Raw genomic sequence first — 72,089 nt, 5'->3', positions numbered from 1 at the left:
AGCCATTCAATAAGATCATGGCTAGAGCGACAGCAGGGTCAAATGAGTCAGACTTCCCAAATAAATGCATGATGCCAGAAATGCTTCCAACAATTCCAAGATGACTGTTGTGAGTGAATATTCTTCAGGCACATTCTGTTTTCTCCCATTGTTACTGAAATGCCTGCACAGAAGCTGGGATACCATCACCAAGTCACCCTTTACTAGTGCATAGTACACTGGCTGTGGCCAGTCGGCTCAGTGTCATTCCCCTGATCGGAGGAGATTCCAATCTCCTCCTTATATTTTTTATTTTATTGAACAACAGTTTACAAAACAATTAACATTAACAGCTGTATACAAAGAAAAGGGAGAGGAACAGCAAAGCCAGGCCCCAAACCCTACCATTCAATCAGTTTTCATGGAAATGAGGACAAACCTCAAATCCCAGTTTCAATTATTATAAACCAGTAACAAATGACAAGTACATAAAAGGTAGTCCAATTACATTAGAAAGTGCAGAAAATACAGATGCCCAGTAACACAACCATTCCTCCCACCTTCCAGCCACTAAAGCAGCCTGCCCCTATGTCCCTTCCAGCTCTTGATCCACCCTGACACACCTTCTGGCCACCTCTATCTGCCCCGGATAACAGTGCTGAGGACGGCCTACCTGCCTTCCAGCTCTGTCTGCCCCTAAGTAGCATCTGGCTCTTGCTCACACCAACACACAATCCGGCCTGTGGCCTGCCTTTACACACCTTTGGCAACTTCTTAGACAGCCTGTCATCTTCCCTGGGACTACAGCACATAGGGAAGGCCACAAGACTTCTGGATCTCAGCTTGGCCCTATGCACCTTCTGGTGCTCTGGCACCTTCCAGCCACCTCTAGGACAGCCCATCCCGACTACCCTTCTCTGAGCGTTGTTGTTCTGAACACCCTACCCACCTTTTGGCTCCCGGAGCGACCAGCATCAGAGCAGCCTACCCACTCTCAAGCTCTCAGGATGGCCTATGACCCTCCCAGCTGACAGTAAGGCCTGACAGAGTCAGGGACACACAAGACAGTGCAGATGATAAACCCAACAAGCAACAAGACAAAGTCAAAGTCAATTATCAACAAACAGAGTCCCTTCAATTACAGAGTTCATTACAATAAACAGTTCTCTTCAAAATGTAGAATCCAATCCCAGGAATAGAGTCCACTCCATTATACTCCAGCAGGTTGTGAGTTCATGGAATGCCCTGCCAGTAGCAGTGGTGGACTCTCCCTCTTTATGGTCATTTAAGCAGGCATTGGATAAGCACATGGAGGTTATTGGGCTGGTGTAGGTTAGGTAGACTTTGGTCGGCACAACATCGAGGGCCGAAGGGCCTGTACTGCGCTGTATTTTTCTATGTTCTATATACAAAGTGCATGGTCAGAAATGGAGACAACTCCAAATTGCAGAGTCCATTGTTAAAAACAGAGTCCACTCCAGAAGGCAGCAAATGCACACCTCACATCTCACAGATGTTCAGTCTCTATAGAGCTTTAGCTTATCCTTCAAGAACTGGGCCCACTCACAGAAACAACCATACATTGTAAAGGTGCAGTTAACTCACAGGGGCTTGGTCCACCCCCAAGCTCCAGGATACAAAAAGTACTCACCTCTCAGCATGCACACACACAGGTGTTTAGTATTTACAGAGGCCCAATTCCAGGGCCAGGACTACCCCTGGAACAGCTCATCTGGTAAGATGTACTTTCTCATAAGGGCTCAGTCCAAACACTAAAAAACAGTGAAGACACATACAAAAAAAGAGGAAAACTAGAGTGCAAGGGCTAAGCCTTGCTACAAAAATCAACATTGTCCTTTTCTCAAAATAAAAGAGAAGAGTAACACAAACTTTAATCAGCCAGTGAAACAACAATTCCCAAATGAGAATTGAATTGCACCTGAAACACATTGACTGTGTGGATCAGGCAGTTTAGAAATCAGTCCTCAATAAAGAAGAAACACCAGTTAACAAACTGGTTATATAATTCAGTGAATCAAGAATCAGAATTTTCTCTTCCCCCCCCCCAAAAAACAATAACATACTGAGTGTGACACCTGACAGCAGAGTCAGTGCCCTAACCTGAGGATATTCTAAAACTCCTGTTTAGTTTTTTTTTCTTTTTTTTTTCTCCCTTTCCCCACCACCCATGTTGCGTGTGTGTGGGCAAGTGTACAAATCTTTATTCAATTTCCACCAGCAGGAAGAAAGGAAATACCAGGGTGACCAGTGACAAGCAGTGCCCTTTACATCAAAGGGCATTGCTATGTGATCAAACAGTGAATGGGAGGGTAAGGATTAAATCAAAATAGAGTAGGAGGGGGAAATAATACACTCCACTCCCTGCAGTGCCCACCTTTCCCTGAAAATCTCAAGGGTTTTGGTGGACACTGCGTGCTCCTTCTCGAGGGGCACCCAGGATCTGACATATCTACGGAAGAGGGGCAGGCAATCGACCCCCTCCACAGCCTGCTGCCTGGGTCTGTTTATGGCCAGTTTGGCATAAATTAACAGTCCCAATCAATGACCTTGTAGTCAATGAGGTCAACTTGGTTCCAATCACTACACCTGCCCCAAGGGAAACTTTCCTATATGTTTCCTATAGGACATTAGTGAACCAGATGGGTTTTACCCAACAAACAACAAGGGGGATTGGATGACATTAGACTCTCAATTCCATATGTTTATTGGATTCAAATCCACCTTCTGCCATCGCAGGATTTGAACAAAGGTTCCCTGAACATTCGCTGGGCTTTATGATTTACAATCCAGCAATAAAACTACAAGGCCATCTCTTTCTCTTCAATGAAATGGTGAATATGCAACAGATGCTCTACCTTGTGGGAGATATATATATGTATATATATAGATAGATAGACGGTAAGTTCAAAACTGAGACAGGGAGTTGTGAATCTGTGGAACTCACTGCCTCAGAGTGCAGTGGAGGCAGAAGTAATCAATTGATTCAAGAAAAAAGCAGATATGTTCCTGATGAAAAGTGGGATAAAGGGCTATGTGGAGCAGATAGGAAAGTGGAGTGTAGACCAAGATAAGATCAGCCAAGATCGCATTAAATGGTAGAGTGGACTCAAAGGACTGAATTGCATACTCCTGCTCTCATACCTATTTTCCTATTGTACAAGCATCTTGCTTCTATTCTTTGACTGGTATTTGAGAGAGAAGGACAATTTAAACCCAATGTTATGTCAATCTTGCACTATTTGGGTTTATGTCAATGAAGAGCTGAGTTGAAATTACCTGAGCTCAATTTTCATTGAATTTGTTACAGTCAAGAGACAAATTCAATGCTCACTCAATCACCCTTGCCTGCAATCAAACTTTGATCTTAAAAGTGTGAGAGTAATATGAAAGCCACCTGATCACATTGCACGTTTCTTAGAAGTTCAGGTTTTTTTTGTATGAATTGTGAGAAACAGTTAAATCAGAAATTTTAACCCACTTTTTCATCCAGTCAAACCACAACTTGCACAGTTTGAAAGCAATTGCACATGATGAAATATTCTAACCACTTCAGAGAGGGGGTTGAATCAGAAAGGGAGCAGAGACTGAGGGAAAAGTTTAATGACCTTCTACTAAATAAAACATGAAGATTACATAATTCCTTAGATCAAATATATTAGAAGGACTGAGAAAAAAATGATGCAACTGCCGCATTAACATGCACAGTTTCAATTATTGCCTTCTAAATGACTATTTGTAGGCTTCGCTGTGTGCCTTTTGGAACTAAACACCAAATTGAGATGTTCTTACTAAGTTGTAATATCCCAGCTGCTTCCACCTCTTTCTGATTCTTTCTCTAATGAGTAACCACTTGTTATTTTTAGAACCCTCCTGGGTTGAACAATGTGATAATGTAACAACAATTGAACCAGCATGGTACATCAACTGCATTCAACAGACGCCAACATTTCTCCAGACCAAATGAGAAGAGCTGGAGAAGGAATCACTGTGGAGTTGGTTTCACAAGCCAGCTCATTGATGGCTACAAAGCAGTTTTTATGAAAGTTCAACTCTGAGAACTCAATACCCAGAACCCAAACAATTAAGTAGTGCCACCTTCAAATTTGTAGCAAACACAACGAAATACTGTAGAAATTCTTCTAATTCTTCAAAAGTGGAATCATTGCATTTAATTTATTTTGCAACTAATATTAATTTGCAAACTGGTTATTTTTATTTCTGTGCTCCTTACCCAGTGGTAACGTTTGAACCACAAATCTGGTGGAGTTGAAAGTTGACTCAAAGTTTCTAATAGTTACAGTTCCTTAAGTATCTAAAAGAATTGCCACAATAATTCCTGGTTCAAATGGCTGTCAACCACATTTAACAGTAAAATACAAATGAAGGATTGCAGATGCTGAAAATCTGAAACAAAAACTGGAGAAACCTCAGCTCATCCAGCAGTATCTATGGAGACAAAAACACAGTTCATGTTTCATGTCCAATAACTTTTTGTCAGAACTGAAATTCTCTGGGAAAGTGTGGTATTTATGTTGATGACGGGGTGGGAGGGGATTGAATAGAGTACTTGCCTACAGTATCTCTTTTTTCTCTCTCTTTGGGCACCATCTCCAAGTACTCTACAGACTTGTTAAGATTCTCCAGCACTTTTTGCTTTGGTCTGAAATCAACAGGTTTCTAGGACAAATCACAATCAGTAGCTTGGGTGGTTCCAAAAGCCTTACAAGCAAGTAACTAAATTTGCAACATTTATATTGGGTTAATGAAAATTTCACATCTATGTAACTAAATGTTTTTATTAAAAACTCAAAACCTACATAAATGTTTTTGCAAATAACACAGATGTAAGCAATTGATAACCAACATGTCACTCCTCATGCATACATGACAACAAAATTACAAAAAGAAGGAGAGAGACGGCAAGCTTAAGAGATTTATTTTCTTTCCAAAATATAATTTCTAATTTTCCTTTCCCTATCTCGCTGTGCTAACGAAAAACGAGACACTTTACACACAATTGTTTATTTTAGAACAGATGCTGCCAGACAGACTGTCTACTTCAAATTGCACTTTTACATTCCACTACATGAGCTGTAAACAATCAAACTCCTGGACATCATGAAAGACCCCTTCCATTGGATTCACAACATCCAGAGGATTTTTAACTGGTTCCGAGATGAGACGTCAAGATACCTGTTTATTGCCACAGAACGTATCTAATGGAATCTCTCTGGAATACACAAATCAGCAGAGTATCTCAAAGGCCTTGCCAAGAGAGATTATTACAATGTTAGACTGAAACCTGGCTGAGAAACTATCTCCTTCTCTCTAGTCTTCTCGCTCTTTTTCTTTGGAAGTGGGTGACAGGTCCTGTAAAAGTGATCAGACCAGGGGGAAAATTGTCTGTGATCTATTATAATAATCTGTTATAATAATCTATTATTATATATTATAAATCTGCTCTGTATAACTGCACCCAGGAGAACAGCTGGGCTAAGCATTTGAACATTGTACTCCCCTCAACAGGAACTGTCAAGGAAGAACTAACCACAGTCATTTTGTTTTAAATTTCATGGACTGCATGGTCCTCATAAGCCTAGCTGTCCTAGCTTGCCAGGTGGTGTGTGTGTGTGTGTGTGTGTGCGTGTGTGTGTGTGTGTGTGTGTGTGTGTGACAGAGAGTGTGTGTGTGTGAGAGAGAGAGAGAGTGTGTGTGTGAGAGAGTGTGTGTGAGAGAGAGTGTATGTGTGAGAGACAGTGTATGTGAGAGTGTCTGTGTGTGCGTGAGAGAGAGAGAGAGAGAGATTGTGATTGTATGAAGTGTCACGTTACCCAGTCTTGCTTAGCTCGGGAAAAATAGTTTCAATAAACTTTACTTGTTTTTGTTAAGACTAAGGAAATCAGTCTGAGTCAATTCCTCAGAGCCTTAAAATGTAAGCTCTGGGACACTGGTATAATTGATAAACCATATCCTCTCAGAGTTTAGAAAATCACATTGAGGTCAAATGAGGAGTGGGAGAATAGAGGAGTCATTTCAACCCTCTTCACCTCGTTGTGACACTTGATGAATAGATCAATGCACATAAGTACAGAAATATACAAACAAATGTTCTTCTGTTCCTGGCCACATTCAGCAGCTCTGAGGCCTGAGCTCTATGCCCTTTGCTACAGGTTCATGAGCCTCTGGGAAGGAGTTGTGGTCTTGGAACTCTCTATCTCTGCTCGGTGAATTATTTCAGCTGAATTAACAAGTAGGATACTTAAAAGACTTTGCTAAAGCAATTTCAGTGAATTAACAAAGTGTTGGATTTTCTGAGGACTGGCAAACACTTTCACGTTGCCAATTTGCGTTTTCTTTACTAAAAAGAACAAAAGGGCTCTGTGTTTCTGGCAGGATATACTGATGAGAATTCCTTCATAAATGTGAAGTTGTACTTCTACTCTAATAGTCCCTCATGGTGTGGAGCAAGGCAAACCATATCCACTTTTACAAGGCAGGCAGCTGTTGTATTTGGGAAGTTAAAGGTCCACATCATTAATCAGGCATTTTGGAAACTCCTATGAAGGGGTAATTGTGTGAGGTAAACATGAGATTACAGTGCTGGGAGGCAAGGACGTGAGGCAAAGGGTGGGTGTGGGGTTCTAAGTTGGTATGCGCTAGGATGCTGAGTGGAGTGTAAAGTGCGTGGAATGAGATGTTTTACAGTGCCAAGTAAGTATGGTGTCAGGTAAGTCAGGTGCCAGGTAGATATGGGGCAGGGTCCAACTTGGGTCGGCTGACAGGTGGAGAGTGTACCGTTGGAAAGGGAGTCAAGGATTGCTGAGATTAATCTTTTGATTCTTATTGTTAGTCAGAATGTTGCTTTACAGCTCTCTTTCTCTGGGTATTTCCACTGATTTGCAGGAGGCCTCAAGTGGCTGGTTTGCTGTCTATCTCTACGACTCTATAATTAGTGAACTGCCTCCTGGTTATCCACGACCCAGAACCTAATTGTGTGTGTGTGTGTGTGTGTGTGTGTGTGTGTGTGTGTGTGTGTGTGTGTGTGTGTGTGTGTGTGTGTGTTGTGTGCAAGTGAGAGTCCAGAAGAGGATTAAAGTTTTAATTTGTAGTGCTCAATGCCAATGTTTATCATTCTAACTGGAGTCTAATTATTCATAATAAATAGTAATTCTGCAAAGTACAAATACCAGTCCATGCTTTCTATCAGCCTTGGTTTGGAAATCAGGTAAACTGTACACTTATCTTAAAATCTTTAACTTGTGTGACAGCTCCAGGGAAAGCAGGGTTTAATTGCCAGCGCACTACCTCAATCAGTCATGACACGGTCCCCAAGTAAAAATAATGCCAACTTCTAAATCTGATGCTAAATTGAGAACCTAATATAAGAAGATTCTGCCCGTGATATTTATACTAAATCCCTTACTGTTGAAGAGCATGTTTCTTGATTTAGAGCACATGCTCTTCTCACACATAATTAAAGCCCCCAGCTGTGAGAGCAGCCATCCAGCAGTGCAAGATGCACAGGACACAAGCAGAAGTCACTTAAATGAGGTGGGGACAAAGGGTTAGCATGTTCCACAGGGTCCAATGCAGACAGGTCATAAATGTAATCCTGATAGCCAAAATCCAATGTCCAACTAAACAGCAGGTGATAGGGAAGAATGAACAAAGTTACGCTGCAGCACTCCAACTATCTTACTCAAATTGATTAGTTGAGAAGCTGCACCAGAATAACTGGAGAAATCCAGTGGCAAGGCTAGATTGTCACAATTTGCTCGTAGTGCACCAGAACAACCTAATGTAGCCATAACATTTTATTGTCTGACATTTCAGTATGTGACAGTTCTACAAATGAAATTTAGTAGCAGTGCTGCCTCACAGTGCCAGGAACCCAGGTTCAATTCCAGCCTTGGGTGACTGTGTGTGGAGTTTGCACATTCTCCCTATGTCTGTGTGGGTTTCCTCTGGCTGCTCCGGTTTCCTCCCACAATCCAAAGATGTGCAGGTTAGCTGAATTGGCCATGCCCATAGTGTTCAGGGACATGTAGGGTATATTAGTCAGGAATAAATGTAGAGTTATAGGGTAGAGAGTGGTCTGTATGGGTTACTTTTTGGATGGTTGGTGTGGACTTGTTGGGCCAAAAGGCCTGTTTCTGCACTGTCATGATTTCATGATGACGATGATGATGATGATGATGATTTGATTGATTGATATGTTAGTGATGTATCCACTGAGGTCAAAGCACCATGTTTGCAATATTTTAACGAAAATAGGTCAATTATGTTTAATTTCAAAAGAAATGGAATTTGCTACTTTATTTGAGAAAACCTCAAGTTGTCTGTCTAGATTAGTATTTAAAAAGACATCTTAAATCACAAGACTGAAGCTTGTACAATGTATAATAATCATCATTTAAACAAACTAAATTACTTTTCCTTGTGGGTTATTATCATTTATATTATCGAGAATTATATCATGTGTTAACCAGACTGCAAATCCCTTTTTTTGAAAATGTGTTCTCTCTTCAATGCCTTTAAGTTTTGATGTGGCGTTTTCTCATTGTATCACTTTTGTAATTTCAGTTCAGATATGTGCATTTACAACTTCCCGGTTATCCCTCTTCCTGCTGTGCAAGGTTCACGTGTTGCAGTGACTTCAGAAGGCAGATGCCATTGAGTGACATGTCAACTGACATCCATGGGGCTTCTCAGTGACTGCATGGCCACACAACTTAGAGGGAACATTGGCTATGAACCTGTACAACATATACAGAAGAACAAATTTGCAAGGAAATTATTGGTTAGATATAATAGGGAGTGGGTGGGAACTTTAATCATCCTAACACAGCCTTGGATAGTATCGTGATTGGAACCAGGTGGATCTCATTGACTACAAGACCCTTGTCTGGGTTTATTAACCTGGGCCAATGAGGAAACTGACCCATATAACCAAAGGATAACTCTATTTTGATTTAATCTCTACCCTCCCCTTCACTTTCTCATTCAGTTAAGCATTAGCCTTAAGGAACGGGGCACTGCTTGTCACTGGCCACTTGGGTGTTTTTTCTTCCTGGTGGTGAAATATGAATAAAGTTTTCTGCACTCAATATTTCTTCGCTGTGTCTTACACCTTCACGCACATGATGTTGGTGCTGGGGAGAAATAAGAAAATACAAAGAAAAATAGAAGTAAAATGGAAAAAAAAACATATAGCCAGTAAATTAGAATCTTCTCGTTGAGGATTGACCCCAAGCAAAATAAAACAAGGGATTTCGAATCTCCTCAGTTCAGTGAATCACTCCAAACTGAGTGGGCGCAACCAGTGTACTATGCACCAGTAAATAAAGGGTGACTTAGTCTCGGGACACCAGCTACTGTGTAGGCATTTCAGGTATTTATAGTACAAAAGGCAGGGAGAGTGAGAAACTCCTGGAGAGTGTTTAGGAGTATTTTCTCAATCACTGTTTCCAGTCAACAAAGCGAGGAGGCATGTTAGACCTGGGTTTAGGGATTAAAGTAGGTCAAATGAACTAAGTATTTATAGGAAACAAACAAAAACAGAAATTACTGGAAAATCCGAGCATGTCTGGCAACATCTGTGGAAAAAAAGCTGAGTCAATGTTTCGGGTCCAGTGACCCTTCTTCAGATCAGTTTGGCAGCATCTGGTTTTACTTATGAATTTGTAGAACATTTAAAGGCCGGTAATCATAGTTCTGGTTAACTAGGGATAATAACAGAAGATAATCCAGAGGGAAAATAATTAACTAAAGGACAGTCAGCCTCAATAGAGTGAGAACAAATCTGGCCAGTGAAATTAGAGTCAAAGATTGGCAGCTAAAAGTCAAAAGAAGAATGGACTACATTGAAAGTGAAGATTATTTGGGTACATTCCAGGTATATTCTCATGAGGTGGTAAGATAAGACAAACAAATCCCTGGATGATGAGAGAGTAAAATGAAGCAGATAAAGGATGCAAATAACAGATTAGATTACTTACAGTGTGAAAACAGACCCTTCAGCCCAACAAGTCCACACTGACCCTATGGGCAATTTAGCATGGCCAATTCAACTAACCTGCACATCTTTGGACTGTGGGAGGAAACCAGAGCACCCGGAGGAACCCACACAGACACAGGGAGAATGTGCAAACTCCACACAGTTGCCTGAGGCAGGAATTGAACTCAGGTCTCTAGCGCTGTGAGGCAGCAGTGCTAACCACCGTGCCACCCATGTCAGCTGGGTGATACAACTGTGAACAAGGGTCAACACAGAAGGGAATTGAAAAGAAGCTGCTATATTAAGGTGGGCAGGGATCCATGTGGAACATTTCCTTGTCCTATGCTTTGTGGCTGCCCAGATCATTACTTCTGGAAAATTACCAAAAGATGAAGGGAAGTCCTCTTTGCTCTCTCCACAAGCTGTCTGTAACATACTTGTTAATCAGTCATGGGATTGAGTGCTAATTATGCAAGTGGACAAACAATCATAGCATCTAGTTAGGAGTTGTAAGATAACTCTCTGAAGAGATCATTTCACATATTGATGCACTTCAATTACCCATTGTACTATTTGTAGCATGTGCCTTTGTTAAATTCCCTCCTTTACTCCATTGACTAGTGGATTTTAAACTTCATTTGGTGCGACTAGATCTTAATGTCAACATCATTTAGCTGTAGAAACCCTGGGTTACAATATAGAGTGACGCTAATAGTGCGGGCTCAATCCCTTAACAGCTGAGGTCACCATGAAGTCCCACCTTCTCAATCTTGTCCCTCACCAGCAATTAGAATCATAGAATCACTGTAGTGTAGAAAGAGGCCATTCAATCAATCACGTCTGCGCCAAGCCTCCAAAGAACATCCCACCCAGCCTCATATTTCTCATGGCTATTCCACCAAGCCTGCACATCCCTGGACATTACAGGCAATTTAACATGACCAATCCAACTAATCAGTACATGATTGGATGCTACAAAAAAACCATAACACTTAGTGAAAACCCATGGAGACACAAGGAGAACATGCAAGCTCCACACAGATAGTCACCCAAGGCTGAAATCGAACCCAGATCCCTGACACTATGAGACAGCAGTGCTAACCACTGAGTCACCATGCCAAGTTGTGTCTCTCTAATGAGAGAGCAGCCCTATGGTCCTCTGGGACTTTAGTGACTTTACTATCTAAGAAAGATGGTTTAGAAGCAATTGAGAAAGGAAAATAGAACTTTCTGCTCAAGTTTACAAAAACGTTCTGTAACAAAACTGGGCGGTTTTGATTTGCAGTTTTGATTCATCCAAAGAATTTAAAAATCACATGTATGGATGATTGGATATCAAACATTCTATCATTGGGTCATTTTAAAATTTCTTTTTATTGTTTTATATTAATCTTGTAAAAAAAATGAGCTGAGATTTGACAGTCTCCAACATTAATCATTGATGGTGACGATGCAGGTTAAAAAGGGAAATAATCCTGAGCTTCATAAATCGAGGCAAAGAGCACAAAAACACAGAAGTTATGAGAAAGGTCCGGATAGCTCAATTGGTGGACCATCAGACTTTTCATCTGAGGGTCCAGTGTTCAAGTCCCTGTTCAGGCAATGCATATAATTGAGGTAAAGGCAATGGGCTAAGAAAGTTAGAGTTCCCTAACTACTTTAGAGTGGCTCATTGGTTAGCACTGCTGCGTCATAGTGCCAGAGATCTGGGTTCAATTCCCGCCTCAGGCAACTGTCTGTGTGGAGTTTGCACATTCTCCCCATGTGTGGGTTTCCTCTCACAGCCCAAAGATGTGCAAGCTGGGTGAATTGGCCATGCTAAATTGCCCGTAGTGTTAGGTGGATTATTCAGCCTAAATGTAGGGGGGTGGTTGCTCTTTGTGGAAGGTCAATATGGACTTGTTGGGCCAAAGGGCCTGTTTCCACACTGTAGGAAATCTAATCTAAACCTGTATTCAACACAGGTGTGACCTCAGTTGTGTGTTCAATTCTGGGCACCACAAAAGTTTGTAGTTATTGGAGCGGGCATAAAAACAATTTAGGACCTAAAACGAGAATTGTGTGGAACAGGACCTGTGTATCACAATTGCTGTTAAACTAGCAGAAAAATAAATAACATCAGTAATTATCAATAAAAATTGATCTATATGGATATAAATATTGCATTTAAATTATGTAAAAATGAAGTAATTTGTGTGTCAGTACAATGAAACTAAATTGACTTGAATATGAACCTAGATGTCTGTGTTATATTAAGATAAGGTTTAGCATTAACTGTAATTAGTTATACTTGAAACAATCATAAATTTTGAGCTAATGGAAAATTGACTAGTATGGCTGATTCAGGTAACTGTATATGAACTATAAAATCACTGCGGGCAGACTAATTACACTTTCAGTTTACCTGTGCTTTCCTGCCCAAAATTTGACAGGACAGAATTAGCAAATTAAAGGATATTGGATTTAGGGGCTACTACTAAATCCCCACTGAAACTTGACGGCAATATTGCACTAAAGTGTTGGCAAGATGAGGAGCCAGAGATCGGATACTTCCTCTATCTCCCATCTCCACTGCTGCCAAAACACACAGGATCTGTCAGGTGAGAGTTGGCAGTACAGTATACCCTGGACTTGCACCTGGAATCCTGTTAACAGCATGACAGAAGGTGCATAATCAAAACCTCTTTCCTTTTCGACCTTCAAATCCTTTATGCAGGTCCTGCATCTTGCAGAGGCCTTCTCTTAACCAAACCGGAAAGGACTTCTGATGGCTGTTCCCTTCAAGTAATCATTCTGCCTAGACTGAAACTGAATTGTAGGAGCAAATTACTACAGATGTTGGAATCTGTACTGAGGACAACAAATGCTGGAGATCACAGCAGGTCAGGAAGCATGCATGGAGAGAGAACAACCTAACGTTTCGAGTCTGGGTGACTCTTCATCAGAGTTGACAATTAAGTGAGGAGGGGGCAGCATTTATGTTATATTTTCACAGGCGGGGGAGTGGGTGAGGAATAGGGTGTAAAGTCATTGGGGGAAGAAAAGATGTTGATATTCAGACTAAGTGATTGCAATGTGATAATGGCAGAACATTGACTAACAGCCAGACCTGAAAGAAGGGACAAGTCCATTTCATCTTCAGATGAGGCATTTTACAGACCTCTGGACTTAATATTAAGTTCAATACCTTTAAATTGTGAACCAATTTGCATTCCTTCCTTTTCTTTTAGCTTTACCTAACAAAGAGCATAGAACATAGAACATTACAGGGCAGTACAGGTCTTTTGGCTCTCAATGTTGCCCTGACCTGTGGAACCAATCTGAGGTCCATCTATTCTGCACTATTCCACTTTCATCCACATGTTTATCCAATGATCATTTAAATGACCTTAAAGCTGGCGAGTTTACTACTGTTGTAGATAATGCATTCCACACCCCTTCTACTCTCTGAGTAAAGAAAATAGCTCTGATATCTGTCCTATACCTATCATGCCTTAATTTAAAGTTATGTCCCCATCAGGTGCAGCCATCACCATCTGAAGAAAAAGGATCTCACTGTCCACCCTATCTAATCCTTTGATTATCTTGTATATCTCAATTAAGTCACCTTTTAACCTTATTCTAATGAAAATAGCGTCAAGTCCCTCAGCCCTTCCTCATAACACATTCCTTCCAGACCAGGCAACATCCTAGTAAATCTCCTCTGAACCCTTTCCAAAACTTCCACATCCTTCCTATAATGCGGTGACCAGAACTGTACGCAATATTCCAAGTGTGGCCACACCAGAGTGTTGTACAGCTGCAGCTTGACCTCGTGGCTCATGTACATTCTCTCTCACCATGATCTCTTTCCCCTCCCCCCACCCCAGTGTGACTGTCTGTTTTTTCCAGTCTGGCAGTTAGTGTTCTGCCATTCTCACATTCTGATCACTTAATCTGAACTATCAACATCTTTTCTCTCCCAGCACTCTAGAGTTCACATTCCTAATTGTAGCATAAATGATGCCCCATTCACACTTCACTTCAACACTGATGAAGATTGGGGACTCAAAACATGAGCTTGCTCTCTCTCCTTGGATGCTGCCTGACCCGCTGTGATCTCTCCAACATTTGTTGTTTTCTGACACTGAACCGTTTGTGTTGGTGTAGAGCGGCTAGCATTTCCACATTGGGAGTCTTGTGCTCAGTGATGAAGATGACACTGACAGTGAAGTAGCTTTGTTTTTCTTAACAGGCGTTAAGACAGGACATTTTTATTGTTTCCATTCGGGAGGTCACTGTCAATAGCAGCGCATACATTATCAGTCATCGTTGGGCTTGGTGTAGTGAGGCTTCAGTGTGCCTGTTACATTTCACTGCTGCTTATCCTTAGCTTTGAATGTCGAAAATCATCCCTACTCTTCTTAAATTGTGGAGTAAATTTTACAATCGAACATTCCGAGTGTTTTACAATCGAACATTCAACCAAAGTGGACAGCGAAGAGGGTTACCTCAGATTACAACAGGATCTGGACCAGATGGGCCAATGGGCTGAGAAGTGGCAGATGGAGTTTAATTCAGATAAATGCGAGGTGCTGTGTTTTGGGAAAGCAAATCTTAGCAGGACTTATACACTTCATGATAAGATCCTAGGGAGTGTTGCTGAACAAAGAGCCCTCGGAGTGCAGGTTCATAGGTCCTTGAAAGTGGAGTCTCACGTGGATAGGATAATGAAGAAGGCGTTTGGTATGCTTTCCTTTATTGGTCAGAGTATTGAGTATAGGAGTTGGAAGGTCATGTTGCAGCTGTGCAGGACATTGGATAAGCCACTGTTGGAATATTGCGTGCAATTCTGGTCTCCTTTCTATCGGAAAGATGTTGTGAAACTTGAAATATGCACTTGGAATACTGTGTCCAGTTCTGGTCACCCTATTATAGGAAAGATGTGGATGCTTTGGAGAGGGTTCAGAGGAGGTTTACCAGGATGCTGCCTGGAATGGAGGGCTTATCTTACAAAAAGAGGTTGACTGAGCTCGGACTCTTTTCATTGGAAAAAAGAAGGAAGACAGGGGACCTAATTGAGGTGTACAAGATAATGAGAGGCATAGATAGAGTTGATAGCCAGGGAATTTTTCCCAGGGCAGAAATTGTTAACATAAGGGGTCATAGTTTTAAGCTGTTTTGCAGAAAGTATAGAGGGGATGTCAGAGGCAGGTTCTTTACACAGAGACTTGTGAGAGCATGGAATGAGTTGCCAGCAGCAGTTGTGGAAGCGAGGTCATTGGGGACATTTAAGAGACTACTGGACATGCATATGGTCACAGAAATTTGAGGGTTCATACATTAGGTTTACCTTACGTGAGGATCAGTGGTCGACACAACATCGTGGGCTGAAGGGGCTGTTCTGTGCTGTACTGTTCTATGTTCTATGAAAGGGTTCAGAAAAGATTCACAAGGATTTTGCCAGGGTTGGAGGATTTGAGCTATAGGGAGAGGCTGAACAGGCTGGGGCTGGTTTCCCTGGAATGTCGGAGGCTGAGGGATGACCTTACTCTCTATGACTATGACTCTATAACTGGATCCTCTATTGTCCAAATGGATGAAAGGTTGTCAGACTATGAATCAGATCGCTGACCTCAAAGTCAGATTTTCTGATTGAGCTCCTGTCAAAGAAGACTTCATGTGGAGAGCAGAGCTCTGAATCTTCAGAATTAATTAGTGATGGAGAAATGCCAGGAGGTAAGATGGCAAATGTGCTATGAAGCACAGTCCACGGATAAACCAGAAATCCTATACTTTTACAAAGGGATGAATGGCCAAAGAAAGATTAATTTGCTCACAAATTCACATCTTGACGTTGTTTCAGCCTCTCTCCTTTCCATAAAATTTGATACGTATTGCAAAGAATGGGAAGGCATTGTTGTATAATTTGATTGATCACTTAAGCATATTGGAGTTAGCACAGTGAAACAGTTGACACAATTACACACATTGGTCTCTTTTCTTAACATGATTTCTGTATTTTGCGGGTTAAGAAGTTAAGCCATTGTGAATCACTCACGTGGGAGTAAAGACTTTAAGTTATATGATGCATTTCACTACAGATGTTGTATGGCTAATGTCATAGGATCATAGAGTCATAGAGATGTCCAACATGGAAACTGACCCTTCAGTCCATATTATCCATGCTAACCCCATATCAGAATTAATCAAGTCCCATTTGCCAACACTTGGCCCATATCTATCTAAACCCTCCCTATTCATGTACCCATCCAGATATCTTTTCAATGCTGTAATTGTATCAGCCTCCACCACTTCCTCTGGCAGCTCACTCCATACATGCACCACCCTCTATAGGAAAAAATGCCCTTTAGGTTCCCTTTAAATCTTTCCCCTCACCTTAAATCTATGCCCTCTAATTTTGCACTCCCTTATCCTGGGACAAAGACCTTGGCTATTCACCTGATCCATGCCTTTCATAATTTTATAAATCTCTATAAGGTCACCCCTCAGCCTCTGATGCTCCAGGGAGATTAGCCTGATGAAGGGCTTTTGCTCGAAATGTCGATTTTCCTGCTCTTCGGATGCTGCCTGACCTGCTGTGCTTTTCCAGCACAACTCTAATCTAGAGTCTGATCTCCAGCATCTGTAGTCCTCAGTTCACCTGGAAAATAGCCCCAGCCTATTCATATTCTCAAACCCTCCAATCCCAGCAACATCCTTGCAAATCTTTTCTGAACCTTATCAGTTTCATACCATCTTTCCGATGGAAGGAACCCAAAATTAAATGCAGTATTCCCAAGGTGGCCTAATTAATGTCCTGTACAGACACAACATGACCTCCCAACTCCAATAGTCAATGTATCAACGAATAATAGCAAGCATATCAAATGCCTCCTTCATTATCTTGTCTACGTGTGACTTCACTTTCAAGGAATTATGAACCTGTACCTCGAGATCTCTTTGTTCGACAACACTGTCCAGGACCTTACCACTAATGAGGAACTTCTGAAGTGTTGTCACTGTTGCAACGTAGATCGAAAATTACCAGATCCTCTATTTTTTTTCTGACACTAATTGAAAGATAAGCATTGGCCAGGACACCAGGGCCTCCTCTTCCTTAAAATAGTGCCATGGGGTCTTTAAGTGGTGGTGTGTTACAATTCACTTGGGGAGTTCAATTTGCAGTGCCAACATGTACTTTTATATAAATGCTGCAACCTGGAGTTGGACAATGGCAATGGAGACTCTGACTATCTTGTCATCACAGGGCTGACCATGCATGAATCTCCCTCATTCTTCCAATTTATGCCAGCTGGATGGATTCACAGCTTGAGACTCACCTCCTTGGCTGTGGACACTGTTTTTGCCCAACAATTACTGAGGTAAAACTGGAACCCAAAGCTTCCACCTTGGAAGTTCAGAATCCAGCCAATGCACCACAAGGCATCAAATGGGATCTTTTACATCCACCCAAATGTCCAGAAGAGACCTCAGTTTAACCTTTGTCCCGAAAGGAAGTTCCACCAACAGAGTTGCACATCCTCAGCACAGCACGAGCTATTTGTGTGATGCAATCCCCAAGGGGAAATAATGAAGTTTATTTAATGACCCTTAATAAAGAAATTACCATGAAATTACCTTATATGTTATTACATCTCAGAAATGAAGTTTATGTTAAGATAGATTGCACTTTGAATAATCAATGCAATAAAAGTAAGCCGTATGCAAGCACAAGTATTCATGTTCTTCCCACACATAGCTAGGCAGTTCCACAAGATCTTGTAATTGGGGGTAAGGTCTGAAGTTCTATGCAGCATTCACTTTTCAGTCTCATGTGTTTCATTATCACCAGCTAGACACACTCATATGAATTCCTACTTTCGAGTCTCAACAGTCTCAACTATATAATTTTCCAAGGTTCTTTTCCATTAAATAACGAATACCACATCAGCTCCAGTTTGGCCAATTTTTTGGGAAAACACATTTATTTTAGAGTCTCAAAACTAATCACACATTTCCAGAACTAAGACTTTTTTTGGCTAACTTGTACAGTACCTCCTGCCAAGCTAAAAAAAAGTGTCTTCTTGAGAGTAATTTGCTTTTACTCCTCAAGAAATGCTTGTGTTCTTCTTTCTGTGTATCTCCATCTTATCTTTGTGAGTGCGTCTGTGTGCTAATCAGTTTCTCCTCCAGCTCGTGCTTGTAACTCTCCTTTGTGTTTACCAGTTACACAGCTTCTTTCTTACCTTCCTTCCTGTTGATATTGCTTCCAAGTCATGTCATCAGATCACATGAACCTATATTCCTTTCTATTGAGGAACGTTAGAATTCTTCAGTTCTGGAGAACAGTCAACCCTCTTTCTCTCTCCACAGAGGTTACCAGATCTGATGAGTACTTCCAGAACTCTCTGTTTTTAGCAAAGTAACCATTTCAACATGGTGCACTTTATTGAAAATGGTGCAACTTTATTAAGATGTGCAAAATAAAAAAAACAGAATTTATAACTTAGAATATTCCGTTCAATGTAAAATCACAGACACAAAGCAAAAGATGCAAGAGGCAGAAAGAAAATGCAAAAGCAAGTAATTTTTAATTTTAAATATTACAATTATTAATATTTGATTAAATAGGATTCCAGATATACTTGCCAGCATTTAAGATGTAATGAAATATTAAAATGTTGCTTAAGTTAATAAACCCTAATTTTTCCTGGTGAATTTGCTGGTATCTAGGGGCAAATACAGCCTTGGTTCAAACATAGACAAAACAATTAAACTGGAGAGCTCAGATGAGAGTGACAGCCATTGATGTCAAGGCAGCATTTGAAAGAGCATTGTGTTGAGGACTCCCAGCAAAACTGCGAATCAGACTCCACTGGTTACAGTCCTGCGTAATATAAAGGAAGATGGCTGTGGTTGTTGGAAGTCAATCATCACAGTCACGAGACAGGTCTGCAGGAGTTGTTCAGGGTAGAGTCCTCGACCCAATCATCTTCAGCGGCTTTGTCTATGACCTGTCCACCGTAAGGTCAGAAGTGGGGATGAATACTCAATTTTGAGCAATGTTCACGACTCGTCAGGAGCTCAAGATGTCCATGTCAATGTCCAGCTAAATCTTGGTTCTTGATAAGCAAGTAGCTGGAATGTGAAGGAATACTCTCCACTTACCTGGATGAGTCCAAATCTTACTGCACTCATGAGGCTCTGCACTATAGCACAAAGGACCCAGTGGTACATAAGCCCCCATAGAATTGGCACACTTTTCAATACATTTCATCTTCCTTCACTTCACCACTGTTGGACATTGGCAGCAGTGTGTATTATCTACAAGGTGCACTGCATCAATTCTCTGAGGGTCCTTTGACACAGACTTCTAAACCTGTGACCTCTATAACCTAAAATGATAAGGGCAGCAGATGAATGGGAATGCCAACACCCACCAGGTTGCCCTCAAAGAAACTCATCTTCCTGACTTGGAGCCATATAACTTGTCCTTTTCTGTCACTGGATCAAAATCCTGGAATTCTACCTCTAACAGCACTGTGGTCTACATATCTACATGCAGCTGTTCAAGAAAGGTTCTTGAAAAAAAGGTTCTCTGCACCAATTCAGAAAGGTGACTAGTTTTTATTTCCAATAGTCTCTTTGGGAATTCAGAACAGTGGGAATGGATCTTAAGGCAGTTGCATGCTCCTCCTGCAAGATGTGGGAGTTAAGGGTCACCACGAGTGTTCCTACTGACTTCATCTGCAGGAAGTGCAACCAACTCCAGCTCCTCATAAACTGCATCAGGGAACTGGATGAACTTTGGATCATGCAGGGAGGCAGAAGGGGTAAATAAGAGGAGTTACAGGGAGATTGTTCACCTCAGGTACAGGAAAAGGGTTACAGTCAGGACCCCCCTGTGGCCATTCCCGTCAATAACAACTATACCATTTTGGATACTGTTGGCTGGGGGACCTACCAGGGGAAAGACTCTGGTACTGAACTTGGCTCTGTGGCTTAGAAGGGAAGGGTGGGGGGGAGAATAGAAGAACATGAGTGGTAGGAGACTCAATAGTTAGAGGAATGGACAGGAGATTCTATGATCGTGGACAGCATTCCCAAAAAGTATGTTGCCTCCCAGATGCCAGGGTCCAGGATGTCTCTGATCGAGTCTGTAAGATTCTGAAGGGGGGAGGGTGAGCAGCCAGAAGCCATGATGTACATTGGCACCAATGACGTAGCCAGGAAAAGGGATGAAGATTTCAGGGAGTTAGGTTGGAAGGTAAAAAGCAGGATGAGCAGAGTAGTAATCTCAGGATTGCTACTAGGGCCATGTGCTAGTGAGGCGAGGAACAGAGAGCAAGTGCAGCTAAACACATGGCTATAGGGCTGGTGCAGGAGGGAGGGCTGCAGATATGTAGATCATTGGGGTACCTTCTGTACATGAAGGACAGGCTGCTCCTAAACTGGAGAGACAACAATGTCCTGGGCGGGAGATTTGTTACAGCACTTTGAGAGGATTGGCAGGGGGATGGGAACAAGTTACAGATCAGAGGAGAAGGTGGTCATTGAATGGGCAGAAATAGAATGCAAAGAATCTGTCAGGAAGGATTCACAGTTGAAATGGCAAAAGGATGGGTTAAAGTGTGTCTGTTTCAATGCCAGGAGTGTCAGGAATAAGAGTGATGAACTTAGAGCATGGATCAGTGCTTGGAACTACAATGTTGAGGCCATAACGGAGACATAGATTTCACAGGGGCAGGAATGGTTACTGGATGTTTCAGGATCTAGATCTTTTAAAAAGAACAAGGTTGGAAGTAAAAGAGGAGAGGGAGTAGCATTTTAATTAAACAGTGCATCACAGCTGCAGAAAAGGAGATTGTTGAGGAGGTTTGTCTACTGAGTCAGTATGGATGGAAGTCAGTAACAGGAAAGGAGCAGTCACTTTATTGGGTGTTTTCTATAGACCCCCCAATAGCAGCAGAGAGATGGAAGAACAGATTGAACAGCACATCTAGGAAAGATTCCGATGGAATAGAGTTGTTGTTATGGGTGACTTCAACTTCCCCAATATTGATTGGAACTGCCTTAGTGCAGATGGTCTGGATGGAGCCGTTTTTGTCAGGTGTGTCCAGGAAGGATTCCTGACTCAATATGTAGATAGGTTGACTAGGTGGAGGCCATACTGGATTTCATGTTAGGAACAGACAGTATGGGAAGGTATTTAATTGGGGGAGGGGAAATTATACTGCTATGAAGTATAAATTGGGAACAATTGGTCGACAGGAAATGCATGACAGTAATGTGGAGGCTATTTAAGGAGCACTTGTTGTGAGTGTTGGATAACTTTGTCCTACTGAGACAGGCAAGGGATGGTAGGGTGAAGAAACCTTGAATAACAAGAGCAAGGAGCTTCTCATCAAAAGGAAGAAGGAAGCTTCCTTAAGGCTGAGGAAGCAAGCATCTGGCACAGCTTTAGAGGATTAAAGGGTAGCTAGGAAAGAACTGGGACTGAGGAGATCAAGGAGGGTGCATGAGAAAGCCTTGGCAGGAAGGATTAGGGAAAGTCTGAAGGCATTCTACGCGTACGTGAGGAATAAGAGAATGATCACAGAGAGGGTAGGGCCAATCAGGGATAGTGGAGGGATCTTGTACCTGGAGTCTGAAGAGGTAGAGGAAGCCCTAAATGAGATTTTTGCTTCAGTATTCACGAGAGAGAGGGACCTTGTTGGTACTGAGAACACTGTGGACCAGGTTAATAGGCTTGAACAGACTGATATTAAGGAAGTGGATGTGCTGGAAATTCTGAGAAGCATTAAGATAGATTAGTCCCCAGGGCCAGACCAGATATATCCAGGTTTACTACGGGAAGCAAGGAATGAGATTGCTTCACCTCTGGTAATGATCTTTGCATCCTCACTCTCCGCGGGAGTCGTACTGGCTGATTGGAGGGAGGTAGATGTTGTTCCTCTGTTCAAGAAAGGGAATAGGGAAATCCCTGGGAATTACAGACCAGTCAGCTTTATGTCTGTGGTAAGCAAGATACTAGAAAGAATAGTGAGAGATAGGATTTATGATTATTTGGAAAAACAGTTTGATTAAAGATAGTTAGCATGGCTTTGTGAAGGACAGGTCCAGCCTCACAAGCCTTATTGTGTTCTTTGAGGATGTGATGAGACAGGTTGATGGAGGTCGAGTGATGGATATGGTGTATATGAATTTCAGTAAAGCATTTGATAAGTTTCCCTACAGTAGGCTCATTCAGAAAGTTAGGAGCTATGGGATACAGGGAGATTTGGCTGTCTTGATACAAAATTGGCTAGCCGAAAGAAGGCAGCAAGTGGTAGTGGATGGTAACCAGTGGTGTCCAGTAGGGATTGGTTCTTGGGTCTCTGCTGTTTATAGTTTTTATAAATGACTTGAATGAAGAAGGGGAAGGGTGGGTTAATAGGGTTGCCGATGACACAAAGGTCAGTGGTGTTGTTGATAGTGTCGCAGGCCACAACAAGACATTGACAGGGTGCAGAGCTGGGCTGAGAAGTGGCAGATGGAGTTTGACCTGGATAAATGTGAAGTGATTCATTTTGAAAGGTCGAATTTGAATGCTGAATGTAGGGTTAAAGACAGGATTCTTGACAGTTGGAGGAATAGTTGGAAAATGGGGTCCATGCACACAGACCACTGAAAGTTGATAGGGTTGTTAAGAAGGCATATGGTGACTTGACTTTTATTAACAGGACAATTGAGTTTAAGAGCCATGAGGCTCTATAAAACCCTAGTTATCCTGTAGCTCTATAAAATTCCTGAAGAAGGGCTTATGCCCGAAACATCGAATCTCCTGTTCCTTGGATGCTGCCTGACCTGCTGCGCTTTTCCAGCAACACATTTTCAGCTCTATAAAACTCTAGTTAGACCACACTTGGAATATTGTGTCCAGTTCTGGTCACCTCAGTGTAGGAAGAATATAGATGCTTTAGAGAGAGTGCAGAGGAGATTTACCAGGATGCTGCCTGGTTTAGAGGGCTTGCCTTGTGAAGAGAGGTTGAGTGAGCTAGACCTTTTCACACTGAGAGAAAAAGGAAGGGAGATGACTTGATAGAGGTGTACAAGGTAATGAGAGGCATAGATAGATAGCCAGAGACATTTCCCCAGGGCAGAAATGGCACTCAGACGGGTTCATAATTTTAAGGTGATTAGAGGAAGGTTTTGGGGAGATGTCAAAAGTAGGCTTTTTACGTGGAGAGTAGTGGGTGCGTAGAATGCACTGCCAGCGGTGGTAGTAGAGTCAGATACATTAGGGACATGTAAGCAATTGCTGGACAAGAATATGGATGGAAGTAAATTGAGGGGTGTGTGGGTTAGGTTGATCTTAGATTAAGATAAATGCTTGGTACAACATTGTGGGTTGAAGGGCCTATACTGTGATGTAGTCTTCTATGTTCTATGTTCTAAAGCAGCTCAACATGACTTTCTTAAGGGCATATGAAAGATGGACAATGAATGCTGGCAACACTCACATTCCAAGAAAGAACATTTTTTTTAAACAAGTATTCTGACTTCATGCATTTAATGTTGAGTCTGGGAGTGAGACACTGTTAAAGTTATAGGAAGTAAATTATTAAACTGGTGAGATTTCAGGAAAGATTTACTGGGATGTTACCAAGAATTAAGGGTTTGAATTATAAGGAGAGGCCAGATAGGCTGGGACTTTTTTCACTGAAATGTAGAAGGTTGAGGGGTGACTTTATAGAGGTTTGTAACATCATGAGGGGCAGAGATAAGATAAATGGTAGGTGTCTTTCCCTGAGGAGAATGAGCAATTTCAGAGCATGAACACCTTCCTCCACATTTGTTACTCAGTCCCACACCCCACACTCTAAAAAAACCACAAGAAATTAGAACTACTAGACTATTTGGCCCTTCTAGTCTGCTTCTGCTATTCAATAACTTATGAGCATTGTTAGAGTCATGCAATTTCTTTGAAAATATAGAATGAGGGAAACTTCCTGAAAAAGTAAAAGGGTTTTGATTTCATTGGGAGAGTTTTTGTGACTGAACAGAATAATCAGTGATGTGCGTTCGGTTTCAGATAGAAGGTTCCAGAATTTATTTTGGCTTGGGGAGTAACTCGCTGCTTGAAAAAAGCTCTTTAGCCTTCAGTTTTGGCAAAGTCCTGGCTATAGCTAAATATGTATCACAGGAAAGGGGATAGTCTAGAATTGTTAAGAAATTAAATTACTTCAGTGTAAGTAGTTTAATTTGCAAGTTCCAGACCAGAAGTGTTTAGTTAAAATTCTGGGTAATGTGAAGCTAGGATAACCTAAGCACTATAGTAAATAGACTAAAGGAAGAGGTAAGGATTCTCAAACTATGAAAGGTAACAATTAAGGTGAACTATAAAGATGTATTTGGGAAGGGGATTCTTCTGGTGTGAACACTGTAAAGGAACATTGCTGCGATTAATTGGATTGCATTTTACCTAGTGTGTATTAAATTGAAAAGGTTTGATTTATTATATTTTATCTTCATTCTTCTTGCGTGATAAATGTCTGTGGTACCATTAAATACAAAAACCAAGAAGAGAAAGAATTCAGCCTAGCATCTGCCTTGTCCAGTAATAACATCACTGGGGTTCAGAACAGAACTCCATCTAGTGGCTGAAACCTGTTACCACAGGCCTTAAGGACACAAATTGACATGCAGCAAGACTTCTTAAAGAGATCACAACTATGAAAAACAAAAGTAAAGCAGATGCAAAAGAAGGAAAAATAAAAAGCCAGAACATCGAATCAAAAGGAAGGAATGAAAAATCCCTGCAGTGTAACAGAAAAACTAACAAGAAATTGCATGTAAACATTTTATTATGACTTGGACAAAGGAGCAACATCATCATCAAACTCCAGCCATTTAAGTAACATCTGCAGTTTTACCTTGCAGATCGATCTATAAATAATCCTGAGAGGAGATCTTTCAAAATACTTCTTAATATTGGCAATGAGGGGTATTCACAGAATAAATGCACCCAATCTTCCTGAAGACAATAAAAATGATCCAGAAATGATCTGGAGAGGACTTCAAGATTGGCTCAAGGTACAAATCAACTTCTAAATTAATACACTCTAACTCAGCAAACCATGCAACACAAACAGGAACCCAGGAGTCCATTGATGATTTTCTCTCCAGATGCCCCAACAAAGAGTACAAATGGAATTTCTCTAAGGAAGAACTTCCAGAGAAAGTAATTGATCTCAACTCCAATCAGTCTTCCAGAACAATATCTGGGCAAGCGAAAAGGCCATACCATTGATGTCTTGCTGGAAGATGGAAGCCTGCATGAAGCCATGGTGACTTTGGAAATCCCTGCCTCAAAAGATAATGAGATGGTCTTTAAATATTTTAAGGGTATTGCTAGAAAGACTTCTGTTAGACAAGGGAATCAGGTGTAGATAGGAATATGAAATCCAGAGCACAAATGGATGAGCAATGGATAAACAGATCTGAATGAATGGCAGAGCAAGCATGAAGGGCTGAATGGCCTACTTCTACTCCTAATTTGTATGCTTTTCTAATAAGTTTCTCGTTTCCATGATTAACTATGTATGCCCAATGCATGTTGTGTCTGGCTTACTTGATAGTAATGCTGAGCATTGATAGTCATTCTGTTATTCTGAATGCAATACCTAGGCCATTATTTATATGCATCAATCTGTGGGGATAATTAACCTCATTAATGTACCTTGGATAATGTTTCCCTTTTTAAACTGCCAAATGTATTCCTCAGATAATTGAAAATTGAGGCCTTGATTTGCTTGGTTTTCCAATTCAGAAGAGATGTGTTGCTGACATTTGTTTAATTCCACTTTGTTGTTAACACAAGATACTCCTAATAAATAATATATGGAGATTTGATTTGGAAGTGAATTCCTATGTTAAAAACTGTAAAAGGTTTCTGTTTACAAGGGCATAACCCTGTATCATTGGGTCCAACCCACCCTTCACCCTAACACTGTAGTCATGGAAACTACAATGTCACTATTGCATTGCAAAACCAAAATGTTGTTAGAAAATGCATTGACAGGTCAAGGTGCTTATTTCCTTTATGAATGAAGATTATTACTGTTATAATTTAGTTATTTTCAATATTACCTCTGCATAACCTTGCAACAAAACTGTGTGACCGTTAGTTTGTCCTAAGGTTCTGCTGTAATTTCAATTAGCTTTCAAACTTAATGGACAGCTTAACCTTTGATTCATGTTGTATATTTTCAATGGTAACACCCAAAGAGAGCTAAATGAAACCCACTTGAGACTCTTACATTTACGGAATCCAATTTATCTTTTTCATCATTCAATAATAAATATCTTAAAATGTGATAATAAACACAATAAATTATAATGTTAATTGGTAATAAAATTATCTTTTTTTCACACAAGCTCTAAGTATACATTATTCCTCCTTCCTCATGCATCACTGTGCAAAAAGCAATGCTCACAAGAGATCACACCACACACCATGTGTTTCTGTCAGTAAGTTTCTAATATACATTTAGAAATATGGTAATAGCAGACCATTCAGCCCTGTCCTGCCATTTATTCAGGTCAGAGTTGATCTATGTATTAATGCTTTTTTCTACCCTTGTCAATTCCATATTCCTTAGTAACCTTAACCAATAGCAATTTTTCAATCTCAGTTTTGAAATTTCCAATTGCTCATCATCCGCAATAGCTTTTTGAACAAAGAGATCGTCAGGCTTCTATTGCTCTTTGTGTGAAGAAATTATTTCTGACATCTGCGCCTGAACATCCCAATTCTAAATTCAAGGTGTTGCCCTGGTGAGTGGAGACAATTCTTCTCTATATACTCTTTCAAATCCTTTAATCATCCTAAATACTTTAATTATATGTCCCCATAATCTTCTATACCTGAGAGATTACATTACATGCTGAGAGCACCAAAGTACTTCCTTTGTACCATTTCCTGCTCTAATTTGTTCTTTCTTAGGATATCAGAACAGTGGAATCTCCTTTCTCTTACCATGCCACCTTTCCTTTCTGCAATTTACAGAATTCTAAAGCACACATTTGGCATTCCTTAATCTTTTGTTTGCTCTTTGGGGCATCTGACAGTGCAGGTGTTAGCCGTCAACTCAAGATTAAAGATTCTCATTTTTACCTGATCATCTCCAAATGAATGTGAAAACGTGTTGGAGACGATTGACTGCTCAATTGAGTTTACATCATCCAAACCTACCCGTATGCACCATTAACTGTCTCTCTGCCATTCCCCAAGTTGCATTTTCTGAAGTGGCAAAACAATTCTTCTCTTGATCCTCTACCATCACTACCCATCCTCTTTACCTTTCGCCAACGCACACGACATACTTCTTACTATCACAATCCTTCTCTTCACCTCCTCACTGACCCTCACCTCTAACATTTTCCTCACTCCTACCTCCACACATCCATCACAGTCTGCTATTTCCACTCCATCTCATCCCTATCCCCATGTTCTCCCAAAACCCCAACTCACCCCTCGCCTTGACATACACTTACCATCAAACTTCCCAAGCCCCCCCCAACCCTTACCTTACTACCCCACTTTCCTTTGATGCCGACAACCAACCTTAGTACTTACCCCACCTCTCAAAGTCCCAACCTCAACATTACTCCACTTTCTTTCCAGCTCCATAGCCCTATCATTCTGCACCCCCACTCTAACTTGTAACTTACATCCCTAGCTTATTTTACCCTCACCTTACCTTGCCTCACATCTTCCAGTTCTCAACTAGCCTCAGTCCTATGATTGCTCATACCGCCACACATCTTATGTCTCATTCACAAACTTACTACTGCCCGTCACATTTTTTCCATTTTATCCTGCATGTCTTATACACTTACCTCCAGACTTCTGTTTTTCTCTCTCCACCCTACAAATCTACATATCCACATAATACCCTGGGATAGGCAAAGCTCATGGGGAAATACAGATAGTGGGATGGGGTGTTGCAGTTGTAGTTTTGTTTTCTGCAAACAGTCTATGCAGTTTGTGAGAGAAACAATTGATGAGGAGAAAGAAATGTTTCTTGACTGGGGTAATCCTACACATTGCTGGGGCAAACGATATTCTAAATTTTGTGTGAATCCATTCTGAGCGAATCCTATATCTGATCCAATATGACTTCATATTTAAATGAAGTGAAATGATTGGGAAGTCTCACTGGCGAAAATCCAGGAGATTGGCATTAGGTAATTATGCTTGTTTGAACAGCCAGTGGAGGTATGATAGCTGAATGGCCTGCTTCTCAACCTCCCAATCTGACAATCCTGGGCACATACAGCCCATCAGTAGTCAGATTTCAGTGTTTCTCTTACCATGGCTTGGTCACCTTGTATCCAGTTGGCCAGTTACTACAGTTCACATTGCAAAATGCCTTGCGTCAATTCCTCCTAATGATTAATCACAAAATTTTTAAAAATACTAAAGTCCATGATTGCAATCATGAAGTGATTTTATAAAATTTTAATATGTGATGCATATTAAAAAAAATCTTTGCTCATAAGTTTATCCTCAAGAGACAATAACATTTGATATTTGCAAATCTTCATTTAAGTTGTCACTTCTACAATTCTTGAAATTTTACAGACAGAAGTAGTAATATAAAGGAGACAGTAAATATGCCACTCAAGTGAATTTTCATTCAGAAACATGTCACCGTTGATCTAAACCGGCTTTTCCTTTTGGGAAGCTAATAACATGTTTGACTGCATACATGTAGCCTCTGGGATTGCTTTGGAATATGGTAGTAAAATTTAAAGATAGCAGAACCATTAAAAGAATAAGGTTTCTTAAGGTACACATATCGTCTCCTATGGAAGTCCTGCAACCAGTAGGTGAGATTCCCAAATCTCTCCCTTTTCATGTCTCAGTAAGACAGTTTTCCCAAGATGGGAATCCACGTGGAGTACATCTGGCAAATTCTCATGGCTGTCATACTATCATAACAACTCCATCAGGTTCAATCAAATTCCATCCAGAAATAGCTTTGAAGGAGATTTGATCTGGGTGGAACAGGCAGATGCATAGAAGATGAAATTCAACTCAAGAAAATGTGCAGAGGTCCATTTTAGTGAGAAGAATAGCAGAGAAAATACACGTTACAAGTTTAAAGGAGATTCAAGAGCAGAGAGACCTGGGGGTTGCTTGTTAATTAATCTTTGAATGTAGAATAGTTTAAGGAAACAGTTTTTAAAATTGGTTTTGTGATGCATGATATTAAAAAAAAGTTTGTCCTCAAGAGCCAATAACATTTTGACATTCGCAAATCTCCATTTAAATTATCTTTCATGCAATTCTTGAAGTTTTAGGAACAGAAAAAAATTAACAAAAAGGAGACAATAAATATGCTGCTAAAGTGATTTCTCATTAAGAAAATGTGTCATTATTGATGGAAACCAGTTTTTCCTTCTGGGAGGCTAATTATTTTGTCTAGATGAATGTGGGGTTGCTTTGCAGAATGGTAGTAAAATTTAAAGATAACAGAACGAGGTTTCTTAAGGTGTTGTAATAAGGCCAACAACTTGACAAATAGAGTGTTGTGAACAAAGTCCTGGAAGTTATGGTAAACCCATTCGAAGCACCAGTTTGGCATGCATGAAGCATTGTGTTTAATTCTGGGCAATACACTTTAGGTTGAATGTGAACATTTCCAAAAGTTACAGAAAATAATTACTGCAACAGAAATAAGAGATTATAATTAACTGAATGGACTGGAAAAGGTGATATCATTCTCCTCAGAGGACTGAAAGCTAAAGTGAGATTTTAAAACTACGCTTTCACCGAGCTAAACTTATTTCCTTAGATGCTTTGAAAAATCTTCCTTCCTGCAGAGGAAACTATTTCTGCATTAAATTCTGATCAGGTTTTTATAATCTGCCCAAAAACTTTTCAACCTCAGGATTTCCCTAAGCCAACAAATACCCTTGATTATTTTGAATCAAAAGTAAGTTAATGTGTTTCAGTATTTTCTCCCTCTTACACTAAACCCCTCAAAATAAACAAACTTCTGTGAACAATCCAGTAGACGCATGTTGGTTTGAAAGTATGGTTCCGGAAAGACTGACCTAGTTATTGATTAGGAGAGTCACAAAAATAGACTAACAAAAATTGACAAACTTATTTTCTGTCTGGGAGCAGCGGGAGACAGAGCAGAGGTGACGTGGAGACCAGGAGGGTGCCGTAAAGGTAAGGAGTTAATATATATTTGGGAAGCGGCTAAACCTGAGATACTACACGTGTAGTAGCTCCCTCCGCACCCCCCCCCCAACCAGATGAAAAAGACTCTGTAAGGTAAGGATTTTATGTTTTCTCTTTCTTTCATATATTTAAGTGCATTGTTTGGTTTTAGTTAGTTGATATAAAGCTAAGGCATATAATGGCAGGGGACCTCAGACTCATGTCATGTGCCTCTTGCTTGATGTGGGAGCACAGCCGTAATATCATCCCTAACCAGCAATGCAACTTCTCCTCCCTTTTTACTTCCCTCTCTGTCCTATCTGAAGCATCTATATCCTGGAACATTTAGTTGCCAATCAGGCCCTTCCTTCAACCAAGTCTCTGTGATTGCAATAATATCATACTCCCAGGCACCAATCCAAGCCATAAGTTCATCTGCCTTATCCACTATACTCCTTGCATTAAAGTATATGCACTTCAGGCCACCAGTTCTTTTGCATTCATCTGCTCTCTGCCTACTCTTCCCCTTATTAATGCTCTCTTCATTATTCTTACAGTCTCCAGTCTCCATCTCGCTGCCTACTTGTTTTCTTTTCTGGTTCCCAGCCCCCTGCCACATTAGTTTTAAAACCTCCCCAACAGCAGTAGCAAAAACTGCCCCAAGGACATTGGTTCCAGTCTGGTTCACATGTAGACTGTGCAATTTGTAATAGTCCCACCTTCCCCAGAACCGGTCCCAATGTCCAACAAATCTGAACCCCTCCCTCCTACACCATCCCTCAAGCCAAGTGTTCACTCTGCCTATTTTTTCATTTCTACGCTGGCTGGCATGTGGCACTGGTAGTAATCCTGAGATCACTACCTTTGAGGTCCTCATCTTTAACTTTTCTCCAGCTCCCTAAATTCCGCTTTCAGGACCTCATCTCGTTTTTTATTTGTATCGTTGGTGTCTATATGCACCAAGACAACGATATTCATCCTCCCCTTTTAGAATGCTCTGAAGTCGATCAGTGACATCCCTGACCCGAGCACCTTGGAGGCAACATACTATCTGGGAATGCCATTTTCGGACACAGAACCGCCTATCTACTCCCCTCACAATAGAATCCCCTATGACTATAACCCTACGAGTCTTTTTCCCACCCATCTGAACAGCAGTACCCCCGCCATGGTGCCATGATCTTAGCAACTGCTGCCCTCTCCTGGTCAGCCATCTGCCCCAACAGTATCCAAAATGGTATACCTGTTTTGGAGGGAGATGACCGCAGGGACACTTGCACTGCCTTCCTACTTTTTTTCTGCCTTTTGGTCACCCATTCCCTGTCTCCCTCGGCAATTCTAACCTGCAGTGTGACCAGTTAACTAAACATGCTATCCAGCACTCCTCAGCATCGCGGATACTCCACAGTGAGTCCATCCACAGCTCCAGAGCCGTCATGTGGTCAAACAAGAGCTGCAGCTGGACACACTTCTTGCAAGTGTAAGAGTCAGGAATGTCAGACACGTTCCTGAGCTCCCAATCAAGCAAGAGGCACATGCCATGGGTCTGAGGTCCCCTGCCATTGTAAGCTTAGCTTTATATCGACTGACTAAACCAAACAAGGCACTTAAATATATGAAAAAGAAAGATAAGAAAGAAATAAAAGCCTTACCTCACAGAGTCTTTTTCTTCTGGTTAGAGGAGGGAGGCGGGAGGGAGATACTACACGTGTAGTATCTTGGGTTTAGCTGCTGGCCAAATATACATTAAGTCCTTACCTTCCTGGCACTCTCCTGGTCTCCACCTCTGCTGTGTCTCCAGGACAGGAAAAAAATGGGAAAACTTACCCGTCCTGGCAGCCCTCGCTTCATTTCACCTTCTCTCCTCGCCACTCTTGTCAAATGAGGGATTCAATAACGAGAGATCACGCTTTCAAGATGAGAGGTTATAGGTTTAAGGGGGATACACGCGGCAAGTACTTTACAGAGGGTGGTAGATGCCTGGAACACGTCAGCAGAGGTAGTTGAGGCAGACACGGTAGATTCATTTGAGATGCGTCTGGATAGATGCATGAGTAGTTGGGATACAAATGCTTAGGAATTAGGCGACATGTTTAGACAGTAGATTTGGATTGGCTCAGGCTTGGAGGGCCGAAGGGCCTGTCCCTGGGTCGTCCGTTTTCTTTGTTCTCTTTGTTCTATGCCATCAGTTTGAATTTCAAACTAAAAAGAATGGTATTAATATGTAGAAAATCACAGGTTGTGGATGCAGATTCAACAGTAGCTTTCAAAGGGAATTGAAACAATATTTGGAGAAGAAATTGCATGGATATGAGGAAAGAACCTCAGAAGTGGGCTTAATCAGACTGTTTTAAAAAAGAGCAAATGGATGTGTACAGCACAATTTTACAATCACAGTCAGATCAATCCTTGCTCACCTAATAACTGCAAGAGTGGGTTTTCCAGCAATCTGATTCTCTTCCCTATTGCACTGTTACACCACTACTACTGCCTTGACCACCTCAACTCAGATCAGGAATTGAACCTCAGAACAGGGCGGTACAGGAGGCTCAGTGGTTAGCACTGCTGCCTCACAGCACCAAGGACATTCTCCCCGTATCTGTGTGGGTTTCTTCCCACAGTCCAAAGATGTGTGGGTCAAGTGAATTGGCCATTCTAAATTGCCCATAGTGTTAGGTGCGTTAGTCAGAGGGAAATGGGTCTGGGTGGGTTATTCTTCGGATGGTCGGCGTGGACTTGTTTGGCTGAAAGGCCTGTTTCCACACTGTAGGGAATCTAAATTACTTTTTAAAAAAACATATTGATTTCTATTGTTTCCTGTCACTCCATGTGGCTCAGTTCATTTGCTGTGCCATCAAGAAATCAGCCTCAAAACAGACTTATAAAAGTGTCTTTGGGTGAATGGTTGTTTTCCTTAACTTTTAGTCATGTGAATCAACCATAAATTTCTGCCAAAAAACACATTTCTTTGTTAAATCTTCGACCTATGTGCTTCTATATGGAATCCTGCCGATTGAGAATGCAATCCTTTAACTCTTGAAGGAAGATGAAACATTTCAGTGAACTCGATCCTTACTTTTACTATTTTTCTTTTGAACTCTACATTTCAAACCTAAGCACTTGTTATTGTAAAAATAGCATGTCAACTATTTTAACTTTAAATTAGAAATAATGCTTATGATACTTAAAGAGCAAATATTTGGTAACAATCAATTTAATTTTTGAACAACACATGAAAAGGCTTCAAAGTATGATAGAATAATATTTTGTTAACTTAAAATTAACAACAGCTACTTTTGATTTGAACACTAATTAATTTATGATCAAAGAGAAAAACTGTATGAGTTAGGTAGTTCTTTTGGTAGGAAAGCAAGATTACTTGGTAGGTTCTGTATACTATCTTTCAACTTCTTGGCTTCAAATGGTTGCTGGAAATAGTTTCAAACTTATTAGTTGAAGCATAAAAACAGGAAGTGGTGCTCAACAGTAAACCTTTTGTGAACAAACATCTGTGCCAATATCTTGTCATACAGCTCTGGGTAGATATTTGCAACCAGAATGTAAGTTTCAATTCCTAACAAGCTAAACGCTTTTCAGAATTGGTTTTGGTGGATCAGAGTCTAAGTGACATTGTGTGGGACAACACAGAAAGATGAACCATTCTCCTACATTTTTGTTTAGTAAATCAACAGAATAGTAGTAAGCAAAGCTAAACTTGCATCGGGTTTCCAAACTTCTGTCACTTTTTTTTAAACAATGTTTAATTTGTGTTGTGTCACCATACAGTGCACACTACAATACTAAACAGACTGGATAAGGATGTAGGTTTGCTCATTGAACTGGAGGGTTCATTTTCAGACGTATCATCACCATTCTAGGTAACATCTTCAGTGAGCCTCCGGACGAAGCACTTGCTGGTGTTTCCTGCTTTCTATTTATATGTTTGGGTTTCCTTGGGTTGGTGATTTCATTTTCTGTGGCGATGCCATTTCCCATGGTGATGTCATTTCCTGTTCTTTTTCTCAGGGGGTGGTAAATGGGATCAAGTCAATGTGTTTATCAATGGCATACTTCGAGGAATTCTCGCGCATGTACCTGTTTGACTTGTCCTGGACGGATGTATTGCCCCAGTCGAAGTGCTGTCCTTCCTTATCTGTATATAAGGATATTAGTGCGAGAGGGTCGTCATTTTGTGGCTAGTTGATGTTCATATATCTTGGTGGCTAGTTTTCTGCCTGTTTGTCCAATGTAGTGCTTGTTACAGTTCTTACATCGCAAGAACTTCATCAGCAAGAACCGTATTGTCAAGCTAGTGGACCTATGCCTTACCACCCTCTTCACCTTCAACAACAAAACCTACAGACAAACCAATGGATGACGCATGGGATCTCCAATATCAGGGTTTCTTAGCAGAGACAGTAATACAGAGATTCAAACAAACAGCTCTGCCAACCATCCAACCCAAACATTGGGTCTGCTACGTGGATAACACCTTTGTCATTACTAAATTAAACAAATTAGAGGAAACCTTCAAGACCATCAATAATACCCTTACTGGCATAAAATTCACTAAAGAGGAGAAAAACAACAACAAATTGCCATTCCTAAATGTCACAGTAGAACGAACAGCCAATGGGAAACTTCAAACCAGCATATAAGGAAAACACTCATGGACCAAATATTGAACTACAGAAGCAATCATCCCAACATCCACAAACAAAGCTGCATCGGATCATTATTACAATGAGCCAGCATACACTGCAGCACAGCAGAACTATGCAGAGCAGAGAAAAATCACCTATGTAATGTATTCAAAAGAATGGGTACCCAATTAACACTGTCCTCTGATTTCTCACCAACAAACCCAAACAAGTAGACAAAACACGTCCAGTAACCCGAGCCACTCTCCCCTACATCAAAGACATCTCAGAAATGACTGCTAGACCACTCAGACCCCTTGGCATCATGGTAGCCCACAAACCCACCAACATACTAAACAGCAGCTAATGAACTTGAAAGACCCTAAACAGACAACAAGCAAAACTAATGTAATTTACAAAATACTGTGCAAGAACTGTAACAAACACTACATTGGACAAACAGGCAGAAAACTAGCCACTAGGATACATGAACATCAACTAACTACAAAAAGACATGACCCTCTCTCACTAGTATTCTTACATACAGATAAGCAAGTATACCACTTCGACTGGGACAACACATCCATCCTAGGACAAGCCAACAGAGACATGCACAAGAATTCCTAGAAGCATGGCATTCCAACCAGAAATCTATCAACAAACACATTGACTTAGATCCCATCTAACATCTCCTGAGAAAGAGAACAGGAAATGACATCACCATAGGAAATGACATCACCAACCAAGGAAGCCCAAACATATAAACAGAAAGCAGGAAACACCAACAGTGCTTCGCCCAGAGGCTCACTGAAGATGTTACTTAGTATGGTGATGAAACATCTGAAAATGAACCTTCCAGTTTGGCGAGCAAACTTACATCCAGAAACTTAACCCGAGCTACAAATCTTCTCAAATCCCGCTAAGACTGCAGAAGGAATGATGCTTTTCCTTATTGCCCCAACTCCCATACCTGCCACTGCTTATGTCAAGAAGAAAGTGAGGACTGCAGATGCTGGAGATCAGAGCTGAAAATGTGTTGCTGGAAAAGCGCAGCAGGTCAGGCAGCTCCAAGGAGAAGGGCTCATGCCCGAAACGTCGATTCTCCTTCTCCTTGGATGCTGCCTGACCTGCTGCGCTTTTCCAGCAACACATTTTCAGCACTGCTTATGTCAAGTTTTTTTTTAGTTGTATATGACCTTTTACAAATTGCAACAACAGGATTAAAATAGAGAATACAACAGGACATACCTAAGTACTGCATTAAATTTCAAGATATAATTCACCTAGTCCCTTGGACAATAAAATTCAAAGGTGCATCAAAAGCTTCAATACAGCGTGTGTACCACCAAGCCCAGAACATTTACCTCAAAAGAATACAGTATAATTTAATAAAAGTAAAATACTGTGGATGCTGGAAATCTGATGCAAAAAATAGAGAATGTTTCAGAAACTCAAAGTTATTGGAAGCACACTTAAAGCACAATTAAACTTGTTGGACTATAATCTGGCGTTGTGTGATTTTTAACATTGTGCACCCCAGTCCAACACCGGCAATTCCAAATCAGTTCAGAAACTCAGCAGATCTGGCAGTACCTCTGGAGAAAGAAATGAAGTTAACGTTTGAAGTCTGAAGAAATCAAACTGGACTCACACCATTAACTGTGTTTCTCTCTCTACAGATGCTGCCAGACCTACTCAGTGAAAAAAAACCCATAAATTGATGCTGGGCCCCAATTTAACCCTTTCAGCTCTGGTATAATCTACACAATCTAATCCACGGATTTCTTGTGGAAACCAACAAAGCATTAATTAGATCTGGGTGTCGATTGCCGATATTTGTTCCATGATAACTTGCTTGAGTGGCACATTAATGAATGGGCAATGTTGAATGGGCACATGAACATAGCATTGCTTCCAGTGTGCAAAATAACACACAGTGGCATAGCATCTCAGATGCACTGGCATTCAGTGAAGTCAGAAACTTATTAAATTACGTTGTTGAGTTCAGCTTTAATGACACTGTCAATGCACAAACAGATGTTGCAATAGAATCCTTTGGGCCAAGCTAACATTTCCAAGAGAATCATCCTTTCAATTGAATGACTCTTGACTCCATATTTCTGATACATAAATGATAGAGATTGCATCTGAATCTGCAGCTCTGAGAATTTTGTTATACGTCCTAATGCAACCCTTGTCATGCTCAAATTCACCTTTAAAATGATCGATCACCCTTTCCTCAACATGTTAATTGAGTGAAATCTAGTAATGGTTTCTCTACAGCTGTGTACTGCCTGCCTTGATTTACTGGACGATGTATGTGCAAGTTTAAAACCAAGAATGGCTTTGTTGATAACCTCAAAAATGAGGCCCTAGACATTTGATCACTAAGCAAGTTAGATGCTAAATTGGACAGATTAAAGTATCCGGTGCGATAATGGGCAGCCCATCCAGACGATATTTCATTCTATCTTGCATAAACTCACCAATGGTCCAAAGTGCCACTTTTGCCCTTGCCAAGTGCCCAGTCTGACTCAAATTGCCTTGGGAGGGTATCGTGCCCCAAAATAAAACTTAGCAACAGGTGATGTCTGCTAAAGATGTGCTATTCCCCAATAACATAAGGCTGCCATTAAGTCAAAAAATATTGTGCCTACTATGCTCGTGATGTGCATATAAATATTGAGTAATATGAATTTGTGCACTGGTAAGATGTCTGGTATATGGGTTGCATGTCAAAATGACTAGTGGCTCCAGAGTTAGATGTGATTCTGTGATCAGGCAGCATTTGAAGAATGAGAGTAGAAAAGGATGGCACTGGAAAAAAACAGCAGGGTCAGGCAGTATCTAAGGAGCTGGAGAATTGACCGTTTGGGCATACGCCCTTCATCAGGAATGTCACCCCCGATAAAGAGCTTATGCCCGAATTGTCAACCCTCCTGCTCCTCAAATGCTACCCGACCTGCTGTGCCTTTCCTATTTGACTCTGGCTTCTCCAGCACCTGCAGGCCTCACGTTCTCCTACTTGATGAAGAATCCTGAGTGTGCCAACAGTTTCACAAGCAACAAATTCAAGGTAATCGGTCAAGTGACATGCATTCATACATACAGACCCGTTCCCTGCAAACTGGAGGAATATATTTAGGCCCAATTGCTTTTTAAAATTATCCACGAACTTGGGGAGACTACAGTTTCTCATTTCCCTCTCCAGTCAAATGTCTCAGATTATCAAAGTTGACTTGCCAAGTAGTCTGCTTCCTTTTCTCCTATAGTATAAATGGTTACCACTTGAATTTTACATTGTTGTTTTTGCCCTGATTAGTGCATGAAAAGCTTTGATATTATCTCTTTTTCAGTGATATAAAAGTAATGAGCTTGTGTTAGGAGTAACAACCAAAATGTTTCTAAGTGCAACAATGATGTAGTTTAGGTTGCAAAGACATTGTAAAAATTAGGAAACTTGCGTAGGTTGTGAACACACGGCCAGGAAAAAACAACAAGTCAGGGTCCAATGGCTAAATGCTATGCAAAGATGAGATTGATTTGAGAGCAGCAGTTGTAACTCAGCAAAATGTTTTTTTGTTCACCCGTGGGTAATGAGCATATCTGGCTGGCACATCAAGGTGGTAATGAGCTGCCTTCTTGAACAGCTACAATCCACATGCAGTACATTAACCCACAATGCTCTTAGGGAGGGAATTCCAAGATTTTGACAATTGGCAATAACATTTCCAAATCAGGACGATTAGTGGCTTAAATAACTGTCAAAAAATATCCTAATTCTTTACAAATTCAAACCTGAGAATCACAGGAAGATGGTTGCATCTCACTGCTAAGAGGGCCAGATCTGTGATAAGCCATGTTTATTATGTAAAAGCAGAAAGTAAGGTTGATAAATTATGTGAGATGTAACAGAGCTATTTATTTTGAAAGTGTTTTAGAAAATAAAATAAAAATGCATTAAGAATAAATTTGAATCATAACCATGACTGGTCCCTCATACTGCCACAGATTAATTTATTTAACGCTTTTCTGGTAGTCTTTAGCTGAATATTTCTCTCGATGTCTTTCAGATATGTGCACTGAATTCATTCACTTGGATTCTGGATGACAATTAAAAGGTATTCTTTATCTGTAAGGGAAATGAAAAGAACAAGTCAATTCAGAATGAAAGTCTTCTTGCAACTATACAATTTATAATCTCAATAGTTTCCACATGCTTAAGTATCAAGTTTGAACATTGAAAAGAAAGAAAAATTAAACTCCAACATCTCATCTGATTACATGTCACAGCAAATCAGAATGTTTCTTTCAGTTTGAAAAATGTATTTTGAGAACCATTCTATTTGTAGTTGCAAAACTGTAGAGACTTTCATGAAATTTATCATTTGCCACATTTACTATTAATTTGAAGCATAGAGTTTTGCTTAACCAACTCTAGGTTACATTGCTTCACTATTACGAATGTCATCGGGTAATAAGAACACCAAGTCCATACATATCTGCGTCTAATCTGTGACATGCTCTCATAGAGCAAAAACAAATTAAATGCACAATTCTGCATGTTAAACTCAAATACTATTTCGTCAGTCAGGTAGCAGGAAAAAGATTTCAAATTGTAAATTAACTCAATGTCAGATGACTTTTAAAAGGTGCTCCTTGTAGTCTGATTCTATGCAAACCCCATTTAGCCTTGCAGTTCATCCCCTACATCCATATTTACCTTTTTATAATGTAAAGACTTGTTTTTTTAATAATAAGAGAGAAACCTTGCATGGAATTGCAGAAGATATGTGACAGTGTGTTACTAGGACACTCCAAGTAATTTAAATTTGAACCATTCCTGAGCAATTTCACAGCAGAGTTACTTGTGAAAACAAAAACATTCACACCCACAGTTAAAACTGATCGTAAATCTAGATGCAAACTCCTGTTACCTTGTTGAATAAGTACTCTTATACAATTACTAGTGCTTTAATAAATAACGATGGATTATGTTGAGAGCTCTTTCACAAATTATTGAAGAAATTGACTACAATTGGAATGAAATGCATGTGTTGTCCTTAGAATTAAAAATGGCCAAATTTTGGAATTGGTGGCAAATGCTGCCAATGATGTCAAAGAAAACTGCCCAGTAAACTCTAGTTAAAAATCACACAACACCAGGTTACAGTCCAACAGGTTTAATTGGAAGCACACTAGCTTTCAGAGCGACGCTCCTTCATCAGGTGGTAGTGGAAGGCTCAATCCTAACACAATTTATAGCAAAAATTTATAGTGTGATGTAACTGAAATTATACATTGAAAAATTGATTGTCTGTTAAGCCTTTCATCTGTTAGAATACCATGACAGTTCCACTTCTTTCATGTGAAAATCAAAAACTTTTTTTTTAAAAAAGCTCCCTTCTCAGGTTAGCTAACCTGAGAAGGGAGCTTTTTTAAAAAAGGTTTTGTGATTTACACATGAAAGAAGTGAAACTGTCATGGTATTCTAACAGATGAAAGGCTTAACAGACTATCAATTTTTCAATGTTTAATTTCAGTTACATCACACTGTAAATTTTTGCTATAAATTCTGTGTATTAGGATTGAACCCTCCACTACCACCTGATGAAGGAGCGTCGCTCCGAAAGCTAGTGTGCTTCCAATTAAACCTGTTGGACTGTAACCTGGTGTTGTGTGATTTTTAACTTTGTACACCCCAGTCCAACACCAGCATCTCCAAATCAGTAAACTCTAGTTATCCTTGTGATAAAAGGAGAAAGACAAGTGTGTGTATGTGTGTGAATTCTTGACCATCGAGCTGAATAGCCTTCCTTAAAGTTCTTGTAAGTGTCAGACCAATGTAGCCATATATCCTGAAGACAGACAGGAAAATAAGACATGCCCACAAATTCAGGATTCTTGAGGTATGCATTATTTAAAGAAAAATATTCAATCATTTATTGATTGAAGATGAAAGTAGCAAAAATTGTTTTCAAAAGGTATCCAAAGGAAATAATTATTTTATAAAGCTAATCATTCACCTGAAAAAAAAATTAAAGCATACGAGGTATCAAAAATTTAGTTGTGCTGGAGATGGAGACTTGGTATTGGGGTTTCTGAAGAACAAGCAGCCGAGGACATCATGAAAAGTTATTTTGGTAGAAGAGAGTAGCTCAGCACCTGAATGCTTGTAGTTTGTTGCATGATGCATTTAGCAATACAAGAAAACGAAGATTGAACCTGATCTGGTAAGATTTGTATAATTATTTGAAACGTTAGATTTACAGTTTTATTTTTATAAATCACTGCTACAATGAATAGTGAAGAGCATTGTTTATGAATGGGGTAGTCAGAATTCAAACTAAAGTAAACTGGCTGTAAAATTCAATTGCCTTTGTGGACAGGCCTTGTTAACAACTCAAAGACCTTTCACAGATTAGAGGTGTGAAATTACAATTAGTGAATCATGCCCCGTCTCCAAGGCACCTTAGTAGTCTTTGTCAAACCAACAATCAAGCACAAACTAATATTGATTTTCCACGTCTGTGTAAAGTAAAATGCCATTTAGTTTATGAGAGTTGTCCATGAGCGGTTGCGGGTGTTATCTCACCATAGGAGGTTAGCTAGCTTCAAAGAAACTCTGAGACAGTTCCTAATTGCCTGCTGTCAAAGCATACATTGGAAGGAGACGAGGTGCTTATGGTCAGCTGCAAGTTTAAAAAAAGTTTGAATAGGTAAAAATGATGAGGATGCACATACAGGATGGAATCTACTGTTAAATGCCACATGAACATCCTTCCCCAATATAAATTTCTTCCTTTCTACAGTGGACTGCTGGCTTTGGATACATACACTGCTGATGGAGATGTCATCAGGTGCAGTAGTTGAAACAGAACATGAAGAGGGTGTAAAGACCAAGAGAACCGTGGACATTGTAAATCAGAAACAAATACAGAAATTGCTGGAAGAGGTCAGCAGGTCTGGCAGCATCTGTGAAAAGAAACCAGAGTTAACATATTGAGTTGAGTGACCCAAAACGGTAACTCTGATGTCTCTCCACAGATGCTGCCAGACCTGCTGAGCTTTTCCCGAACAGGATATTTTGTTCAAAGTGCAGAGTAAGGTGACATGATCGGTGAGCCAGAGGAGGAAGAAAGGTGTCTAGCTAGAGAAAGAAGACAAGGCACACTCAGGTAAAGAGAAGAGGAAAATACACCATCACTTCTCTACCCACAGGGTTCCTAATATAGGATTAGGCAGTTGGGGAGTGAAAATGCTGAACTGTGAAAAATCACAGTGCATCACCTCATCATTTCCTGCACCCCTTGGCTCTGTGCGAGACACGTATCATTGTCTTTATCTAGCAGTCACCACAGAGGCTGTGGAAGGAAATTTGGTGGATAAGTCTGAACTGATGGGTACTGAGGAATTTCAAACAGCTGCAGTACCTCTCGAAGTTGATTTCAGCACTAACAATGACTATATTTTTATGGTGTTTCAATACTGGTCATACTGGGTGCCATCAGCCAGTGATTCAGCAATGAATTTAGAATCCATGGCCAAACATCACAAAGGGGTATCATATTTCATAAAACAAATCCTTCCTGGTTGCGTACGTAACAGATGTATTATTGGGTGCCTTCAATGGGAAATGGGTTCCCCAAAACTATGGGGAAGTTGGCAATTCCAAGAAATTTGACAAGTGTCTTCCTTTACTGTGAAGATCTAAATTTGACAAACTTAGCCCCTTGGAACATGACATTGCTGACCTGGTGAATGTAGTCTTCTGTTGGGTTTGGGTGTTACCATTGTCTGACAAAATGACCGTTGTGCATGAAATGCTGCCACAGATAAGACTGAACATAGATCATGGCTAACTGTCTTCTAACACTTCATCAGCCAATTCACTCTATACTAAAACATAGTCTGCTTAAACACAACTGTTCATTTCAAACTACAGCCTCTTTCTCTACACTCACTGGAGTGGATAAAGGTTCCATCTGGTGAAGTTGTGGATGGGTTTCCAATGACTAATTTTTGTTGTCTACCTCTGGACTCCATTATCTATAAAGCATACCATACTGGGGCCAAAAGTGCAAAAGACATTTCTGTTTTCTTTCACAGGCTCTTTCTATAAGCAATGCCAGCTCATGAAAAAAAACACAAGTCACAGGTGTGAACAAAATATGAAAAAAATTAAAAATTGAAAAATGTGAAAAGATTGATAAAATGTGATACCTGGATTTTTACTTTATTGTGCATATTTATTTCATATAAAATAAGGACTGTAGAAATTCAGGAAGGTAACATCTTCTCAAGAAGATGCACAATAATATTAGCCTGGTCAGTGACACCCACATCCACTGAATGAATAAAAAGTATCTTATCTGTATTAAATATTGCCTCTTCAAACAAGCTCTAAGACTGTCAATTTTAACTCTTAAGTGGCTAATCAGCTCAAGTTCACACCACTACATCAATTTGAGTTTACTCCATCACTGAAGGTTCTCTCCTTAGAGAAGCATAGAATCACTGATGACAACTTGTGTAGTTCACTGTTTAATTCCGTGTGAATAGACACCAGATTTCACCACAATTTGCTCAGCACAATTAAGTTAAAGGTACAGCATACTATTATAGCATGCTATTCTTCCCAATGCACATTTGCACCAATTTGCCAGAAAAACTGAAATTTCTTAGTTTCTTAAATAACAGATTTTTAAAAAGTCTCAATGCTGATAATTTGATAAATGGCCACTTATCCACAGCACACTGACTAGAAAATTGTAAAGCACAATTTACTTCATTAGTAATCAAGGTCCAATAATCTCTGAGTGCAGTGCTAAGTAGTAATGAGTTAGTCTGATCTTCTTGGCTTAAATGAATATTCTGAAGTTAGTCACATAGCACACATTATACTTACAGAAAAATTGTTATAAGTATTAGACTTAATGAGGAACATTATAACAGGCAATCAACTTTAATAGTTCACCCTAAGAAGCATCTTGCCTTTTAGCAAGAAAATGCATCAACGTCCAAATAATTACAGCCCAAAATAAAACACATTATTGCACAGTGTGATGTAATACATTTATGGAAATGTATAAAATATATTCTGCTTTGGTGAGGATTTTTAAATTCCTTATTTTAAAATAATTTTGTCTCTTATAAAAGCAAAATACTGCAGATGCTGATGATCGGAATTAAAAATAGTAGGAGCTGAAGAAACTGAACAGGTCTGACAATCTGTGGAGAAAGAAATACAGTTAACATTTGCATTGAATGATCTGAAAAGGAGGATTTGGACTTGAAATATTAACAATATTTCTGTCTCCACAGATGCTGCTAGACCCATCGAGTTTTAATTTTGTCTCTTTCTTACTGTTGGTCTGTCCGGAGAATGCATCATTTCAGCTGAAACTGCTCCCATATATCCATGCCAATATTGCTTCATAAAACCATCAAGGAATTGCCTGAATAAGCTATTTCATCTAGTCACTCCAGACATTTCAAATGGTGGTTCAACACTGCCCCTTTTTTTTAAAAGAAGTTGATATGTTTGGAGTGTGTCATAGAGAATCAAGTGATTCCCATAATGATTTCTCACTGCTGATTTGAAAATATTTTTATATCAACTGACATTGATTCATGGAATCAAAATATTATCCTGACTAATTCATTAAATCTTTTGAATCAAGTTGAGTCAATGAGAAAAGCTCTTTGCCACCAACTGGAAATAAGAAATATAGAGGGGGGAAGAAGCGAGATGGAGTCCCAGTGAGAAGTAGGAACGAAATTCCTGTCCAGACTTCACCGAAAACTGCCCCCTTTGGCAATTTTACCCAAAGATACAGAGCTCTTAATGTGGATCTCCACTCAAGGAAATAACCAATTTCACTCTGACAATCAAACAGCTTTACCTGGAGCAACCATTATCTCATGTTTTTTTGATCGGACCCGTAAGAAAGTCAAATCATTCTGTGGATCAATATCTCGGACAGTGCTTCTGGCTTTCATGGCAAGTTGATGGAACAGGCCTGCATATTGCACTGTGGTGGAGTTATCCAGGGTTGTCCTTATTGGAATTCCTACAAATGAAAACATACAAAAAAAATTATATAGCTTTCTAAATTGATTTCATATTTTACTCGAATCAAAAACAAAGACTTTTTTCTGGTGTTAAATGGAATAGCATCAGCATCAGGAAAATAGAGTTAAGTGTTAATGTGGAATATGCAATCAAAAAAAGGGGCGTGTAAGAAATTAATGATCTAACAATTTGCATATCCAGATCCCTCCTGAAGTTGCCAATCCTACACAGTTCGGTTTCCTTGACCAGTCAATTTCATTTATGGAACACTGTGAATCTCAACAATTTGATGATTTTCCCATAATACAATTATAATGGAAAGCAACATTGATTCCAATTCTTTTCATGTGTGGACAAAAATGCTGCTGCATCTTTTACAGTATTTCTTCTACCACACCAATGACAACAAACTGACGCCATGGGCAAAGCCTTTGTCACAATAATAAGAAAACAAGCCTTGTAATATGTAGGGAGGCACAGTAATACTGTGATTTCTGGACTAATAATCCAATGATTTAAAAGTAGAACATCTGCCATCACAGAAGGACATCTGCCATCCTTCCTGGTCTAGCCTACAAAAGACTCCTGACCCACAGTGACGTGATTGTTTCCTAACAGTCTTCTGAAAAGGTCGATGGAACTGTATGATAAGTGTGATTATATAAAAAAAGGCTCAAAAATTGGCTGACCATACACCCCTCAAGCGTATTTAATGTCTCACAAAGTCACACTCCACCAGGTTATTGTCCAACAGGTTTATTTGAAATCACAAGCTTTCAGAGAGCTGCTCCTTTGCCATGTGAAGCATTGATGGAGGAGCAGCGCTCCAAAAGATTATCACTTTAAACAAATTGGTTGGCATATAACCTGGTGTCGTGTGACTTCTGATTCTGTCCACCCCAGTGCAACACCAGCACTCTTACATCAAGCGTATTTAAGAATGGGCAACAAATGTTGGTCTTGTCTGTTATGCCCACATCCTTTGAATTAACTTTAGAAACACTTAAGCAAACACAATGGAGGAGGTGATATGAGCTCATACAATGATCATACATTGCTTATTAAACAGTTGTACAAGGCACTTCAACAAGGAACAAAAAAAAGTAAATAATCCATATGCTTTGCTCAAACCATTTTCTGTTGCTGATGACAGAAACTATTAAAATCTCTCTCAGCGAGTTTTAAAGAACACAAACAATATAAGTCGAGCAGATAACAGCTTGAAATGAATAAGAGATCAATCAGAACTTGAACGGCAAATGGAAAGGCTCCTTCACAGCACTTTCCCAAGTCAGTAGGCACACAGGAACACCATCACCTCTTGGTTCCTTCCCAAAACTCTCACCACCCTGACTTGGAACCATATTGCATTCCTTCGCTGTGGCTGAATTAAAATCTTGGAACTCCTTTCCTAAACAGCTCTGTGGGTAGACCTACACCACATGAACTACAATGGTTCAAGAATACAGCTCCCCATCACCATCTTAAGTTCAATATGAGATTGGCAATAAACGCTAGTCTTTAAAGTGACACCCTGACCCCATTAAAAAAAATATCAAAAGCTAATGTTAAACTACAACTGTTAGTTCAATTATTTTTTTCACTACGAGAATCAAGGTGGCCAAATGTATGTTTGTAGAGCTTCCATCTTTACCTCATTAATTACTTTCCTGCTTCTGTTAGCTGGTGTGTTTTGGGATGACATGAAGGAACAAAATGCAGCTACTATTGCAAGGCCATTTACAGGCAAGTGCAGAAAAATAGCTCAATAAATTCTGTAGTTTAATAAAATGCTGCCTTCATCATTCTATGTGCAATCTCTTAGGAAATACTATATTCAGAACAAGGACAATTTAATGTTAAAACCATCACTAAATTTGATTGCACTAATTCCGATTTATTCAGCAAATCACGGATACGCATGGGAACTAGCTATTAAAGCACCAATTAATGTAGCATGTGATCACACTACACATTAAAAAAAAAGACCATTTAGAATATTATCCTAAATATTACAGGACTTAAAATCATCCCAAACAGTAGATAACTATTAAAATCAAGTTCTAATTTTTAAACTTTCAGCATAAAATCATTGCCTGCAAACTGACCATCTGCTGTATGTGAATAAAATACGTTCCTCCAGATATCTGACTTACCCTAAAATTAAAAATTGAGAGCTCTCTACATGTGAGATTTTGAAGTTGCGAAAAAAAACACTGATCCCGTCCAAGAATTGAACCTTTCTCTCCACATGAATATGCATTTATACCCGCACAAAGGACAATAACTCAATCTCATTATATTCACAGCCTGTGTTTCCACTTCTGACCAATTCTCTGATTTTCACTACCAACAATCCCTTACTCTCTGCTTTTTAGCTCCTTTTCGAGATACACTCTCTTCTCTGAAAGGGCAACTATGAATGTGGGAAGGATAACTTATCCAAAAGGTCCTCAAGTGTTAAACGGTGCTGGTAGACTTTCATTCCATTATTCCTGATTTACGGAAACAGGATAATAATAAGAGACATTCACAATAGGGTTCTTTGTTTTAGGAAAAGTGGTTATATAAATGTGCAGGTTAGGTGGGTGGCACGGTGGCACAGTGGTTAGCACTGCTGCCTCACAGCACCAGAGACCTGGGTTCAATTCCCTCCTCAGGCAACTAACTGTCTGTGTGGAGTTTGACATTCCCCCCGTGTCTGCATGGGTTCCCTCCGGGTGCTCCGGTTTCCCCCCCACAGTCCAAAGATGTGCAGGTTCGGTTAATTGGCCATGCTAAATTGCCCGTAGTGTTAGGTGAAGGGGTAAAGGTAGGGGAATGGGTCTGGGTGGGTTGCTCTTCGGAGGGTCGGTGTGGACTTGCTGGACTGAAGGGCCTGTTTCCACACTGTAACTAATCTAAGTAAATCACCTTGCATTGTATAAATGTAATTATTCGGAGGTTTGATTTTTAACCCATCTTATTTTCTTCAATCATAATCCGTTGTGCTCACTATAGACTACACTGTAATGCAATTGATATGCCATAGTTTTGCTACTCATCTTGAGCTGATACGAAAAAGTCAGATAGCACAAACGTGATGGGGACAGAAAGAGCGATGGGTAGAGAAAGTGGGAGAATACAGCCACTAACGCCATCACGATGTAGATGCATCAAAGAAGTTAAAGTTAAAGATTGCTAAATCCAGTCTTAGAGAGTTCAACTTGATATTGTTTCTGATGAGTCACTGGACTCAAAATGTTAATCTTGCTTTCTCCCCACATACGTGCCAGACAGTGCTGAGCTTCTCCAAGAATTTTTGTTTTTGCTATTAATATTTGGATCCTGTAATGTTCCAAAAACTGCTGAGTACTGTAGGATTAAGAGGTCAATTAGATTCCCTCACATTGTCTCAGCTAATCAGTTCTCTTGGGCATGCACACAGTATAGAGCTGTCTGTTGGTACTCTATCTATAAGGATCAAATATATGCGCCTAACCTCCCTCTAACTGCAGCAATGATGCACACAAGTTTCGGTGCGGTACATCTCTAGGACTCTAAGTACACTCAGTGTACATGTTCACGTTCACATGGTTGGAAAGAGTGCAATTGATGCAGCTAAGGCAGAATTATTTAATAACCTTCGCTCAAGCACAAAATGTCAAGGTAGAGTGAAAAAGAAAAGAAAACACTCAATAAAGGTAAATAAAGACTTTCAGCTCCCTCTTATGTGCAGATTGTGGATTTGCAAATTAAATGAAGAAAAAAAGCATTAGGATTACTGGCTGTCATGCTCCAATGATTATACTTCTTTGAGCTTAACAACCTTCTTCATCACTTCTACTCACTCCCAAACCATTTAGGCTCACAACTTGATCCGATGAAACACACATAAACCACTTATTATTCCATTAACAAGTGCTTCCATTTTTTGTTTAAGAATTTAATTGTTCCTTTTCAGATTTACAAACATCTGAATTAGGAACACAAGGCCATTTGGCTCTTCAATCCTGTTCCATCATTCAACAGGATCGTATTAAATCTGATTAAGGCCTCAACTCCATTTTCCTGACTTCCTTTCGACTCTCATGTCAGTTAAGAATCTATCAAACACTCGATCATCATGCTCCCGTTGCTTTCTGGGGAAATGATTTCCAAAGACTTATCACTCACTTCATTTTCGTCTTAAATGGATGCCCCTTATTTTTAAATAGTAATCTCTAGTTCTAGTTTCTCCCCGTAGAGAAAACACCCTCTTAACATTGTTTCTATCAAGAACCTCAGTATCTCACCTGTTTCAAGTAAACCACCTAAGAACTTCTGCCCTGTTCAATCATTTCGCATGGGAGAATCAGTCCACTAGCTCCTCATCTTGGAAATCTAAAGAAGCAAACCTTTTCTGAACTGTTTCTATTGCAATGGCGTCTCTTTTTAAAAAAAAAATGGAGACCAAAACTAAACACAGTATATCAGATGTGATCTTACCCTGTAAAACTAGCAAGACCTTCCTACTTTTATACTGCTTTCTCTTTGCAATAAACAACATTCCAATTGCTTTCCTAATCACCCTTGCGGTACCTACATACTAAGGTTTTTTGTATTAGGGCACCAAGGTCTCTCTGCATTATAGGTTCTGCTGTCTGTCTTCGTTTAATATAATGCTGTTTTTCTATTCTTCTTGTCCAAGTGGACAAATTTCTATTTTCCATGTTATGCTCCATTGGATGTTTTAGCCACATACATGTATCTCTTTGTAGATCCCTTCTGACCTCTTCACAACGTAATTTCCTACCTATCTTTTTTTCATTAGCAAATTTAGCAGCCAGATTTTTGGTTTCTTTGTTCAAGTTATTGCGATAAATTGTAATATAATTCCTGTCTCATATCATTTGTTAAATCTTGCCAACCCCAAATTTGCTCACTTATGCCGACTTACTCCTTCCTGTTAGCTGACATATCCATGTTAACGTGTCAGATACGAAACCATGAGTTCTTATTTGGTGCAGTAATCTTTGACACGGTACCTTGTTAAATACTTTCTGGAAATCCAACTATACATTTCCACAGGTTGCCTTTTCTCCACATTACTTGTTACTTCCTAAAATTCCAATAACTTAGTCAAATACAATTTCTCCTTTATTGACTCCACCTGATTTCACAAGATTTTCAGTGTCCTGCTATAATCTCCTTAACATTTCACTGTTAACATATTTCAATTTTTGCTTTCCTCTGTTTTTTCCATCACTTCTACATTCCAAACAAGTGATGTTTAGCCACATAGATGTAGAGAAATCTCAAACTTAGTTGAAGCCACTGCTGCCCTACATGGAGACAAGAGGTTGTATCTTGTGAAGATGGGCTAGACCATTTCTACATAGTGTAGTTCAAATGTAAGCACCAACTAAAGGTAGAAAAATTGCGGTGAAAGGGAATGGGTGGGAAAGAAACTAGTTGCAATGCCTCATATTATTTAACTATTAATTGGTTCAACTTGAAGCTTTGTTATAAAATCTCAGTAGTTTATTACTAGAGCATAGTAGTAATTCCAAAATATCCCAACTGCTCAACAATAACAAATAGGAAGACTTTTCCTTTGACCAGAATAATTAAGGTTGGCAGGATTTCCAAGTTGCACATGTTTATTACAGCAAGAGCTCTGTTTGCTTCATCTTCAAGAGACACAAGAAGAGGGCGAGAAAAGTGGAACGGAGATCAGACAAAGTCATATTGAACAGCAGAGCAGACTAATAGGGTTATGGGCTCTACTCCTATTTCTTACGTTCTTATCAGATACTAGGCCGAAAGAATTCCATATTAATGTTCAACAGTGTTCCTAACATTACAATCAATGACAATGGGATAACACACTGCTGCTTCATCTTGAAACTGGATTTGAATCCAAATGATATAATGAAAGCTAAAGGAACTTAAATCAAGTTTGAACATACTGCACAGAAAGAGGTCACAAATACAGCTGGTATACAAAACTGCACCTGTATGCCAACAGCTTTTTGTGAAGAACTTCATGATGCACCTCATCCATGTCTGTCCACTCTTTCCCTTCCAGCTGCATCGCTTCCACACAAAATGAATCCCATCTGCAAGTTAACATTTATCAAATCTCCTCTGAACCATTTCTGCTGTAAGTAAAACAGGTCCAACTTCGCCACACAGTCATATAACCTAAGTCCTTTATTTCTGGTACCATATAAATTAATTCCTTCAACATCCTCCCCAAAACACTGACATTTTTCTAAAGTTCAGAATTAAATTGGATGATGTAGATACTGGAAATGGAATCATATTGGTTTCTAGAATTCAAATCAATATGCTACCATCATAAAAGTTCTTTCGTCATTCTTTTGATTTGGAAGTAGGATACTTGGTATTTTAAGTGGTCTTGGGCTCTCTATAGACAGTTCATTGGCAATGTCTAAACAAACATGAAGAAATCTTGTACCTTGATGTTGGCAAAATGCTGAAAACAACTAAAAAACTAATTTACAAATATAGGTCTGGCATAGTTTGTGACAGTGTTACTGGTGTTGGTTGTTCCCTTAAACAGAATTTGATTCAATTTGAAAGATGACGTTTTTATCACAGGCAAAAGAATGTTGCATTTAGGGGTACTTCCATTCACAAATTAATACAATAATATTAGAAACTACGTGTGTTAGCCCACTTCTGTGGATAAATGTATAAAAATAGCAGTTCTCTGACCAATATGAGTTTCTTCCCTTGCAGCCTGGTTCACCATGGTCTGCAACATGGATTTTAAATATCCTCTCTTCAAAAGACGAGTTATTATCAAAGGTTTGTCAACATCAAGGTACAAGATTTATTCATGATTATTTAGATATTGCTAATGAACTGTCTATAGAGAGCCTAAGTCCACTTAAAATGACAACCATCCTACTTCCAAAATTAAAAGAATAAAGAAAGAGCTTTTATGATGGTAGCATATTAATTGAATTCTAAAATCCAATATATAAATCCATTTCCAGTATCTACACCATTAGATTCAATTGTGAACTTTATAAGAATGTCAGCACTTTGGGGAGGATGTTGAAGGGATTTATTTACCAGAAATAAAGGACTTTGGTTACATGACAGTGAGGAGAAGTTGGGCCTGTTTTACTTACAGCAGAAATGGTTCAGAGGAGATTTGATAAATGTTCAAAATCATGACTAAATTTGCTACAGTAAACGAGAAGACACTGTTCCTGATGGGAAAAGAATCAGTAACTAGAAGACAGATTTACAGTAATTTAAACAAAAAAACGCCTGTATTCTGAATTGCTCTGCTTCAAAGAGTATTGACAAAGATTCAATAGTAAAACTTGTAGAACAATTTAGCAAATACTTGAAGGATAAAATATGTTAGGGTTATGGGAAAAGAGCAGAGGAGAGAGATTATTCGAATAGCTCCAACCAAAGAGTTGTGATTGGTCAAAATGTCTCCTGGCTACATATTTTTAAGACTCAATTTTCTCTTACCACACTGGCAGAATTGATAACTCACTACAAGTGCATGTCCAAATGTGTCATTTATAGAGTCACAGAGATGTACAGCACGAAAACAGGCCTTTTGGTTCAACTCGGCCATGCCGACCAGATACCCCAACCCAATATTGTCCCACCAGCCAGCACCGGGGCCATATCCCTCCAAACCCTTCCTGTACATATACCCATCCAAATGTCTTTTAAATGATGCAATTGTACTAGCCTCCATCACTTCCTCTGACAGCTCATTCCATACAAGTACCACCCTCTGCGTGATAAAATTGCCCCTTAGGTCTCTTTTGTATCTTTCCCCCCTCACCCTAAACCTATGCCCTCTAGTTCTGGAGTCCCCCACACTAGGGAAAAGACTTTGTCTATTTATCCTATCCATGCCCCCACCCTCACCCTCACCCTCCGACGCTCCAGGGAAAACAGCCCTAGCCTATTTGACCTCTCCCTATAGCTCAAATTCTCCAAACCTGGCAACATTCTTGTAAATCTTTTCTGAACCCTTTCAAATTTCACAACATCTTTCCAAGAGGAAGGAGATCAGAACTACACGCAAAATTTCAACAGTGGCTGAACCAATGTCCTGTACTCAATACAGAGGAACCTTGATTATCCGAACTAGATGGATGAGCACTATTTCTTTCGGAAAATCGATTCAATGCTTGTCCCCTGGGGGGGTGGTGTTTTCTGTGAACACTGCTCCCTGCTCAGGAGATAAAGCAGCATCACAGCGTGTGCGAGGGCCCCCCCCCCCCAACCCCGTCCACCCTCCAACCCACCCCCCCCCCCCCCCCCCCCCCCCCACTGCTTGGACGTCCTCCATCCCCGTCCAACCTCGCCACTGCCTGCCCGTTCCTCAGCCTTGCCCATCACACCCCCTCTCCCCCACACACCAACCCCATCCAACACTGCCGGCCCAAACACTGTTGGCCCAATCCCCGCCAACCCCTCCCCCCAGACCCCGTCCAAACATGGGTCCGTCCTCCCCCTAAACCCCACACAAACCCCAGGCCCCACCCAACCCCATGCCTCCAGACCGCGTCCAACCACCAGACTCGCCCAACCCCAACCCCCCAGAACCCATATAACCCCGCACCTCCCCTCCCCCAGACCTCAACTAACCCCCTCCCGCCCTCCACCCAGACCCCGACCAACCCCCCCTCCCGCCCTCCCCCCAGACCCCGACCAACCCCCCCTCCCCCCAGACCCCGACCAACCCCCCCTCCCGCCCTCCCCCCAGACCCCGACCAACCCCCCCTCCCGCCCTCCCCCCAGACCCCGTCCAACCCCGCTCTTCTCCAACCCCATCCAACCCACCCCCCCTCCCCCACAAGTCCTGTCCATCTGCCACTTTGCTACCCATTGGCCCATCTGATCATGAGCTAGTTGTAATCTTCGCTATCCAATACACCTCCAAATTTGATCCCATTTGCAAACTTACTAACTTGCCAAGGAAAGTGAATATGAGCTCCCCATGGATAAAAATTCTAAATACATCATCATAAAAAACAGGTCTGCATATCCTAAGAGTCATAGAGTCATTGTTTTCAGTCTAGATAACCTAGTAATTTAGAAAGACGTTAAGACTCAAAGAGCAACATACCTTCTGAGTTCACAACTATAGTTCCAATCACACCTTTGTGAGATTGAATCCTCTTCAGAGTTTCCTCGACTTCACTCTGTAATTAAGAAAAGAAGATTGATGCAAGATAGAGAAATAAAACAAAAAAAAACTGTGGATGCTGGAAATCTGTAACAAAAACAAATTGCTGGAAAAACTCAACTGGTCTGGCAGCATCGGTGGAGAGAAAACAGTTTATATTTCGAGTCGAGGAACCCTTCTATTCTGTAGAATGGTCACTGGCTTGAAATGGTAACTCTGTTTTCTTTGCACAGAAGCTGCTAGACCACCTGAGTTTCTGCAGCAATTTCTGTCGTTGTTACAAACTAGACAGCATTTGATAGAATATAAAAACTCACATCACAATCCTTTTGAAGTATTTTGATGTGTTGACTGGTAGAATAATGAAAAAAAGCATATGAGAAAATAGGAGTCTTTTGGAGGGACACACGTTCTAATTAACCGCTCATGTATATCGGTTTCACAAAATTGAATTCCAGGTCATCGATAACTCCAAAAAACTATGGATCACGAAACAGTTCGACACACATTCGCATTTACAGTATATGGTCTAAACTTTACTTCCTGTGCCACTTATACTGCTTGATAGCCTTGGAATTTATTTAAACAATTTTCTCAAATATGATCAAATGTTATTTTACTTGGAACACTGACTCCATTCACCCACTGGCACTGCTTTGACTGAAAATAGCAGTGACAAGGCACTTACAGGCTACACTAAGCTAGCAGCTAGTTCGGTACATCATAAAACCTTTTTGAAGTTTAGTCATGGGATGTCAGCATTGCCATCTAAGTCATCATTTATTGTCCAAACTGCACGTAAGTCAACTACATTGCTGTGGGTGTGGAGTCACATGTTGGCCAAACCAGATAAGGATACCAGACTTCTTTTCCTAAAGTATATTAATGAACCAGATGTGTTTTTCCGACAATCAACAACGGTTTCATGGTCATCATTAGAACCTTAATTTCAGATATTTATTGAATTTAAATTCCACCATTGCCATGACAGGATTCAAACATGGGACCCCAGAGCAACGGTGGAGAAGGTTGCAGGGAATAAAATATATTCAATATTTGCAAGAATTTCTGACAATAAAAGTAAAGGATTGGTCCCAAAGTCTGTAGAGTTGTACACTTCTTACTTGTTAATAGAATATGAGAGTCATTTCTGTCTGTCCCCAAAATGATGACCTAGACAGCAATGCTGATATCCCATGACTAAATCCTTATCACCAGTAATGATCAGGAAAGACAGTATATTTTCACATTCCCATTTCTGACCTTATGATGAAGGAAAGGTCATTGCTGAAGGAACTGAACATTGTTTGGCCAAGACTATTACTCTGTGAAACTCCTTGGGCTGATATAATTAACCTGCATTAACCACAACCATCTTCCTTTGTGCTAGGTTTGACATAAGCACTTTCTATTAAAGCTCACCCCCTCTATCTGATTCCAGTGATTTCAAATTTACTACAATTTTTTGATGCCACACAAGGTCACGTGACCTTTATGGTTAGGCAGCATCTCAGGAATAGAGAATTCGACGTTTCGAGCATAAGCCCTTCATCAGGATTATTCCTGATGAAGGGCTTATGCTCGAAACGTCGAATTCTCTATTCCTGAGATGCTGCCTAACCTGCTGTGCTTTGACCAGCAACACATTTGCAGCTGTGATCTCCAGCATCTGCAGACCTCATTTTTTACACGTGACCTTTATATCAAGGGCAGTCAGTCTTGCCTTAGCTCTCAAACCTCTATCTTCAACTCAGAACTAAGGGCACCTTAACCTCTGTTATTTTGCTGCATTGTTCAAACAATGAGCTTTCCTCTGAGTGCATGCAGAAGCGAGATTGTTGTTTCTTGCACTCCCTCAAAGACATATGAAAGAATGAACCTCAGACTAAACATCCAGAAAGTAAAGGCCTTCTACCAGTCTGTTCCCAACACACAGGAGTGTTCCCCAACTATCAAGATCAACAGCAGGCTACTAAACAATGAAGACTTAAACTTGAAGACAAACTCATGGTCTACATGACATCCCATTCCCATTCCCCCCTTCCCTCTCTGTCAAAGCAAAATGCTCAGAGCGACATTGTAGTTTTATCTCCTTCATCTTTATTCTGGGCCCTGGAGGGAGACAGAACAATCATCCATGTGCACAGGGACCGGAGTTTATGGTCTTTTCTGTAATAGCAGTTTCTTAATGAATTATATAGCAATTTTATAGGGAGGAGCATCCAGATAAGACAACATACGTATTGATTGGGTGGCCATTACAATCAGTGAGCATCAATAGTAAAGATTAAGTCATCTGCTGTTACACAATGAATAACTTGCTTCACATAATGAGTATTTTTCACCTTGATAAACTGACTTTACATACTGAATGCGTGTAATATTGTTAAATGCCTCTACATAATTGATGCTTTTTCACCTTGTTAACCCATTACCCTTGCCTCCAGCACCCCATTGTTAACTGTAAGTTGTTATCTGATCTGAGCCATGCTCGGCTGAACCGCTTGTTTCACAAAACTCAGAACTTGACTCTTTCCCTGTCTGCTTACACCCTACACGTCATGAAATATAAGCAGTGAAGCCTCTTTAAAAACCATTAAATGCAATGTCGGGACAGGTACGCTAATAACAGTGTCCTCTTTCAGACCGACATCTCGCGTATCAAGGCACTGGTCATGGTCAATCAGATGAATGGGAGGGCCATGTCGCCCACAAGCCTGACACAAGACACCCAGAACAAACTCTCTACTTCAAGCTTTGTTACAACAAGTTGTTAACAGAAAGACTCAAACAATTTGCCCAGAGCCTCCCTGAAAAAAAGCAATATCCCCATCAACTCAATGGAATCTCTAGTCCAAGACCACACAAAACAGAGAAAAAGTATTTGCAAAGGTACTAATCACTTCTGAGCATCTCTGTGACAGGCCTCGATTGAGGTCAAGTGCAAACAGTGGAAGGACTGTGAAAAACCCAGACATTCTGTCCATCTGTTTTTTAAAATGCTGTCTGCCACACCTGTGGTATATGTGTGGATCCAGCATTAGACTAGTTAGGCACCTCAGAATACAGAAGTTGATGAAGGTCAGCCTCAAGCTTGATGCCTAAAAATAATCACCTCAAATTCAGCTTTGTCGTCCTTATTTGGAACAAGGCTGTATTGATGTCCAGAGCTCAACCTGAGCAGCTCAATAATGAGTAAGTGGCAGTTGACAGAATTATTGGCAACACCAGCCAGTACTTTGTTGAGAAGGCAGTGTTGGCCTGATTGATTTGTCCTTCTATTTATGGACACGGCATGACTGGGGAAAATTCCACTTTGTTTGGTACACAGGAGTACTGTAGATATATTGGAACAACTTGAGTAGGGATGCAGTTAGCTGTAGAGCACATAAGAACGAGGAGCAGAAGTTGGTAATTCAGATCCTTGATCCTGCTCTACCACTCAATACAATCATGGCTCATCTCATCCCAGCCTGAACTTCACTTTATGAATGAACAAATATGAACTCTCTTAATAAAACAAACTCATTGCTAAAATGCCAAAATTCTATTTGCCTTCCTTATTACCTGCTTACTGGTTTTCTGTGATTCATGCATGAGGACACCCAGATCCCTCTGCACTGAGGCACTCTGAAGTTTCTCTCCATTTAGATAATAAATTGCCTTTTCTCTCCTCTGATGCAAATGGATAACCTCACTTATCCATGCAAAACTTCATCTGCCCGTTCACCTAACCTATCCATAATCCATTTGTAATCCATTTGTTCTTATTTCTTTATTGAAACTTACTTTCATATCAATTTTAGTGTCACCTGCAAATTTGCCTATAGTAGTTTCATTCTCTGCCCCCAAACCACGAATATAGATCGCATTAACGTAGACCTTTAGCATTACAGGCCCTGCTAGCATACTGCCTTCGGCTTCCCTGGAGCTAGTGTGTTGAGTCATTTCTTGATATCACATGGAGTGAACTGAATTGGCATGAGAGATGCTCAGCAACTCATGAGGAGGCCAAGATAGCCCTTCTGGCTCAAGATGGTTTTCAAATCTTCATCCTTGCTCCTTTCATTTATATGCTGGACTCTGCCATTAGGGGAACAGTATATGATGAACGATCCTCCTCTTCCTCCTCCTCCTCCAGATGAAAATGCATCTGAAGATAACTGGGCCAAGGACACTATCCACAGAAATTCAATCACTGATGTCTTTTTGTTGAAATGAGTGACCTCCAACAACTATGCTCCCAGAGCAAAATATGAATCCAACTAATGGACAGTTTTCCTGAAATGCCCTTTGTCACTGTTTTAGCAAAGATCCATAGCACTCCAGGAACTGCAATCTTAATGTAAAGGGCAGTCACTCCCAATTCCCATGAGTTCAACATTTTTGGATCTGGACTGTAATGAGGTCAGGAACTGAGTGGGCCGGAAGTAACCCAAAGTGAGAAGTAAGCAGGTTATTGTTGAGTAAGTACGTGGTGCTTGATAGCACTGTTGATAATATGACTTTGCTGATGAAATAGAGTGGACCGATGGGATAGCAATTGACCAAATTTTCATGGATAATTTTTCACATGGCTAGTATTGTAGCTGTCCTGGAACAGCTTGGTCTAGTACTATTACTGGAATTTTGCCAGGTCCTGTGGCCTTTATAGTTTCCAGCTGTTTCCTTACATCACTTAGTGTGTAAAATTGTCTCAAGGCTAGCATTTGCGATGCTAAGGACTTCATGAGGAAGTCAAAACGTGTTCAAGTGTATTTTTTTCACCATCTCTCACAGACCAAGTCCAGCAGATGTCCTTTAGGACCTGACTATTAAGTTAAAGTGGTGCTACCGAGCCACACAGTGATGAATCTTGAACTTCCCATCCCCACCCTTCTGTACTCTTTCCACTCTCACTGTATTCAAATGGTGTGCAACATGGAGGAGTATTGGCTCATTGACTAGCTGGGGGGAATTGAGACAGCCAGTGGGTAGTAATCAGTATGAGGTTTCCTTACCCCTGTTTGGCCTGATGACCATGAATCCCATGATGTCTCACAGCAATGTTGAGAACTCCCACCTCTCCATATACCACTATTCTGCAATCTCTGGTGGATCTGTCTTGTCAATGGCACAGAACAAACTCAAGGATATGAAGGATGTATCTGGGATATAGTCACATTCACTGAACCATATTTTTAGATAGTATTAAGCTGTTGCTCAACTAGTCATTTCCCAATTTTAGCACAAGTTATTGACATTAGTACGGGCTGTTGCTATTCTTTCCAGTGCCTTAGTTCATGCTGGGTGGTCCACTGACTTTCAGACCTTTTAGCTGGAATTTGGAACAGTTGGATCTAACTGAGCGGCTCTAGACCATTTCAGAGTGCAATTAAGAGTCAATTACATTGCTGTGAATCTTGAGTCATGAGTCTCGAGTTACCTACGCTCAACTAGTTAAGGATGACATATCTTTCTTCCCTAATGATCATACGTGAACCATACGGGGTTTTATGACAATGATTTCATGGTCACCATTACACAAACTTATAGTTCCAAATTTAGTAGTTGAATTGCATAGTGGTTGTATCACTGGACTTATCAAATGGTGCAGATTAATTTTCTAGGATCATTGAGGGTTCAAACCCCACCGTGGCAGCTAGTAGATTTATTAATTGATTATAAGTTCTAAGTTGCTATAAAAACTGATCTGATTCATTAATACCTTTTAGATAGGGAAAATCAACCATCTTGTGACTCCAGGTCAACAGTAACATTTATGAATCAATGTCCTTTGAAATGGTCAAGCTCAGTTGAAGGAACTGTAAAGTACAAATGAGCAACAAATGCAAGCCTTGCTATCAAAACTCACATCCCATGAAAGAATAAAGATAAAATTATTGAGATCACTAGATTGTTTACTTCACAATGATTAGAGATTGGGTACAATGGGTCAGTGCGCTCTGGAGGTTAGAGGGATGAGAGGTGTTTGAAACAGATTCTGAGCATGCTTGACAGGAAGATGTTAACAGAATGTCAAATCAAAAGAAACCAGTTCAAAAAAGCAACATACATCAGGACAAAGAGTTAAATTAATTAAGACTGAGTTGGAATCTTTGGAATTTTCTATACCAGAGAGCTGTAAACATTAAGTAGGATCATAGTCAAGCAGATCTTTGGAGTTCAGTAGAATCAAGGTACATAGGCAAGCAAACACAGGTGCAGAGAATGATCAGCATTGAAGGAGCCTAGCCTTGCACCTCCATATGCAATGTGATGTGATTTTTTTTTCCTTTCAGGTGAGTTACTTAGCATCTTGATGTCAGAACACATGTCAAAATCATGTTTATCAATATACAATGCAACTCTTAGTGTCAACACCTCAAATTGCTCCCATCAGCAGTGACCTTAACATGACTCACAACATATCTGGAAAGCTAAAATCCATGACCACACTGCCATGGGTTACTCTACAACTTAAAAACCAAACACCCTGCCAATAACTCACAAGCCCACCACTACTATAATTTTAATGGTAATAAAATAAAATTGAATACAAGTTATTACACTGTAGCATTTAAAATACAGGCAATCCTTTATGACCTGATCTGGACAGAGCATTTCCAGAGGCTCCCAGCTACATTTTTTTTAAAAAAAGGGGTGGCAGAGGCTTTGTAATAATAAAATGGCAGAATTAAAATCAAAACAACCAGAGGCCCAAAAGAGACACGCAGGAGGCTGGAACAACACAGCATGCCAGGCAGTATCATGATGCTATGTTCCTCCAGCCTCCTGTTTGTCTCCTTTGGGCTCCAGCATCTGCAGTTTTTTTTGTCTCTAAACAGGCCCGAGAGAAACTCTTTTTTTTAAAAAAGCAGAAGAACAAAAACATCAGAAGAAGCTGCTATCATCTCAACCGGACCGGAACTTCCCTTCAAAAGCATAAATTAGTCGGAGCGAACAGAACAAACTGGGGTTGCAGGAACGGCAATAATAAAATAAAAGCAGTAATAAACCACACCCTGAGAGAATACCATCCCCTCCGCCTCCGGGCCCTGGACATTCAGTAAACAACCTATTTCAATCCACCCTCCCCAAAATCCAACAGCCACTTCTTTAAACAAACCGAGAATAATCACTCATAACCAGCTCGGTTCTGTTTTGCCCCGTTTTATTGTGTGTACGTGTATATTTGCTTTTACCATCGTCTCTGGCTGAGGGCCCCGGCCACCGACAAACGCAGGTCAGCAACGACCGGTTGCTAGGCGGAACCGGAAATGCGTCATGACCCGGATATACTTCCCGGGAGGGGGGTGGGGTGGGAGTCAAGGCAACGGGTGAGGAAAAGGTTCAATGAACTCAACAAAGGGGAGTGACTGCTTCACAAAATTCCACCTGGACTTGCAGAGGTTGATAAAAGTACGAGTGGCGCGGGCAGGATGTTTAGACAAGGTCTTTTCCCTCGGCTCGGGGGAGGAGCCCGCAAGGAGAGGGCACAGGTTTAGGCTGAGAGGGGAAAGGATATAAAAGGGGCCCGTTTTCACACAGAGGGTAGTGCGTGTATGGAGTGAGCTGCCAGGGGAAGTGGCGGACAAGCTGCAGGCTGGAAGAATACATCAAGCCAGGCAGCATCAGGAGGTGCAGAAGTCGATGTTTCAGGCGTAACCCTTCTTCAGGACTTGGGAGCTGCAGATAAAAGGAATGGCGGGGGCCGGGGGGGAGAGTAGTGAATTGGGCATAAGTGAAGATTGAGAGAGGGTACACCCTGGTTGGTTAATGAGAGGAATGAATTCAGTAGGTGGTGAGGAGGAGTGGAAGGGAATGGGAAAGCTGGAAAGGGAATTGGCAGAAGGGGAAGGGAGGTTATTTTAAAATTGGGGCACTCTGAGGTGGTGGAGGCTAATACAATTACAACATTTTAAAAAGCATCTGGATTAGTATATGAATAGGAATGGTTTAGAGGGTTTTGGGCCAAATGGAACGAGATTAATTTAGGATATCTGGTTGGCATAGGTGATTTGGACTGAAGGGTCTGTTTCCATGCTGTACATCTCTATAACAGTATGATCAAGAAGAGGACAGGACTATAACCTGAATTGCACTTGAAGAACTAGGACAAAAACAAAACTGCTGGACAAACTCTGCATATCTGGTAGCATCGGTGTGGGGGGTTGAAACCAGAGTTAACTTTCCAATCCATTGACCCTTCAAAGCTAAAAGCAGGAGTTGGCCATTCAGTTGATCATAGCTAATCTCACCTTGGCCTCAATTGCACGTTTCTGCACAATCTCCACAACCCTAAAAGCCATAAGACATAGGAGCAGAAATTAGGCCATTCAACCCATTCAGTCTACTCTGCCATTAGATTATGGCTGACAGGTTTTTCAATCCTGTTTTCTCAATTTCTCCTTGTAACCTTTGATCCCTTTGGAAATCAAGAACTTACACCTCTCTCTCTCTTTCAAATATACTTAATGACCTGGCCTCCACAACCTTCTGTGGAGATGAATTCCATAGATTCACAACTCTCTCATTAAAGAAGTTTCTCCTTATTTCCATTCTAAAGGGCGTTCCTTTTACTGTAAGGCTGTGCCCTCAGGTCCTTGTCTGTCTTGCCAATGGAAGCATCTTCACAACGTCCACTGTCCAGGCAATTCAGTATTCTGTAAGTTTCAATTAGATCCCCACCCTCATCCATTGAGTATAGTCCAAGTCCTCAAATGTTCCTCATATGTTAAGCCTTTCATTTCTGGGATCATTCTCGTGAACCTCCTTTGCACCTGCTTCAGGCTCAATCCATCCTTCCTGAGGTATGGATTCCAAAATTGCTCACAGTAAACTAAATGTGGTCAGACCAGAGCTGTTTAAAGCCCCAGAAGTACATCCCTGCTTTTATATTCTAGTCTTCTCAAGATGAATGACAACATTGAACCCATCGCTAATCAATAATCTCTCTCCTCCTTAAATTTTTTACTTGCAGTTTTAGATTTTAATGCAAAAGATTAAGATTTATATACTTAAACTCCTACATTTAACTCAACTGTCGGCATTTTCAGTCTCTTGCAGGCCACGTTCCATGCTGGACTCTATGACTCTAGATCTTTGATTAAATTCATTCGACCTGACGTTCAGTATATTTGGGGGTCATGAATTCCACAGATTCACTCACAACCCTTTCAGAGATATGCTTTACCATAATTGAAATTAAATGAAATCCCTGATCTACTCGACTGTTACAAATCATTCTACAGTACACGGATAGATTGGGGTGGCTGCTCGGGGAAAGGGATGACAGGCATTCATTCTAGCATTTGACAACTTAAACTAGGGTGAAAACAAAATGGGGAAATATGGCCTGACTGGCTAACAAGGGAAAATAGGGATCGTATTAGATCCAAAGAAGTGAAATACGACTTGGCAAAAAAAAACCTGAGGACTGCCAGCAATTTAGATCTCAGCAAAGGAGGACAACAGGATTGATTAAGAAAGGAAAGTATAAGGGTAAGTTTGCAGTGAACATAGAAACAGATTGCAAACGCTTCGATAGGTAAGTGAAGAGTAGTAAAACCTTAGTGAGTATAGAGGGGTCTGGAATCTAATCTCAAGCACAGCAGATAAGTACTCACTTTCGCCAAGATAAGGAGGGCAGTAAATGCAGGACTCGGTGTTGCACTTAAATACGCGCAGTATATGAAACCAGGTAATTGAGCTTGTAACACAGAGTCATATTGATGGATATGCATATTGATGGCTGTGCATTCTTTTTCTTTCTTCATTCATGGGATAAGGGCGTCACTAGATAAATGGCATTCGTTGTCAATCCCTAATTGCCCTGAGGGCAGTTAAGAGTTAACCACATTGCTGTGGGTTTGGAGTCACATGTAGATCGGACTGGCTAAGGATGTTAGTTTCCTTTTCTAAAGGATGTTAATAAACCAGATGGGTTTTTCCAACAATGGATTTATGGTCATCATTAGACTCTTAATTCCAGATTTAAATAAAATTAAACTCAAATTCCACCATCTGCCATGGCAGGATCTGAACCCTGGTCCCCAGACATTATCCAGGTTTCTGGATTAACAGTCCAGTGATAATACCATCAGGCCATTACCTCCCCTCAGGAACATGGCTGCAATAGGATCAGGGCTCGGAATTAAATATCCAAGGATACACATCTAAAGGATCAGCAGGTGAATAGAGGGATGGTGTTGCCTTGTTAGTAACGAATGAAATGAAATTGATAGTCAGAAGACATATAATCCATATGGAGAGAGTTGAGAAACAGTAAAGGGAAAAAAGACTGATGGAGGCTGTGCCTTGCAGTAATCAGGATGTTGGAAAGAAAATAGATTGGGAGATTAAAAAAATGTAAGAAAGGTAATAAATACAATAATCATGGAGGACTTCAATATGCAGGTGAACGTGGAAAATCAGATTGGGAGAGGGTCTCAAGAATAAGAATTTGTGGACTATCTACAGGAAGGATTTTTGGAGCAGCTTGTCATAGAGCCCACTCGGGAACAGGCAATTCTGCCTCTGTTGATGTATATTGAGGCAGACTTGATTAGGGAGCTTCAAGTGAAGGAGCTCCTATGGGTCAGTGACCACAATATGATAGAATTCACCCTGAAGTTTGAAAGGGAGAAGCTGAAATCAGTTTGTAATGGTATTACAATTTAGGAAAGATGACTATAAAGACATGAGGGAGCTGGCCAAAGTTAATTGGAAGGGAAGCCTAGCAGGGAAGATGGTGGAGCAACAATGGCAAGAGTTTCTGAGGATAAAATTCAGGTGGCTCAGCAGAAATTCATCCCAAGGAAGGAAAAAAAACACGAGTGGGAGGATGAGGCAACCATGGCTGACAAAGGAAAGTTAGGGACAGTATGAAAGCGAAAGCAAACAATCTGTTGAAGATCAATGGAAAGCCAGAGGATTAGGAAGTGTTTAAAAAAAACCAGCAGAGGATAACTTAAAAAAAGCAGTAACGGAGGAGAAGATGAAATATAAGAATGAGATAGCTAGTGATACAGAAGAAGGTTGCAAATTTTTCTTGGATATATAAAAGGTAAGAGAAAAGGAAGAATGGACATTGAACCACTGGATATCAGGCAAGAGAAATAGTAATAAGGAACAAAAGAAATGGCGGAGGAACAAAATGGATACTTTGCATCAGTCTTCACAATGGAAGATTACAGCAGTGTACCACAACTTCAAGAGAGTTGGGGTGGAAGGGGGGAATAGCAGGGAGCAGAGGTGAGTGTAGTAGCCATCACTAGGGAAGGTGCTAGGGAAGCTGAAAGGTCTGAAGGTGGACAAATCACTTGGACCACATGGGCTATGCCCCAGAGTTCTGAAGGGGATAGCTGAGGAGAATGTGGAAGCATTCTCAGGAATCACTGGAGTTAGGAAGGGTCCCAGAGGACTGAGAAATGGCTGATGTGACGCCTCTGTTTAAAAAGGGAGTGAGGCAGAAGGCAGGATGGTAAAATCTGGTTTTGCTGATTGTGGTCATTATTAAGGGTGACATTGCAGAATACTTGGAAATGCATAGTAAAATAAGGCGGAGTCAGCTCAGCTTCATCAAGGAGAGGTTATACCTGACAAATCTGTAAGAATTCTTTGAGGAGGTAATGAGCAAGTTAGACAAAGGACAATGATCTATTTGGATTTCCAGCAGGCCTTTGATAAGGGCTGCATGGGAGGCTGCTAAATAACAAGGTGCCATGGTGTTAGAGGTAAGATACTGATATAAATAGAGGATTGGCTAACTGGCAGAACGTAGAGAGTAGGGATAAATGGGTCTTTTTCAAAATGGCAGCTGGTGACGAGTAGAATTCCACAGGGGTCTGTGTTGGGACCATAACTACTCACATTTTCAATTAATGATCTGGAGGAAGGAACCGAGGGCACTTTTGCTAAGTTTGCAAATTATACAAGGATGGGCGGAGGGACAGGTGGTGTTGAAGCAGGGAAGCTGCAGAACGACATGGACAGGCTAGGAGAGTGGGTAGATGGAATACTACATGGGAAATGTAAATGATAGAAAGAATAGACGCATAGACTATAAGGCTTCAGAAATCTGAAGCAGTAAGGGCCTTGGAAGTCCGAGTTCAGGATTCTTTTAAGGTTAACATGTAGGTTCAATTGGCAGTTGGAAATGCAAATGCAATGTTAGCATGTATTTCAAGAAGGCTACAATACAAGAGCAGGCTGAGGTTATGTAAGTCTCTTGTCAGATTGCTTTTGAAATATTGTGAACGGTTTTGGGCCTCAGATCTAAGGAAGAGGTGGAGGGGAGGTTTACAAGAATGAGCCTGGGGAGTAAAGGCTTGACTTAGGAGGAACAGTTGAGCATTCTGAGTTTGTACTTGATGGACTTTAAAAGGATGAAACTTAAAGCATATCTCCACTAGCATGAGAGACAGGACCTGAAGGTTCGGCCTCAGAGTGAAGGAATAACTCTTTAGAACTGAAATGAGGAGGAATCTCTTCAGCCAGATAGTGGTTAATCTGTGGAAGTAATTGCTGCAGAGGGCTGTGGAGGTCAAGTCATTGAATGTCTTTAAGACAGAGTTAGATTGGTTCTTGATTGATCAAAGGATCAAGGGTTACAGGGAGAAATGTATCAGCCACGATCAAATGATAGCGCAGACTCCATTAGCTTAATGGCCTAATTCTGCTCTTATGTCTTATGATCATACCTCTGCTGCTACATCTTGTGATCCTATGCCTATTATATGTTTCTTTCACACAGTAAATTCTCGCGCTTTCACTCACCTGTTTAAAGACTGCTATTGCTTCAATGCACATGCCATTCACCAGCTTACTGCTGATTCTTTGCCTTTGTGGAATATCCACCATACATTTCAGTTTAACATTCAGCTACCATATTTTATTGTACCCCACTTCAAGTCCCAGTTGGCTATTGCAACCATTCTCTTTGATAATTATCTGGCTGATGCAGGAGCAGCACTCTAAAAGCTTGTATTTTCAAATAAACCTGTAGGTCTGTAACCTGGTGGGGTGTAATTATCAACTTTGTCTATTCCAGTCCAACATTGACACCTCCACATCATGGTTCCCCATTTGTCATTTTTGCAGTTAAATTCCATCAGACCTTTATTATCTTGCCAATCTTCCACCTATGTTTTCTGTACCTTTACTGGTGGCTATGCCTTCATCTACTTTGATCTCACTGTGTTGAATACCCTTATTGAATCCAAGCTGTATTGAGAGGGATAAAGAATACACATAGAACCTTATATCTCTTGTCCTGAAGATTAGATATAGCACAGTTCATATATATCCAAATTGTTGCTTTTCTTTTCTGCTCCATTGCAAGGCTTTTTCTCTTTTATCATCCTTTTGGAGCACTTCTGTCCTTCCAGGTGAATTGTTGCTGCCTGTTGTCAGCTGTTGTTCTCTAGGGGCTTGTTAAAGCCATATTTTTGACTTTGGTTTGTGGGAAGGCTGCTGTTGTTTACTCTTGTCTTCTCATGCCCTGAGGGCGGTCTACATTATATCTGTGTGTTCTGAAAAGGAAACTATAATTCAGCATGTTGTTTGAAAGTGTTACTTAAAGACAAAACAAAATTTTAGAAGGCAAAGCAGATTTTTAGAAACAATCATTGGGGGCAATGTATCACCTTGGTTACATGTGTACAAATTAGGAGTAGAAGAAGGTTATTTTGCTGTTTAAGCCTGCCCTGCCATGCACTAAGATTGTAGCTAAACAGTTTTTGTTCTGACTTCCACATTCCCACAAACCTCTGATAAATTTGCCAAGAATCTATCTGCCTGTACCTTAAAAATATTCAATGACCTCACCTCCACCTTCTCAGGCAGAGGTATACTGCCAATAATATTTTGGTGGTTTTGTGTATCCTATCTCTCAACTGAAAATTGTCCCTTGGTGACATCAGTCCAAAACAGTGTTACTTTCCACTTGTACACGGATGAGCTTTACTGCCACCCCTCTTAATTTCCCTACTATCTCAAAATTTGTCAATCTGCTTGTCTGACATCCAGTATTGAATGACCAGAAATCTTAGTACTAATAATAGGAAGACTAAAGTCATGATTTGATATTTGGTTCCCACCACATGCTTTGTCTATTGCCACAGTTCATCTCCTGCTGAAACCTTCATCCATGCCTTTGTTATCTCCAATCCTGACTATTCAATGCACTCCTAACCAACCACATACTAAATTTTGTCAACCTGAAGACATCCAAAAGCCTGCTTTCGCTAAGCTCCTTTCACATATCACACCATGTTTGTTGACCCATGTTGGCTCCTAATTGAACTCTATTTCAGTTCTAAAATTCTGATCCTTCTTTTCAAATTCCCACATGATCTCACCCCTAGTCATCTTTAATTTATTCTGGCCCTTTAATCCTCCACAATTGCTCCTTGAAAGTGGAGTCGCAGGTAGATAGGATAGTGAAGAAGGTGTTTGGTACGCTTTCCTTTACTGGTCAGAGTATTGAGTGCAGGAGTTGGGAGGTCATGTTGCGGCTGTACAGGACATTGGTTAGGCCACTATTGGAATATTGAACGCAATTCTGGTCTCCATCCTTTCGGAAAGACGTTGTGAAACTTGAAAGGGTTCAGGAAAGATTTACAAGAATGTTGCCAAGGTTGGAGGATTTGAGCTATAGGGCGGGTTGAATAGGCTGGTGCTGTTTTCTCTCCAGCGTCGGAGGTTGAGGGATGAACTTATAGAGGTTTATAAAATCATGAGGGGTTTGGATAGGGTAACTAAACAAGGTCTTTTCCGTGGGGTGGGGGAGTCTAGAACTAGAGGGCATAGGTTTAGGGTGAGAGGGGAAAGATATAAGAGAGACCTAAGGGCAACTTTTTCACACAGAGGGTGGTATGTGTATGGAATGAGCTGCCAGAGGAAGTGGCGGAGGCTAGTACAATTGCAACATTTAAAAGGCATCTGGATGGGTATGTGAATAGGAAGTGTTTGGAGGGATATGGGCCGGGTGCTGGCAGTTGGGACTAGATTGGGTTGGGATAGCTGGTCAGCATGGACAAGTTGGACTGAAGGGTCTGTTTCCATGCTTTACATCTCTGTGAGAAACTGAGTTAATATTTGAATTCCAGTATAACTCTTAGAAACTCAGTTAGTTAGTTGCTGATAATGCCAATTTAGACTCTGCCGAAGTGTAGGAATGCCAACATTTATATTAAATAGTGATGGTGGATTTTCGCAGTACTAAAAGACATTCTGCTTATTCGCACAAATGAGTAATGTGGTGTATGAATTTCAGTGAATTGGATACTAATTATGTACATCATAGTTTTGGAAAGCTGGCAAATTGTACATAACAGCAAATCCCTTTGGCTCTTGGATGTAGGTTTGCTCGCTGAGCTGGAAGGTTCATTTGCAGACATTTTGTCACCATACTAGGTAACATCTTCAGTGAGCCTCTGAACAAAGCACTGCTGATGATTCCTGCTTTCTATTTATATGTTTGGGTTTCTTTGGGTTGGTGATGCCATTTCTGTGTCATTTCCTATGGTGATGTCATTTCCTGTTCTTTTTCTCGGGGTGCTAAGTGGGGTCCAAGTCAACGTGTTTGTTGGTAGAGTTCTGATTGGAATGCCATGTTTCTAGGAATTCTCATGCATGTCACTGTTTGGCTTGTCCTAGGATGGATGTGTTGCCCCAAAGTGGTGTCCTTCCTCATCTGTATGTAAGGATACTAGTGACAGAGGGTCATGTTGTTTTGTGGCTAGTTGATGTTCATGCATCACTGTAGGAAATGACATCACCATCCCAAAGAAATCCAAAAATATAATAGAAAGCAGGAATCATCAGCAGTGCTTCGTCCAGAGTCTCACTGAAGATGTTACCTAGTATGGTGATGAAACGTCTAAAAATGAACCTTCCAGCTGTTAGGTAGCCTTAGGTAGGATTAACACTCAGGCAAATGTAAGATGAAAGTAACACTAACACAAATGTTAGATAAAAGCACTAACACTTGAATGTTAGGTAGGATTAACACCCAAACAAATGTAACACTAAAATGTTAGCTAGAAGTAGCTCTCAGGCTGAAGTGCCCAGGAGGCCCCAGAGGGGGTAACAGACACGAGGTCTGAGAGAGATAACTGAACCAGTGGAAAAGTACTGAAGAAGCAGTAAAACTTGAGAAAAAAGAACAAAGGGGGCCATCTGGCATATAACAAGTTGAGCTAGCTGATAGCCAAATACGGCATGGTCAAACACTGATAAGAGACTGGGGCCAATGACAAACTGTAAAAACCGTTCATTACCAAATAAGGGAACGGTGCAGGGATAAAGGGGGTATAAGAATAAACAACTTAGAACAAAGGGGTCAGAACGCCTTCTCCAGCTGGACAAATGTCTAGCTGTAACCGATTCTCTCTCGAATAAAACAGTCTGTTTCTTAGAATCTGACCTGGTGTCTCATTCCTCCGAAAACGAACACGGGGACGGTTTGAACCGTCTTAACAGATGGTGACCCCGACGTGCGGAGGGAACGGAGACACGCTTGTTGGCAGGGGTTGAGAGCCGCCGGGCGGCCGGCCATTCTGAACTGGGTACGGGGACGCCTTTTGTATAAAGGTCTCCAGTAGGTATTGACCACTCTAAATTAGTAGTTGTTCCGTCGTCTCGAATACCTTCGCCAACCTAAATTGCAGACGTGCGTAGTCGACAGAGAATCGCTTGATCTAAGTGTAAGCCCTTTAGGTGTGTTGGGCATCCCGGATAAGCCGGAGGGATTGGACACGGTGAGTTCTTTTTATTTGTTGTTTCTGTAGTAAGAAGAGTAAGTTCCCCAGGTGTGCGTGGGAAGATCTCTGCAATTTCAAAAGTCCTGGGTACGGTGAGTTATTTGTTTTTGGTCTCTTAAGTTTATAAAAGTGAATCCTCTAGGTGTGCGTTAAAACAGCCTTGCAATTTGAAAGTCCTAGAGTGGATGAATTCTCCAGGTGTGCGTTAAAACATCCCTGCAATTTAAAATTCCTGGAGGCGGTGAGGCATAGGTTTGTAGCCTCCTATTGTTAGACAAGGGAACCGTCTAGGTGTGCTTTGGAACATCACTGCAGATTGAAAGTCCTAGAATCGGTGAGTACTATTCTTTCATTCGTTTTCTCTCCTGGTGGTGAGTCGGTGATTTCTCCAGGTGTGCTTGGAAACAGCTCTGCAATTTCAAATTCCTGGAGGTAGGAGGTGAGGCAATTGCGGCTTACGGACCGCACGGCTCCCGGAAACGGGAGTTTGATCGGGGGATAGTGTAAGATGCGGGTACTGGGGTTACGGGAGTTTAAACCCACGCGCTGACGAACTTGGGAACCGGGAAGCTTCCACTGCGCTGACATAATAACGGACGTAACGGTACGAGGGGACGGCGTATTACCTAACGGGACGGTTAGGTGAGGGGGTTGACAGGATTTTATAACAGACAGAGACTCCTGATACTGACAAAGATGTCGCTCGAGAGGTTTAATTACGGGCCTCCTAAACTGGTAGCTATGCGAACGCGGTACCCGGGAGTCCCATGGTGGCGCCTAAGTTTATCGACGAATTCGGCGCTGACTAAGGAACTACTCCTTGATTGCGTGACGTTAGAGAGGTCAAATGTTCTACATGTCCTGGACTGCGCTCCATCACAAGGGGCAGAGATTTTGGAGGAGCTGGCGGCGACGCTCAGTGACCCTTCAGTGATGGTTAGGACCCTGGAGTCCTTGTGTGATCACCCGCGGAGTGTAGCTCGGCAGCGGGTTGAGCTGGGAGAACCACTTAGGGGAGGAGGTGGCATTCGTGCCCCATGGAAATCTCACTTTCTCGTTGCTTTCCATCCACTCTGGGAAAGGGAGAAATGGGGGGAGGAGAGTATCGGACCAGTGGGCGGAACTGAAGGGGGCCCCTCTTTGTCCTCTGTGAGCCTCGTGGGCGTGGCCCATCCAGCACAGGACTGTGCTGCCTTGACGGCGCTGGCTGCAGCCCTCTCATTTCCGCCGGAGGCGGACGTAGGCACGGTCACGCCAGCGCCGGTTGCGCCA

The 72,089-nt window shown here is 40.8% G+C and overlaps 1 protein-coding gene across 1 annotated transcript; it reads right to left on the bottom strand.

Annotated features, from left to right (window-relative positions):
• Positions 1-38,734: 38,734 nt before the first annotated feature.
• LOC132823870 (dynein light chain roadblock-type 2) lies at positions 38,735-61,341 on the bottom strand. The gene is made up of 4 exons (XM_060837949.1): positions 61,254-61,341; positions 54,010-54,085; positions 44,743-44,910; positions 38,735-38,969 (listed from the first exon to the last, which is right to left on the bottom strand). The coding sequence occupies exons 1-4, from the start codon at positions 61,254-61,256 to the stop codon at positions 38,926-38,928; spliced, it is 291 nt and encodes a 96-aa protein (XP_060693932.1). The 5' UTR covers positions 61,257-61,341; the 3' UTR covers positions 38,735-38,925.
• Between the last annotated feature and the right edge of the window lie 10,748 nt (positions 61,342-72,089).

The sequence above is a fragment of the Hemiscyllium ocellatum genome, chromosome 17 (genome assembly GCF_020745735.1).
Source record: "Hemiscyllium ocellatum isolate sHemOce1 chromosome 17, sHemOce1.pat.X.cur, whole genome shotgun sequence".
Classification (NCBI taxonomy): domain Eukaryota; kingdom Metazoa; phylum Chordata; class Chondrichthyes; order Orectolobiformes; family Hemiscylliidae; genus Hemiscyllium; species Hemiscyllium ocellatum.
This window is presented reverse-complemented; position numbering and strand designations above follow the sequence as displayed.

Bases quoted from the DNA above. Each gene is read 5' to 3' on its own strand.
- LOC132823870 (XM_060837949.1), bottom strand. The intron at 44,911-54,009 runs GTATGTTGCTCT...TTTCATTTGTAG, and splicing joins TATAGTTGTGAACTCAGAAG to GAATTCCAATAAGGACAACC. The intron at 38,970-44,742 runs GTAAAGCTGTTT...TTTCCCTTACAG, and splicing joins TGAGATAATGGTTGCTCCAG to ATAAAGAATACCTTTTAATT.